The sequence below is a fragment of the Dunckerocampus dactyliophorus genome, chromosome 9 (genome assembly GCF_027744805.1).
Source record: "Dunckerocampus dactyliophorus isolate RoL2022-P2 chromosome 9, RoL_Ddac_1.1, whole genome shotgun sequence".
Lineage (NCBI taxonomy): Eukaryota > Metazoa > Chordata > Actinopteri > Syngnathiformes > Syngnathidae > Dunckerocampus > Dunckerocampus dactyliophorus.
In genome coordinates, this window is record NC_072827.1 from 6,240,567 (window position 1) to 6,291,890 (window position 51,324).

The 51,324-nt window shown below is 43.5% G+C and overlaps 5 protein-coding genes across 11 annotated transcripts; 2 read left to right on the top strand and 3 right to left on the bottom strand.

The window, feature by feature from the left end:
- Nucleotides 1–1,285: 1,285 nt before the first annotated feature.
- On the top strand, nt 1,286–17,755 carry LOC129188227 (centromere protein J-like). Of its 7 annotated transcripts, none has more exons than XR_008572567.1 (13): nt 1,286–1,390; nt 1,950–4,566; nt 4,647–4,812; nt 5,485–5,616; nt 5,710–5,802; nt 7,081–7,186; nt 7,328–7,455; nt 7,559–7,642; nt 9,026–9,166; nt 9,263–9,347; nt 9,427–9,547; nt 16,178–16,294; nt 16,562–17,755. XR_008572567.1 is itself a non-coding variant. In XM_054788440.1 (13 exons), the coding sequence occupies exons 2-13, from the start codon at nt 4,484–4,486 to the stop codon at nt 14,780–14,782; spliced, it is 1,290 nt and encodes a 429-aa protein (XP_054644415.1). In that variant the 5' UTR covers nt 1,286–1,390; nt 1,950–4,483; the 3' UTR covers nt 14,783–15,118. The 7 variants fall into 7 exon arrangements, 6 of the variants coding, with proteins under 6 accessions (XP_054644415.1, XP_054644418.1, XP_054644417.1 ...); XM_054788440.1 differs by lacking the exons at nt 16,178–16,294; nt 16,562–17,755 and adding exons at nt 13,026–13,135; nt 14,742–15,118; XM_054788443.1 differs by lacking the exons at nt 16,178–16,294; nt 16,562–17,755 and adding an exon at nt 13,026–14,709 and having other exon boundaries at nt 1,950–2,145; nt 4,443–4,566.
- Nucleotides 17,756–21,313: 3,558 nt separating this feature from the next.
- LOC129187280 (cytochrome c oxidase subunit 1-like) lies at nt 21,314–22,594 on the bottom strand. Its single transcript, XM_054786320.1, is given in 2 exon segments — nt 21,314–21,973; nt 22,553–22,594. Coding segments are annotated over 2 exon segments (606 nt in total). The 3' UTR covers nt 21,314–21,409.
- On the bottom strand, nt 22,250–24,190 carry LOC129188234 (NADH-ubiquinone oxidoreductase chain 2-like). The gene is given in 5 exon segments (XM_054788468.1): nt 22,250–23,065; nt 23,068–23,484; nt 23,487–23,651; nt 23,654–23,695; nt 23,698–24,190. Coding segments are annotated over 5 exon segments (1,041 nt in total). The 5' UTR covers nt 23,849–24,190; the 3' UTR covers nt 22,250–22,799.
- Nucleotides 24,036–30,310, bottom strand: LOC129188239 (NADH-ubiquinone oxidoreductase chain 1-like). The gene is given in 4 exon segments (XM_054788482.1): nt 24,036–24,776; nt 24,779–25,407; nt 26,556–26,661; nt 30,218–30,310. Coding segments are annotated over 2 exon segments (972 nt in total). The 5' UTR covers nt 25,010–25,407; nt 26,556–26,661; nt 30,218–30,310.
- A 13,163-nt stretch (nt 30,311–43,473) lies between these two features.
- Nucleotides 43,474–51,022, top strand: LOC129187281 (centromere protein J-like). The gene is made up of 5 exons (XM_054786321.1): nt 43,474–43,564; nt 43,672–43,804; nt 43,879–44,041; nt 46,035–46,405; nt 50,893–51,022. Exons 1-4 carry the CDS (start codon nt 43,474–43,476, stop codon nt 46,179–46,181), a joined length of 534 nt encoding a protein of 177 aa, XP_054642296.1. The 3' UTR covers nt 46,182–46,405; nt 50,893–51,022.
- The last annotated feature ends 302 nt before the right edge of the window (nt 51,023–51,324 follow it).

Below are 51,324 nucleotides of genomic sequence, written 5' to 3' on the forward strand. Positions count from 1 at the left end.
TTTGGTTGTACTTTATAGAAGTATTTAACAATGTACTCACGTTATTTCTGCGCCACGGTAGTCCTTGCCCGGGAGGATAGATCCCACCGTTTCATAAATACACCTTTTTCCGTACTGGGGGTGTGCCTTTCATGTCCTCGTTCACGCCCACCCTTCCCCCTTGAACGTCTGCATGCTGTCCTCAGTCACGTCCGCCTTTCTTCTATATAAGCAGCGTGTCGGGAGGAGATGCTCCCAGTCATTCAAACGAATCGCTCATCAAAGTCACACAGCAGCACTTACAGATTTTGGAACTCGGTGCACTCATAAGGCGAGCTGCATCATAAGCCGCCCCATCCGTTTTGGTGGAAATTTAAGACTCATGGTCGTGAAAATACGGTACCTGGAGAAAACCCACACAAGCAGAGATTCGAACCCAGGTCTTCCTGATTTCCTGACTGTGTGGCCATCATGCTAACCCAGGGGTGGGCAAACTACAGCCCGGGGGCCACACCCGGCCGGCCAAGCCTTTGAATCCGGCCCGCCAGTTGCTTCCAAAGTATGGAATATAACCTTTAACATGCAAGCTGGCAACATGACTTGCAAGTAGTCAGAGTCAATCTGAGACAATCTTTTGATGGTTTAAGATGCTTGTCACACGCAGCCATCCAGACAACTACATCACCCATGATGCCAAACACAAGTCAACAAATATGTGACGCACAACTTAACCTACCCACTGCATTGTCTGGGAAGTAAAAAAGGAAGGATGGTCACCTACTCTTTAATAGCCAATGTTTTATTGTTCATAGTTCACATTGTATATCGCACATCCTTTATCCATGTCCATTTCGGGTGTCTTATTAGGTAAAAAAAAATGATGTGGTCTGGTGTTTCTGGTGCTTCTGAAAGAACACAGTATAGCAGATTGTATGACACTTTTACAGATAAAATAAGACAAATAATTCCAGGTGGACTTTTAGAATCATAAGCTTAAAATAGTGTGCGTGTATCAAATATATAGTATTCCCCCCTCTGGCCAATTTTGTTAACTCAATGCAGCCCGTGAGTCAAAAAGTTTGCCCACCCCTGTGCTAACCGCTTGGCCAACGTGCGGCCACTCAGTATAACCATTATTATTTGTAGTTCTAAACATATCAAGGTGCTTTTACCCACTTTTATTATCCCTCCTAGGAGGTTCTGTTTTTTCCTAAATCTCTCACATTATATGCAAATAACATGCAAAATAGCCAATGACGTCATTTAGCGACATCTAGGACAGCCAATAGCTACGTTTCTTACTGAGGGGTTGACAACTGATGCCAACCTCCAAAAATACCGAAGAAGAAGAAGACATTTGTCGACGGTCCCTGCTCTCCTGTCTCTCTGCCGGCTTCTCGTCGAGATCAATGTAAGTCAGACTGCACAGAAGACCGCTCGTTTTGATAAAAAAAAAAAATAGGTTGTAGCTCTTTGTGTTGCCACGGTTAAAAAGAGGGATGGTTTGCAATGTGACAAACATTCAATTGTGAGTTATTGATCGCGGAAGTTCGAATCTTTGAACGTGTTTCTAACTTTACCGCAGTCGCACGCACTCTTCTTACAGAGCCCGCACGCTCCGTGCCAGGATATTTTTCATCGCTAAAATACTGCTTTTGCAACATTGCTAGTTATATGTGTCGAACATTGACTAATACTGTACTTAGCTTGGCTAATGTTGGCTAACGGCACGGATGAGCATTTCAGTGATAGCTATTGTTAAAAGGTGTTTTGATTGTCAAATGTACTTTCAAATGTGCTATAATTTAAAAGTGTATGGAAGATGTAGTTTTATAACTGATGTACCAATATATGAATGCCAAGATGTCTACACAGGAACTACGGTAGTAGGAGAGCACATATGATGCAATCAAAGTGCCACTCAGTCCAGACACCGGTGCTGACCGTTTATTTCTTCTTTGATGTTTCAGCGCGACAATAAACATAACGGAACACCTTGAAGTGTCATCTTCATGTGTGTAACATCTGTACATTCGGACGAGTCTCGTATCTCCGGCCGCCGGACTTCCATACTCCAAGGTGGACTTTTTGTCCCGCTGGACGCCCAGCAGCACCAGGTCAGGAGGAGGTAAGAAGAAATGAACATACTAGACTTCTAAAGTTCAGGTGAATTCAAAAGTTTGGTCATGTTCAAAGGTGACAGTTTTGATTGATGTGATAAATTGCATTGCTCATTGCATTGTGTACCTAATTCAATGAAGGTGGTCATCTTTAATACAAAGTGAAATATTTTATTTCATCTTTTTAGTCAATTTTAAAGGGTCACTGACATGAGTTTTCAACTTTGCTTAAATATGTTAAATATTTTTTATAATTATGTTCTATGTTGTTGTTTTTTTAAATCGAACTTTAAATTAGTAAAATCTACATTTTTGAACCTGCCGTCCACCATTTTGGGAATCATCTTCTTCGACTAAGGGCGTTTGCCAAGTGACGTCAGCGCAGTCAAACTTCACAAGTAAACAAACATGAGAGAGTGGACGAGATAGAAGATGTTTAGTGATTATAGCAAAGATTTGAGGGATGTGTCGTTAGTTTTCAGAGAGGAAGAAACACGTGGAGATGAACTAGAGAACTTGCAGAACATGGGATTAAGCCGTATTGATTAGAACCAAAGACGATGGGAATATATGTCTGATGCTGAGGTGTTCGATGACAAAGACATGAGATGAAGATTGGTCGGCTTCAAACACAAAATGGGAAGTGTAAATGACCTTGGAGTTGCTTATCCTTCAAATATCGTTTTAAATCGGCTTCTTAATTAAGGTAAAGGGCTTTTTTGAGCCTTTTTATTGTTCAAGGAAAAATTGCACTTTTTTGGAATGTTGCCCTCCCCAATTCGTAGTAAGACATGAACACACGTCTTTCTCTTTTCTGTGTGTAACCCTTTAAGTACCTGACTGAGCAGGAAGGTCCACTTCTCTATCATCTGTAAATCTACGAGTTCCAAATGATCTCAAATCAAGACTTAGGGTTTCAGTGTCTTCAGATTCATAAGGAGGTTGTCAGTGACATCTCTACATAGCGAGAATAATACCTCCAAACACAAGAGACACCAAGATTTAAAAAACAATGCAGTATATATTTTTTTCAAACGCAAGTCAACCCTAACAACCCAAGTCTGGAAGACGTGGACATGAACAAGTCACAAGAAAAAAAGAAAAAGTCCCGTGTTAAGTTTGTCTTTCAAGTTCCACTGTCCTTTCAGCTAAAAGCAGCTGTGGTCAGTTTTCACCTTTGATGTTCAAAGTGTTGAACTATTCATTTAGGGCTTAGATGCATCAGTTTTTATATTTTTTTTGTACATTTTTTGATTTGTACAATTGTCTTTGTGTCAGGCCTGACAAAAAACGAGTGCTCTTAGATCTCAGGTAAAAAGGGGAAGGAAACTCTCCTACTTCCTACCACCCTCCTGGGAAGAGGGGAATATCGGAGTTGAACTTGTCCAGTGAAGTCTTGTCAGACTGCATCCAGTCCGTGGTTAGCACAGCTCTGATCTTTGGAATTTCAGTCCAACAACAACAAAAAAAAAAACAGCCAGGATTTTCAAAACATTAAGAAACACCGAACACCGCTACGTAAAAAACATTTGTTCTATGGAGCAAACGTGCCAAAGTGCTGAAATCAATGCACAGAGTGAACTCTCTTCTTACCTGTTTGGATGGGGGGAGGAAGAAAACAGACACAAAAATCTATGGCCTTCATTTTCATTGATTGTGTGATCAATGAATGTATTTATCATCCCAGGCCTGGCGCCTAAGAGACAGTTGTTTTCTGAACGAGAGATCTTGTGACACGAGGTCTTGTGACACCCCTAGTTGTCAGCAACAGGACCACAAAACCACAAAAACAATATGTCACACCTCATCTTGAAACTTGTTTTTACAACCATAATTGGACACCACAGTAGAAGCATGTGATTTCTCCCAGCCAATCAGAACAAACATAAATAACCATCAAATCTTACTCTTCAAAAAGAATGGCAAACAAATGATATAATACTTCCATGTCACATACAGTTGAAGCTGCTTGCCTCAACACCCCTCAGACTGGCTGACTGAAGACGACATAAGCGGTTCCGCTGCGCTCATTTCCTTTTGAGTCTGGACTCCAACGACAAAGATTTCGTACCTGCACCAATCTTAGTGCAGGTACGAAATCTTTGTCGTTGGAGTCAAGACAAATGGAGTGCACTACTTGGCTGCACCCAGCAGAGGCGCTGTTGAGTCAGCCCCAACTAGATTACTGTCTAAAGCAAGAGCACTTATCCGACTTGAACCAAATCTATTGGAGACGCTGTAATGTCAAACCAAGTTTAATCCGGATCTGCTCTGGATCGCACCTTGTAGTTTGTAGTTGTAGCTTGTAGTTTGCAGGACTAATCTAAGAGTTTTGTGTGTTAGTGCGTGCAGGCGTGTGTGTCAGTTTCACACAGGTGAGGGAGATGGAGATCGAGTGCCTCCAGAAGAAGAACGTGGCGATGGCCAAGCTCAGAGAAGAGATCGAGAAGAAGCAGAAGAGCCTCAGGTGATCGAAACGATCCACATATGAACCGTCCCCTGTCCTCTACCCCTGACTTGTATGTGGTCCACATTTGTGGTGTCCAGGATGGAGTGCGAGGCGTTTGAGAAGCAGAGAGCACGGAATCTGGCTCACTTTGAGGACTACAAGAAAGAAGAAACCAGGAAGCTGCAGAGGGAACGCAAACTGTTTGAGAAACACGCCACGGCCGTGCGAGCCACGCCCAACAGGAAAGAACGAACGGAGATCCAGGTAACGTGTGTTTGTTTGCCACTTAGCAACCATCATGGAACCAGGTGCTTCCCAGGTGCTCGTTCCTTTCACATGTCTTGTAAGATGAGATCTTATTTACTCAACTGCAGAAAGTAGTAAAGTTGTATTTATTTACAAAGCACATTTTTACACCACCTCTGCTGCCCAACGTGTTGTACAATTAAAAGAAGAAAAATTACCGGTAGTAGAAAAATGGTTGATAGATAAAACCAATATATTAAATACAACACCGAAAATATAACAACATGCCATATAATAAATGTAATAGAGTAAAAAGACTGGCTCAAATTTGCATTTAGTGTAAATAAAGTTTGATGGAATTTTGTAATTACAAACACATTTTTTACATTCATGATAATAATAACTGGGATTTATGGAGCAGTGGTTTCAGTGTTTTATCTTCAGTGGTTTATTATTGAAATCATTTAAAAAAAGATTTTTTTCCATAAAAAATAATAATTACAATCATGTTACTACCTAATAATATCAGTTATATCTGACTGAAATATTTTTAAATAAATTTCAGTTTTTTTCACATTTATTCTATTGTGCACCAACAAGTTTTCACAAAGTTTCACACATAAACGAGGAAGTGAGTGCTGCACACTTTGTGTACCGAACCAACTGAACAGCAAACAAATGTGATTTCAGGTGCTGAAGGAGCAGCTGAGCTCCCTGCAGGAGGAGCTGAGGAAGGAGGAGAGCAGCTGGTTGTGCACGTACACTCGCCTTCTCCATCAGATTGGCTCTCTCAGCCAGGAGAATCTCGAGCTGAAGGACCAAGTGACTACTTCATGAAAGAGGCAGGTGGTATGGCGGAAGCGTGTCCTAACGTCTTTTCTCCATCTCTTCTCTTGTCACTTGTGCACGTTGAAGCGGCTTCGTGTCATATCCTTGCTAAAGACGTCTTTGGAAGCAGAGAGCAACACTAAATATGTGTCTTCTGTTAGCAAAGGAGACAAACTGGCTGTAAGTGTTTTGTTTTTGCAACTTTATGCTCAAAAACGGTGTTATTATTCATTAGTAGTGTCAACATTTCAACCTTTTGCACTGTTTTTTTACATTTTTGCTGGGGTTTTTTTGTTTATTTTATTTTTACAATGACAAGTCCGTCACCAATGGCCCCCGGTCCCCACTTTGGACACCACTGGTCTTGGGGAAAGTGTATTTGCATACAACAGAGGGTGCTGTAGCCTCATCACACCCTAAAGCACAGCCGCAGCAAGTGTTTTTCCACTTGAATATTAAGACCAAAAACCTGACAAAATACATCCAGTACCAACCCAATCTGATGTATAAAAGCCATGATACAAATGCAGCACATTGACAATATCCTGGAAAAGATTCACCCCAGTCTTCCAGAGGACAAACAACACAGTATGTGTGTGAAAACCAAAAATGATGCCTTAAACTTAGTAACATCGCCCCAGGTGGCTCTGTCACGTTGTCAAAACATTGTGACATTAAAAATTGTAACATATACAGAGCCTACCTCGCACAGCTTTGAAGACGAGTTCGGCTTCCAGCCCAAACGGTTGATTTTATTTTCCCAAATTGTCCGTCTGTTGACATCTGAAGGGAATCTGTAAAGCTTGAAACCCTTGTCATGTCTATTTGTGCATCCAAATGCACAACAACCCGGCATTTTTGGGGAATAAACAAGAATACGGCCAAGAATACTGTAAAATGCGAATTTGGCCCCAAGATGGCTCTGCGAGTCACGTGACCGTATTTTTTTGACTCGTCGTGTCGCAACTCTCTACATGGAGGGACTCTAAGGAAGGTGGAAGTGAGAAGGGCTAGACATGCTAATCTAAACGCTAAATGCTCAACTGCTCTGTTTTGCTGCCACCTAATAAATAATAGCTTGCTTGAAGCGATAGGATAGTTTCCTTTCTTCTTGAAGATCTGTGCTCTATTTTTCCTCTGACACGTATGACACCATCACACCTAATATGACCACTTTATTCTCAGAAATGTACCACTTTTTTCTCATAAATGTGTGCCTTTTTTCTGGTAGATTTACAACTTTATTCTCGTCGTAATACGACTAGTAGTGCAGGAAAAAAGTTGTACATTTACAAGAAGTAGTAACGTAGGACTTCTTTTTCTTCTAAATGTACAACTTCATTCTCTGTTTTTCTTGTAAACGTATGATTTATTCTCGTGAATTTACAACTTTATTCTGGAGATCTCTGATTAGAATTTTTCTGTGTGGCCCTGTGTGGTAATATTTCTTTCTAAAAGAGTCCTCTGGACTCCAGAGGGAGCGTCGCCCCTCCAAGCTGCAGTACTGCAGCGGCCGCTAGAGGGAGCTCCAAGGACAGCAGGCATCCTGACCACGAGCCCAAAGGTAAGATTGACTTCAGCTTTTTGTTCGGTGTCGCAGAAGATGAGTGAAATGTAAAAATATGTCATGTATCATTGATATATACTGCAGTAACACTTTATTTCTGATGTGTGTGTGTGTGTGTGTGTGTGTGTGTGTGTGCAGCAATGGAGAACAGTCTAAGAAAGCCTTCCGAGGCAGGCCCCTCATCATCGTCATCATCACAGAGGTCTGCCAAACAGAACGTGTCCACCAGCCAGCCTATTCCAGCACATTCACATAGCTGCTCCCCGGTAAGAGGCATCACTCTTAACTGACTCTGCTAATTCACAGAGGTGCTAATGTCATGGAATATAATAATAATACTGGTAAATATGACTAATAATTCTTACACAGCCAAGAGCCGTGAGGCCAAGTAAACCAACCAAATGCAGCGAGGAAGAAGATGCTCAGGAGGTCATCATGTATCCTGATGGCGAGGTCAGCAAAGATCCACACTTGCTTCTAGATAATAGGGGAAAATATCTCATGCACAATGGGTTTACTTACCGTCATTGAAAAACGTTTTTATCTACCTTTTAAATGGCAGAAAAAAATAAAGACAAAACAATGCATCTAATCTGAACATTAAATATTGCAGAAAATACTAAAGACAAAATATAAATAACATAATTTAAACATGAAATAATTGAAATGTTTGTCATGGCAGAAAATATTAACTTATCCTTTTCCTCTTTTCTGACCTATAAATGTTGTTCCAATGTTGTATCCTCGTGTTAAACGATGCCAGCGTGTCATACGATGAGGTTTGCGCATTTGGAAGTGAGACCTGAAGGCAGTTTTTTTTTTGTTTTTACACTCAATGCAACCCGGACTTATGTTGCCCTTATACGGGAATGCCCAGCAGCCCCGCTCTGCTTCGCTCTGTTGACGGTGTTAGCACGTGTGGCTCCCAGGAAATGTTTGTTGGGGTGTGCCTAAAGAGGCAAGCAACAGGCAGAAGTGGTTGGAGTTGCTGATTCCCGGCCAGCAAGAGAAAAACATGCTCATCTGTCAACGCCTTTTCGACATGACTTGGCCGTGTTGAAGAGTCAGAAGAGCAAGTTGTGAGGAACAATTCATCAGTGTCCCAACTGTGTTTATTTGGTGTAAGTAATCGGACAAAAGGGCAGCTGTCCGGAAGTCCTCGGGAGTGTGACCGATCACGGCGAGGTGGGCTCAGCGGGAGGCGTACCAAGAGGAGGGCCGGTGGTGGAGTAAATTACACAGACCGTTTGGGCGGGAGGCAGGAAACACTGCAGGAAGAGGTGCAGAGTCTGGAAGATCTAGAAAGCTTTCTGTGCGGGTAATCGTGTGTCGCTGCTCTACAGGAGTCCACAACTCAATACATTTGTCATAATGAAAATATTTGCATATTTATTAAAAAAAAAGATAAATTATATTCTAGGAATTTGCAACATTAATTGCACAAACAAATACATAAAAAAGAAGAACCTGAGGCTCAGAGATAAACATCTTCGTATTGAGGTTGAATAAAATGATGATTGCAGTTGGGATATCATATGCTGACAGATGCCAAGAAACATCGACAGGTTAGCTTGTTATTAAGGTGCTAACTTCCTCACCCTGGGGAACCTCACTCCATGCACTTCACACTACCAGTCTGTGTTGCAGTAATGGTGTGATGGCTTCACCAAACCTCATCAATTTATTTTAGCTTCAGAGGTTGTATTCCTTCTCTGTATCGTCTCCTCCGTGGGTCTGAATGAACTGCGCCCTCTGGTGGTTGTTGCAAAGTCATGCAAAAAGAGCACAAACATAACTCGTGGCCACTCTGTCTAAAGTGAAAGGTGATCATTTCAGGTGGAGAAGTTCCTGGCCAGCGGTGCTTACATCGGCATCTTCCCCGACGGGACCAGGACCAAGCTTTCATCGGACGGCGCCACGCTCACAATCGCTTTTGACAACGGCGACACCCTTGATTTAACGCCCGACCACAGAGTGGTAAGTCCACTTGATGAGTGGACCCTTGGACCCATTAAAAATTATAATAATAATAATAATGAGGATTTTTAGATGTAATAATTGTATGCTTGTCAGATCTACAACTACGCAGACATCCAGACGACGCACATCATCTACCCAGACGGCGTGGAGGTGCTGCACTTCCCCAACAACTACACAGGTGAGACACCTCCCACGTCATCACTCAAGACCTTTCAGGCAGCGTCCATCTCATCATCATCTCCTCCCTCCTCCCGCAGAGAGGCACTTCCCAGACGGCCACAAGGAGGTCTGGGATGCGGACGAGACGCTGACCAACGTTTTCCCCGACGGCAGCAAGGAGAGCGTGCTGAAGGACGGCACCGTCATGCACGTGAAACCGTACGTAGGCACGTCGGCTTAGTGTAACGGATGCCAGCCTGTGAGGCTGTGCGAGTGTACGTTTTATAAACCTCACTCCCTCTGCCTCAAGAGCTGCGCTGAACACGCGGCCGACAGTCCGGGCTTTTAGTCGCGTGGTCAGCGCCCTCGCCTCCCATTACGAAGGTCATGTGTTTGAGCCCCGGTGCGGGCAGGTGCAAAACAGGGCGGGTTTCATTAGCTTCCCGCCGCCATCCACGCCGGGTGTTCACGTCAGTCGTGTCGTCCCCCGCAGAGACGGCACCAAGGAGATCCGTTTCAACAACGGCCAGTCGAGGTCCACACGGCCGACTACAGGATGAGAGCATCCAGACGGCACCGTGAAGACCATCTACTCTACTATTAAAACAAGTCATTTGTTGTCATAAATGTATTTATTTATTCTCATCTTTGATCCTAATATTGTCTGGCGACCAGTCCAGGATGCACCCGCCGTTCTCCCAAAGCTGGGATAGGCTCCAGCATACCCCGTGACTCTAGTGAGGAGAATCAGCATAGAAAATGGATAGATAGATCTAAGTAATTTATTATACTTGAGCTATTTCTTTTTTACTTTGTGACAGCACAATTATTATTTCTATTTCGGCTGTCTTTTTTCTCTATTATTACTTACACATGCTTGGCCTTCTTTCATTAGTTTTTATTTGTTTCATTTAATTTAAGTCTTAGCCCTCAATTATTTATTTTCAACACGCTCCTCCTTTTTAAATTAATTGAATTCTATTTGTTTAATCTAACGTAAGTTCTGACTCTCAATTGTGTACCTTCGATATGCTCCACCGTTTTTAATTTCATCTTGAAACGTTATTTAGATTGACCTCGGATATATTGCTTTAGCTAAACTAACATTTCTATCACGCACCAAATGATTCCACTCAGAAATAGTAAGTAAGCCAACAGGGTTATTCCTGTATGCCGAGAGTTGTATGCTCAGCTACAGCCTGTTCATAAACAGTATTGACGTTTTCCACAGCTCTCTATTTTTTTCCCGCGATTACTTACGACTATCCTTAGGTCCTATTTTACATCCTTGCCACACTCCGACCGCTGCACCAGTCGTAAATATTTCACTCCTTCGCACACTTCCTTCCATCTTACATTCCTTTCAAACATAGCGCCTCACACTCCCGCACACACACACAGCACATACAAAGTAGGCCTTTTCTTACACTCACACTCTTTTTACATCAAACATACGTGGTCCACACTGACTCATTCATTTCATACACACTTTTGTTCTGCGCAGTTTTCTTTTGCCTCATTTTTATGCGCAACTTAGTTGAAATGTAATCTTAATTCAACTTTTATGCGCAATTTTAATTGAAGTTACTTCATGCTCAATCTGAATTTGACTTTATGTAAAGTGCATGCGCTTTAGTTAGTATACGATACAATTACTATTGCAATAGTAATTAGTATACAATACAATTACTATTGCAATAATAATTAGTATACAATACAATTACTATTGCAATAGTAATTAGTATACGATACAATTACTATTGCAATAGTAATTAGTATACAGTACAATTACTATTGCAATAGTAATTAGTATACAATACAATTACTATTGCAATAGTAATTAGTATACGATACAATTACTATTGCAATAGTAATTAGTATACAATACATTACTATTGCAATAGTAATTAGTATACGATACAATTACTATTGCAATAGTAATTAGTATACAGTACAATTACTATTGCAATAGTAATTAGTATACGATACAATTACTATTGCAATAGTAATTAGTATACAGTACGATTACTATTGCAATAGTAATTAGTATACGATACAATTACTATTGCAATAGCAATTAGTATACGATACAATTACTATTGCAATAGTAATTAGTATACGATACAATTACTATTGCAATAGTAATTAGTATACAGTACAATTACTCTTGCAATAGTAATTGAGTAATTAGTATACAGTACAATTACTATTGCAATAGTAATTAGTATACGATACAATTACTATTGCAATAATAATTAGTATACAATACAATTACTATTGCAATAGTAATTAGTACACAGCTGTTTTAGGCCACCCTCGACGTTACTTGCGAGTGGGGTCACCACCGCGGGATGGCCCACCGTTTTTCCTTGAACGATGCGTGCAAACAAATAAGTTACCCGAGCAGACCTCTCCTGTAGTTTAGGATTTTAAATGAGCGGTATGGTAAGATCTTTGTGTTCTAGCAGGCCATTCTCCCTAGAATGCGCTGTCTCAGGTGTAGCTCATATCATCACTCAGATTTTCTCTCCCTCGTCCTCAAAACGGACCCGCAGTTTTTATCCAAGAAAGAGAAACTAACTTCTATAAATGAATGACTAGCCCACCGAAGGTGAGTATACTTCATAATTTACTAGCCGGCAGAAATGTGGGTCAATATAATAATGACTGTGTGTTACAACCTGACACAGCACAACGCCGAGGCAAACACCTGCGGCCGCGCCAGGACTACACTTGATAGGCCAAAAAACACACAAAACACAATTCCAGGTAAACACACTATACAGCAACAAGCACTACTCTTCTTTTCCCTGCCCTTCAATCCACCTTCCCAACCTTAAGGGCCCTGTCAGCTTACTTAAATCCCTCAGTGGACTTTACAATACCAGCTAAAAGACTCCATTCATATAATACACGACTAGCCATCTGTCAATACTGCCTTCAGCATAACTCCTTACCCCCTACGCACACCCTCTTATCCAGTCAGTAGTACCAGTAGACACACAATCGTTCAAGACAGACGGAAAAAACATAAAGAGGAGGTACTGGTAAGCGACGTTATGTAGGATACTCAATTGACTACTCTGATAATCAGCTGACGATGATAAATAATGGCTTATTGCCCTCATAAAAACACGCTGTGAATTTGACAAATACGCTACATTTAAAATAAGGAGACACGGTAAATGACCGCAAATTTATTTCTTTATGCGCCGCAGTTAGTTAATGCGTTGGCCTGGAACCTATTTGAAAACCATATAGACCCCCCAAACTGCCCCCCAAATGGTGGGCCTATTTGGGGAAAAAGTCCAGGGCCTTTTTTTGGTCCCAGTTTGTCCCGCATCCGTTTGCAATAAGGTAGGCGATCGTTGACACCCGTTCACACACGTTATTTGTAAGTTACGTACAAGTCGGGAATGGGAATGGAACCAACTTTTTTTCAATCACCTTTATTAATGCCTTACAAATGACACTAACAGTGCATCAAACCATGGCCATTAAGAATTAACAGTTGGATAACAAAAACACGTTTCCAGCAAACGCTAACTTGGACAGTAACATGCCGTATGTCTCCATTCTTTTTGAATGTAAATACTCCTATGCACTTTATGTTGACGTGATCAATAATGCTTGATTAAAACGTGCATTGTTTCTCTCAGACAAAGAGCAAAAAATAAAATGTTACTTCCATTCCCAGTGTCACAGTGCCCTCTACTGGTCAAGCTGCAAATTTATCTGCAAATGCAAACACAACAGCCTCCACCTCCTCTCAGCCAACGCTCGCCAAAAAGACAGTTTTGTCTCCAGGTATGTTGACGTATTACGACTTGTACGTAACTTACAAATAACGTGTGTTAACGGGTGTCAACGATTGCCTAACTTACTTCCCACGGATGCGGGACGTATGAATCATACGTTGACAAAAGGAGTAGGAAGAAACAAAGCTTATTTAATCCTAACCCCCCCCCCGTTTCACATCTGTTGCTGTACCTTTATTCACTTCCTGTATGTCATGTGATCTTTTTAATACATAGAAAAGGGAAATGTAACACTATGGCCATATAATTGTCAAAGTTTTTCCACAATCACAACCAATAACAATCAATATAATATGTAAATAAAAACAAACATAACAAATTCAAGACTCTTCTTCCTTGTGTTTAGCAAACATCAACTGCTTGTACTGTTTCTTCATATCGCTCATCTTGGTGCTTTGAGTTGCTTGCTCAGTCCCTTCCATAATTTCATTCCACATACTGAGATGCTGTGGGCGTGTGTGTGGGGGTGTGTAGCGTAGCATTACGCACGTTCTCGCGTCAGGTTGTGTTTTAAGAGGTACCATACTTGCCGTGGAAAAAGCCGAATGGAAATTTTTGGCCGCATTTTGTGTGTACGCAAGATTTATAGGTGGGGCCACAGCCCCTCCCTTCACTCGCGTGTCCAGAACACGCAGTCGATCACAGACCTGTGGCCTAGGGTGTCCTGCTGCCAAGTGCACCTGTGGACATCCTTATGTTGGACCATGGTGTTTGTGGTGGATAAACTGGTTCGCACAGAAGTCCAATAACATCACAGCGCACAGGTTCAGGTCGGGGAGGCCGTTCCTCCCAATCACACCCCTCCAGGTCACGCGCTGAAGTCTCCCAGTAGAACCACGGAGTCACCAACTGGAGTGCTCTCCAGCACCCCTCTGATGGACTCCAAGAAGGCTTGGTACTCTGAACTGCCGTTTGGCACGTACACACAAACGACAGTCAGGACCTTTTCTCCAACCAGAAGGCGTAGGGAAAGACCAGGTGAAGACCAGGTCACCCGGGCGCCCGTCTCCCAAACCACGTTGCAGCGGACCCTGATGCTATCCCCCGCAGTCGGTGGGTCTACGGGGGCTGGAAATCCCATGTGGCTTCTTTGGACTAGACCCCACTGGTGAAAGCCCGACCACCAGGCGCTCACCTGCGAGCCCCTCCCCCGGGTGAGGCCCGAGTATCCCACATCCGGGAAAGGTGCAGTCCGTCTTGTTTTTCTTCATTGCGTCTTCTGATCCTCCAACCCTGCGTACATCAGCATGAGACAGACGCCATTTATTGTTTGACTTCCCTGATTCTGACTGCTTGGAGGAAGTCTGGCGTAGCGCATCAAAGACGAGCTATGTTGGTGGGGCACCCTCCTTTGCATGATATCAATGTGTTGCAAATGTTGCACTGAGCCCACCATGGTTGGTGTTGGAGAAATGTATATAAATGTTATCATATATTTGTCTTAAAGAATGTATCTTCCTTTGTTTGAACCACTATAACCTCTGTATGTGTGTGTGTCTGAGCAGTAAAGTTTTATGGGGCTACGGAGAAGAAGATGAAGGAACTCCTTCCTTAGTCATGATTACTTGTTATCTTTTCTATGCACTCATCCACAGAGACTCTTGGTAGATCAAGAAGAACAAACAGGAACCGCTAAAGAACAGATGCTTGGAATGTTCTGGTGTAACTGTTGGATTTATGATGTGCCTTCATCTTATCCACCGGACCTTTTGAACCTCCTGTTTGTGAGCCTGCTGCATGTTTACAGATTCACACTCCTGATTGTTTGTTTGTGTGAACACACACACACACACACCCCCACATACACATACACAGTTAGATACAGATTGTATTGTCACGTTGCAGCTGTTGTGCTCCCCCTCCCCTTAGAGCTGCAACGTGCTCTGTGTAACTAGGGAATCCCCAACAGAATAAAAGGGAGGAGAACGCAGAGTTTACTCAGAACGGATCGAGGTTGTAAACTGAGTACATCTCTGTCTGTTCTCCTCGTGAGTAAAAGCAATCTTGTTGTCTTCTTTCTTCTTTCTTAGTGTGTTTAGAATGTTTTAGGTTGCTTGAACCTGACAGTTGGAAAGGCTTGGTGTGTATGGCGGACATTGCTCCAAGAGATTGCATCACAAGCAACCAAGAATTGTTAGCGCTAACAAACCCTGCAGGGATCGAAACTTTTTTCCTCCTACCCAAAATAAACTGGAAAAGACGCCCCAGGCCAGCTGGACCAGACAGACAACTCACCAAGTCACCATGATGTTGATTGTGATACATGGAGCACAAAGCACATGATATCACAACACTGTCCATCTACCGTGTGGAAAGAAAACATGCAATGCGGGCTAATACTTTACAGATAATTTGGTTGTCTCGTCATAGTTGTTCCTATGCTTGTTCTTGTTTCCTAGTCAGTACAGATTGGTGTCCTATCGCATTGTTTTGGAGTGAACCCGTTACATCTCGGTAGCAGCGTGAGACGCTGCGTCACTACGCCAGACAAATAGTTGTACTGTTAGCTGCTACAATAACAAGGTTGCTGTAACTTGGTTTATCTACAGGTCAGCCCTGTAAATTAAAAATTGTTGACATTTCTTGAGGGCTTTATAGTTGAAATAGGTGTGTCCCCGTTACGTGCGTTGTGAGCTCCCACATACTAGCTGTTTTTTAGCTTTTTTCCTCTTTGGAATGCACAGAAAAGAGACACGTGTGGTCCTGTTTCACATAAGGATTGTGGATGATGGGCAACATTTTAAGAAAGTGCACTTTTCCTTTCTATCAGCTAAAACGTCCACTAACTTAATCTAATTTGATTGACCAGCAGTGATTTTGTATCTGTGCTGCCTGGAAACAGGTGAAGCACCGTTACCACGGCAACAAGGTAAAGCTGCAGTTAGACTCAGCTGTCATTACCATCCAGGTCTGAGAAGCATGTTCTCCCCACAACTCTGAGTCTGCTGTGTGACAACATTCTGTAGGCTTCATGGAATCAACTCTATAAGACTGTGTGTGTGTGTGTGTGTGTGTGTGTGTACATGCGCAGGAGGTGCCCACTGACCCCAGGGAACCTCTGGCAGTTGAGCTCGTCATAGATGGAATGAGCCTCAACACCATCCTGTGTCACCACAAACATGCTTTCATGGACTCCACAGCGCTGAAGGTGTGTGTGTGTTTCATGTAAATGTGTCGTGGTCTGCAGACACCTTCCCTGCCATCTGCTGTCACCATTCTAGACGTGTGGGACATGGACACAGAGGTGCTTGAGCATCCAGTATCAGTCATAAGTTTGGAGACACTTTGTCATGTTATTGAATGGGAAGGCGTCCCCACACTTCTCCAGGGTCTGACGGGCCCTCAGGAGGCGATGCTGAAGGTCCAAGTGAGGCACTGCAGCATATCTAACTAGAACACCTGTTCTTCTTGTCAGGCTGCGTCAGATGCCCGTGGAGCTGCTGCGGTTCCCCGTCCAGGTTCTCAAGGCCCACGTGGCTGGATTCAACTGGAAGACGAGGTGCTTTCCTACCGTCCAGAGTGAAGCATGAAAGCCACACTGACCATGATGGACCTGCTGGACGGCAACCTCATGGCCTCAGTGGAGGTACTAGACGCCTCTTTTTTAAAGCAGCCAATGTCGTATCCTTGCACGGACTCGGAACTGCTTAACAACCAAGATGGGGACTTAAATGGATAGTTTGTATTTTTTGACATGAAGTTGTATGACATCCACAACAGCGATTTAACCCCCACTTGGTCTCCTAAGTCCATTTCTGGTCAGATTTCTTAGTTGCTGGGGACAATTAAGTAAAGAGTTTGGCTTCTGAAAACAATATGCATTCAAAAGACTACAACATTTGTAAACAAATGTATATTGTTTTCCCCACTTTTGTCTTCACTGAAACAGTTTGGCAGAGGCGCATTCTCAGAAGGTTTTCTTTCTTTCACCGTTTTACACTTTATCACTCGTCTGTGCTCTGAGTTTGTTCTCAGTTTTGCACGATACAGACGGCTGTGCCATTAAAGTCTGTTGTTATTGAACGCATCCCGACTCTCCTGATTGACACGTGAAACATCTCAATTCAGAGAATAAACGTCACTCAGCTTAGAAAATAAACACCTTCAACATTTTTACTAAATAGAATCGTCACAGATCATGAAAAACACAAAAACATTTCATTCACTACAAAAAACTTCCAACTTCAAATATCAACTACATTTTTTTTCAAACTCTAAAACAGTGGTCGTTTATTTTCTGATATTTTAAAGGCTGCGGCACGCGGGTCACTTTGGTTGGCACTTGGATGACTTGAACAAAGGCTGCAGCGAGGAGGTCGGTGAGTCTGACAAAAATACGAACAAGACCAGATGCTCCACGTGCTACCAACAAGTATTAGAATTAAGCCATTTCAGAGAATCTACGTCATTCAACTACAAAGACAAACTACAAAGTTGTTACATGACAACAATAAATTCCACATTTCATGAGAATTAACTCGCAATATTTAGAGAAAACAATATTTTAAGACAATGAAGTTGCAATGAGAATAAAGTCATGAGGATATCAATTCATTTCTATGCCGCTTAATCCTCACTAGAGTCACGGAGGTATGCTGGAGCCTATCCCAGCTGACTTTGGGCGAACGGCGGGGTGCACACTGGACTGGTCGCCAGACAATGTTAGGATAAAAGATGAGAATAAATAAATAAATTTATGACAGCAGTACTTTGTGAGTAGAGTAGATGGTCTTCATGGTGCCGTCTGGATACCATCTCATCCTGTAGTCGGCCGTGTGGACCTCGACTGGCCGTTGTTGAAACGGATCTCGCTTCACTCCGTCAGAACGCTCTCCTTGCTGCCGTCGGGGAAGTGCCTCTCTGCGGGAGGAGGGAGGAGACGATGAGATGGACGCTGCGAGGGGTCTCACCTGTGTAGGGAAGTGCAGCACCTCCATGTCGTCTGGGTAGATGATGTGCGTCATCTGGGTGTCTGCGTAGTTGTAGATCTGACAAGCACACAATTATTACATCTAAAAATCCTCATTATTATCCATCCATCCATTTTCTATGCCGCTTCTCCTCGTTAACCATTACCGGTTTACCTGCCTCTAGGGGGAACACGACAGTATTGAACATTGTGGACCGGTTTTCTAAGATGGCTCATTTCATTGCACTACCTGGACTACCTACATCCCTGGACACAGCTCGTCTGCTGGTGAGACACATTTTTCGTATTCACGGCATTCCCACGAACATCGTCTCAGACAGGGGCCCCCAGTTCACGTCCAGAGTCTGGAAGGCATTCTGCAAGATGCTGGGGGCCTCGGTCAGTCTTTCTTCCGGTCACCATCCCCAGACCAACGGCCAGACAGAGCGGGCCAACCAGGACCTGGAGGCTGCCCTTCGTTGCGTTTGTCACCGGCATCCATCTTCCTGGGCCCCCCACCTCCCCTGGGTGGAGTACGCACACAACACGCTTGTCAGCTCTGCCACAGGTATGTCACCCTTTAAGGTCGCTTACGGATATCAGCCCCCACTGTTCCCTTCACAGGAGGCGGAAGTTGCAGTGCCATCCGTGCAGGTTCATCTACGCCGAGCCCGGAGGATTTGGAGAGAGACAGTCGCTGCACTAGGCCGCACGGCGGCACGAAATCGACGGCTGGCTGACCGTCACAGGATCCCAGCTCCCACTTATCAGGTTGGCGATGAGGTCTGGTTATCATCCAAGGACTTACCTTTAGCAGGGACTAATAGGAAGCTGGCGCCCAGATTTGTGGGTCCCTACACTGTGGACTCCATCATCAACCCCTCCTCCGTGAGACTCAAACTGCCATCCAGTCTCAAAGTACACCCAGTGTTCCACGTCTCCTGTCTCAAGCCTGTATCTACCAGTCACCTGTGCCCTCCGGTCGAGGCTCCGCCCCCGCCGCGCCTGATCGATGGCCACCCAGCCTACACTGTGAATGCCATTTTGGACTCCCGAAGGAGGGGCAGAGGGTTCCAGTATCTGGTCGACTGGGAAGGTTATGGTCCTGAGGAGCGTTCATGGATCTCCCGCTCCCTTATCTTGGATCCGTCCCTCATTAGCGACTTCCACCGTCTCCATCCTGACAAGCCAGGTAAGCCGCCAGGCGGCGCCTTATAAGAGGGGGGCATACTGTCATGTTCTGTGTTCTGCTCTGCTGCCCTCTGTCGTTTATTTGTTGCAGCACATCCCTGAACATGACCCAGCCCTAATTACACACACCTGCAGCTCATTACCACCGGCCTACTTAAGCTCCAGCCAAACTCCAGACCGGTGCCAGATTGTACTCCTTGACTCCTTGACAACCTGCTCCCTGTACCTGCTCCTTACCCTGCTCTCTGGCTCCCCGCTTACCTGTACCTACCTGCTAGCCCTTTTTGTGATCTTCTCCTGTAAGGTTTGCCTGCAGTGTATTTTTGTTATTTCTAGTTTTATCCTAACAGCCTTTTGCTGTTAGTGTTTTTTGTTATGGACTCTTACCTTGTTGGATTTTCCTTATTTGTACTTTGTATTTTTGCTTTGGACTCTTTTGTATATTAAATTGTTCTTTTGTACTTTCTGCCTCCCTTGTCTGCATTTGGGATCCTAAAATACTCGCCGTGTTCCACGGCCGCCCATGACAAGATGTGCGTGACTGAAGAGAATGCGGTGGCAATATCCGAGGTGTAGTGTATACCCAGAAATAATCCTGTGAGAATTTGAGTAGCTAAACACAGTCCTAGCAGGGAGCCAAAGTTTCATCATACTGAGATCTACTAATGCGTCATTAGCGATTTTTAGTAGCGGGTGGGTTTTCCGTAAGTTGGCCATTAGGGGTTTTTGTAGTTGCATAAAACGGTGGTTTTTCAAGTCATTGGTCCCAGTTAAAGCCTGGGTAAGAACTATGTCATATATGATGTCTGTATTATTAGTAGGTTTAGTTTTAGGATTCATTGCTGTAGCTTCCAACCCTTCTCCTCATTTTGCTCCTTTGGGTTTAGTGTTTGTGGCGGGTGTTGGGTGCGGGGTGGTAGCTTGTTTTGGTGGATCATTTTTGTCTTTAGTCCTTTTTCTGATTTATTTGGGGGGTATATTAGTAGTGTTTGCTTAATCAGCAGCTTTGGCTAGTAGTTAGTGCGTGAGCGTTGTTGCTTACGTTGTTTGTGGTGTTGGAGTTGACTCGGGACTTAGATAGTGGTGCGTTGCGTGCTGTTTAAAATATTTAGGGTGTAATAGTAATTAGGGCTAATGACAATAGAAGAGAGATTAAATAGGTTTTGATTGCGCTGGGTTATGCTATGTGTTATGCTATGCCAGGGCTGCCATTTTTAATAAGGTAGGCAAGGTTATTACGAGGGTTTTTAGTAGTGATATATTAGATGTAATTAAGGGTCCGGCAATAATACTTCCTTATGCTAAGCGCTTAATAGGATTGATAACCGATGGATTGTTTTCGTTAATGGGAGGTCGTGGGGAGAATCGAGGGTGTCCCATGGTTACGAAGAATACGATACGAAGGCGATATGCTGCTGTTAGTGAGGTGGCTAGTAGTGTTAGGGCTAGGGCTCAGGCGTTTAGGTTGGAGTTGTTTAAGGCCTCAATGATGGCATCATTAGAAAAAAAGCCGGCTAAAAATGGGGTGCCGGTTAAAGCCAGACTTCCTAGGGTTAGGGAGGAAGAGGTGAATGGGGCAAGGTGGTGTATGCCTCCTATTTTCCGGATGTCTTGTTCATCGTTTAGGCTGTGGATGATGAAGCCTGAGCATAAAAATAGTATGGCTTTAAGAATGTGTGTGCAAATATGAAGGAAAGCAAGTTGTGGTTGATTAAGTCCAATAGTTACTATTATACATCCTAGTTGGCTGGATGTTGAAAATGCAACAATTTCGTAGTGAGGGGAGTGCAATGAGAAGCAGGATGATAGCTGGCAGTACGGTTCAAATAGTTTCAATCTCTTGTGAGTCAGGTAGGAGTTTGTTGGTTAATTTGATTGAAACTGTTAAAACAATAATATAAAGAACAATCGTGCTGATTAAAAAAAACAACCATTAATACGTGATCGTGGAAGTATAACATTTCTTCTATGACAGGGGATGCTGCGTCTTGAAAGCCTAGCTGAGAGGGGTGAGCCATACTTAAGATGTGCAGGGGTTTAACTTGCAACTCTGCCTTGACAAGGCAGTATAATGGTTTTACTAACATCTTATTACGAACGTGACAGAGTGGTCATGTTTTGGTTTGAAACCATCTTACGTAGGTTCAATTCCTTCCTTTCTCGTTAGTTTGACTGCACTTGAACAAACGCAGGCTCTTCAAACATGTGATAAGGAGGAGGGCAGCCGTGGAGTCACTCTACGTAAGTAGAGGCTAGTGCTAAAAATAGAACTACAGGTTTGGTGGCAAATGCTTCTCAAATAATAAATAGGAATATGATTACCGCGACTAGGGAAATTAGTGAGCCAATTGATGATACGGTATTTCACAAGGTGTATGCATCAGGGTAGTCTGAATACTGTTGAGGTATACCTGCTGAACCTAGGAAATGTTGGGGGAAAAAGGTTAGGTTTACACCTGCATATATTACTGCAAAGTGAACCTTTGTTCAGCTGTCGTGCAGTGTGTATCCTGTGAACAGTGGGAATCAATGTACAAATCCCCCTATAATAGCAAACACAGCTCCTATGGATAACACGTAATGGAAGTGAGCCACCACATAGCATGTGTCGTGTAGAACAATGCCTGAAGAAGAATTGGATAAAATAATGCCCGTTAGTCCTCCAACAGTAAATAGGAAAATAAACCCGAGGGACCAAAAAAGTGGGGCTTCCCATTTAATAGAACCCTAATAGCTGTAGGGAGAAAATCGTTAAATCGACTGAGGCTCCTGCGTGGGCAAGGTTACCAGCCAAGGGGGGTATACAGTTCATCCTGTGCCTGCCCCCGCTTCTACTGCTGCAGATGCTAACAGGAGAAGAAAGGATGGGGGTAAGAGTCAAAAGCTTATGTTGTTTATACACGGGAATGCTATATCTGTGGCGCCAATCATGAGGGGGACTAGTCAGTTTCCAAAGCCTCCAATTATGATGGGTATTATCATCAAAAAGATTTTTACAAAAGCATGAGCTGTTACAGTTACATTGTAAATTTGGTCGCCGCCTAGTCGAGCGCCCAGCTGTCTTAATTCTGTGCAAATTAATAGGCTAAGAGCAGGACCCACTATTGCGGCTTAAGCCCCAAATACTAAATAAAGGGTGCGATATCTTTGTGGTTGGTTGAGAATAATCAGCGTGAGATTATCACAGGTAGGATGGCTGAGCATCGCGGTGGATTGTAGCCCCATATACAGGGGTTTGAACCCCCTTCTTGCCAAATCCTGAGGTGTATCACATGTTGGATTGCAAATCCAAAGAAGTAGATTAACATCTGCCGGGGCTTTCCCCCGCCTTCCCGCTCTGAAAGGCATGCTCTCTGGTTTGGGCGCCTAGCTGTTAACTAGGAGTTTGTAGGATCGAGGCCTGCTCATGTAGAAAGGCTTTAGCTTAATTACAGTGTCTGTTTTGCATGCAGTAGATGTGGAGTAGTATTCCACAAGTCTTATCAGGGGTTAAGAGATTTTCACTCCTATTTAGAGCTTTGAAGGCCCTTGGTTTTGATGTTATCCTAAACCTCTAGCTTAGTGTTGACAGTATTGTGGGTGGAATTGGTAGAAGTATAATTGTGAGTGTTGAAGCGGAGGCTAGTGGTATGGTCAGGTTTAGGTTGTGTAAACATCAGGGTAGGGTGCCGGAGGTGTTGTCGGGGGGTATGGTAATAGATATAGCATAAGTTAGTCGTAGGTAGAAGTATAGGCTTAAGAGGGTGGAAAGGGCTGTTAATGTGGCTGCCATGTTTAGGTCTAGTGATGTGAGTGTGGTAAGGATTATCCATTTTGGTCCAGTCCTCCTAATGAGAGAATAATAAGTGGGGTCAGGGCAGTAAGTGCTGGGGCTTTTGTTCATTATATAGATAGTGAGTTGATGTTAATTGATTTATTAATTTTAAATATGGTGAAAACGGAAAAAGTTATGAAGAAGTAGGTTAAAAGCATGATTAAAGCTAAAGAGGTTGAAAATTGTAAGATTAGGAATACTCATCCGAAGTGGGCGATGGAGGAATAGGCTAAAATTTTCCGTAATTGGGTTTGATTTAATCCCCCTCATCCCCCAATTACTGTTGATATGAGGGCTATTGCAATAAATAGTTCTTGGTTAAGCGGTGGGAGTTGGGTAAGTAGGGCAAAGGGGGCTAATTTTTGTCAAGTGGACAGAATTAGTCCTGTGGTCAGATCTAATCCTTGGAGGACTTCGGGTAATCAAATTTGAAGGGGGCAATTCCGATTTTTATTGCTAGGCCAAGGGAGGCAAGCCCTACGGCAGTGGGGTGTGTTATTTGGTCAATAGATCATTGTCCCGTTATTCAGGCGTTAAGTATACTAGCGAATAAGATCAGAGCTGCAGCTGTGGCTTGGGCTATGAAGTATTAGTGGTGGCATCAATTGGTTGGGGGTGGTGATTGTAAGCTATTGGGGGATAATTGCTATGGTGTTAATTTCTAGTCCAAATCAGGCAAGCATTCAGTGTGAGCTTATCAGTGTAAGTGTTGTCCCTAAAGAAATTGATGATAAAAAAATAAAGGGGAGGATTGGGTTCATCAGCAAAGGGGGGATTTCAACCCGCATTTTTGGGTTATGGGCCCAAAAGCTTATATTAGCTTACTTTACTTAGTAGGAAGTGGTGTAAAGGAAGCACTAAGAGTTTTGATCTCTTCAGTGGGGTTCAAATCCCCTTTTCGAAGGAGTTGGGAGGACTTTAACCTCCATGCTACACTCTATCAAAGTGGTCCTTAATATTCAGGCACAACTCCTTCTAAAATTGTGGGGCTAGTCCTATAAAGGCAATTGGTAATGATAGATGTCAAATTACTAGTGCCAGAGTGATGGGGAGGAAGTTTTTTCAGATAAGGTGTATAAGTTAGTCCTACCCAAAGCAAGGGTATGAGGCTCGTACGCACAGGAATACTAAGGATAGAAGGGCTGCTTTAATTATAAGGTTTGTGGCGGTGAGTTCGGGTATGTTTGGGAGGTGGCTAGCTCCTAGAAATAAGATTGCGGAAAGGGTATTCATTGCTAGAATATTTGCGTACTCTGCTAGAAAAAATAATGCAAATGGTGCTCCTGCATATTGTACATTAAATCCTGAGACTAGTTGTGATTCTCCTTCTGTCAGGTCGAAAGGGGCTCGGTTTGTTTCTGCCGAGGTTGAGATATACCATATTGCTAGGGGTGAGACTGGGATTATTAGTCCGATAGTTTCATGGGTGGTGCTAAAGGTTTGTAAAGTGAATCCTCCGCTGAAGATAATCGTGGTAAGGAGAATTAGTCCTAGACTTACTTCGTAAGAGATTGTTTGGGCAACAGCTCGCAATGCACCAATTAGGGCATATTTTGAGTTGGATGCTCATCCGGAGCCTAAGATTGAGTACAGAGTTAGGTTAGAGATAGCTGAAATGAATAAAATGCCTAGGTTAATGTCTATAATGGGGTAAGGTATTGGTAGGGGGGCTCACATAGTTAGTGCCAATGTCAGGGCTAAAAATGGGGGCTTGGATGAAAAACAGGGGGGGGTGAGGTAGATGGCTGTACTGGTTCTTTGATGAACAATTTCACCCCGTCAGCAATTGGTTGAAGTAGGCCGTAAGGTCCTACAATGTTGGGTCCTTTGCTGTGCTGTATATACCCTGGTACTTTTCGTTCAATTAGGGTTAAAAATGTGACGGCTAATAGTACCGGGATGATGTAGGTTAGTGTGTTAATAATATGGGTTAATAAAACGGCGATCATAGTTAAGGAGAAGATTTGAACTTCTTTGAAAAGGGCTTAGGTCTTTTGCATTAGCCGGGATCTGCCACCTCAACATGCCTTGATCTTTGGCACCGGGTGGGCACTCTTTTGACTGTTTTATAGGTTTTCAACAGATAAGACAAATGGGCCTTTCCTTCTCGGTCCTGTCGTACTGGAGAAGGTTGCTTCACAGATAGAAACTGACCTGGATTACTCGGGTCTGAACTCAGATGACGTAGGACTTTAATCGTTGAACAAACGAACCCTTAATAGCGGCTGCGTTCCTAGGATGTCCTGATCCAACATCGAGGTTGTAAACCCCCTGGACACGTTCTTTTTGGCAGACCTGTGTGATGATGACGATGACTCTCCAGGCTTTCTTAGACTGTTGTCCATTTCTACGCACGCGCATGCACACACACACACACACACACACACACACACACATCAGAAATAAAGTGTTACTGCAGTATACACTAAGTCCCCAACTAACGAACACAACTGGTTCCAGACGACCGTTCTTAAGTCGAATCGTTCTTAAGTCAAAACAAAATTAATATGACCTATGAACGAAACAAAATTAATATTACCAATGATATAGGTACTACATTTTTGTGTATACATATACAGTATATGCGTATGTATGTAAATATGAGTTTGGATGCAGTAGTAATATTAAACGAGGACAATAAATGAAAAAAAAACAATTATAAAAATGATATAATAATATGTAATGATAAATGTTATTTACCTTTGAAGAGGAGTGGTCTAGCATACATCGTTGGTGGTAGTGGTGGACGATGAGGAGGAATTATTGAAGAAAGGACAAATCATCGTCGTCGGTAGACTTTTCTAAAAGAGCTAGTTCAAGGGAAACTACTGAACTACTAACTGAAACTACTAACTGAAATGTGGAAGGAATTGGCGACGAAGGTGCAGACAAAGGTGTAGGCATTGGTGGCAAGTCACATGGTGACGACGGTGCAGGAGTAGCAGATGTCCGTTTGAAGAAGCTTTTAATGGAAGTTTGTATGGTCTTCCTTTAAATGTAGCACGCTATATTAGCCATTTTCTCGCCACCGTCCAACTTTCTGATGATGGCCACCTTCGTTTCCATAGAAATTGCTTGACGTTTCCTGCCACTACTACTAGCACTTGCACTCGATTTATCAGCCATGATAACGGATAACAAGTATCGAATGGGGTATAAACGGCATGCTCCGAGATGTTATCAGCGACAAGTGCAGCGACAAACTGAGAAAGATCGTGCTAGAGGTATGCTACTACCCACAATTCGTAGCGGCGGAATGACGCGCAATACAAAAATGGCGCCTTTGTATTTCGAAAAAATTTAAATGACAAAATATGGCAATTTTCGAAAATAATCATAAAAAAATAGACCAGTCGGCTTGTGTTCATTCCTACGAGTGTTCGCAAGTCGGGTGTTCGTAAGTTTGGGACTTAGTATATATCAATGATACATGACATATTTTTACATTTCACTCATCTTCTGCGACACCTAACATAAAGCTGAAGGGAATCTTACCTTTGGGCTTGTGGTCAGGATGCCTGCTGTCCTTGGAGCTCCCTCTAGCGGCCGCTGCAGTACTGCAGCTTGGAAGGCTGACGCTCCCTCTGGAGTCCAGAGGACTCTTTTTGAAAAAAATATAACGAGGTTTTAGGCCACAGAGAAAAAAAATATAATCAGAGATCTTCAGAATAAAGTTATAAATTCACGACAATAAATCATACGTTTACGAGAAAAAAAGTCGTAATATGAGATACAGTCAAACTTGTCTATAGCGGCCACTAGAGGGAGTCTGCAAAAGTGGCCGCTATAGACAGGTGGCCTCTATTGACAGGTTTGCGTCCAGTTTGAATGTTGACCAGTAGAGGAAAAAAAAGAAAAAAAAGGGAAAAAAATAAAAATAATAATGTTGACCAGTAGATGGCACTGCGGACTGCTGATAAAAGTTGTACATCACTACTAGGCTTGTTATTATCATGATTCATGGTTTTTATCCTGAACATGCATGAGTCAAACAGTAGCACATCACATAGTACAATTCACAATTTTGCATGTCCAAAAAGGAGTAGGAAGAAGCAAAGCTTATTTAATCCCACCCCTCATCAGTTTCACATCAGTTGCAATACATTTATTCACCTCTTGTTCTTCCAAGTGTACTTTGTAGGTCTACATGACAATGTAGTGCAATCATAGCCAATGTTTTTACTTACTAAAAGGAAGCTAGAGGCTTAATAATAACGGATAACTGATAAAATACTTCAGTTAAGTACAACCGAACTCAGTTTTGCTCCCGCTGCCGCATGCATGCTAGCATTTTTTTTTTTATTGTAGCGTCGCTGGGAGCACATCCTGTTCCCAGCCTACTTTGCGGTAATATTTTGGTGCAAATGCTCTTAAAGTTACATGTTTGACCAGGAAATAGGAAGCTCAAAAGAAGACGGCTTTTTTATGTGGAACAACTGACAGTTTGTGTGGATCTTGTGAATGATTGTGACTGAGCTAGGACTCAGTAATTAAAGTCTACACACACGCCTTCATTGATTGAAAAACAAAACTTTTTCGTGCATGAAGCTTCTACTTGAGTTGGTAATTTGGCTGCTATATGCAGTCAGATATTGACCAAGGGAGACAAAATGGGTGGCTGCTGGCTGCGTTGGACAGGTGACTGCTATACACAGGGTCTATAACATGTAAATTTGCTGGGGGGGATTTTTCAGTGGCTGCTATAGGCAGGTGGCCCTTCTATAAAGGTGGCCGCTAAGACAGGTTTGACTGTATGTTGTAATATGTTCATTTACAAGAAAAAAAAGTCCTACGTTACTGCTTTTTTTTTGTAAATTTACAACTAAAGAATAAAGAATAAAAACTAGAGAATAAAGTTGTAAATTTACAAGAAAAAAGGCACACATTTATGAGAAAAAAGTGGTACATTTCCGAGAATAAAGTGGTCATATTAGGTGTGATGGTGTCATACGTGTCAGAGGAAAAATAGAGCACAGCTCTTCAAGAAGAAAGGAAACTATCCTATCGCTTCAAGCAAGCTATTATTTATAAGGTGGCAGCAAAACAGAGCAGTTGAGCGTTTAGCGTTTAGATTAAAAATGGCGCCGCGTGAGTGGCTGCCGGTTACAGCAGCTTTGTACTTTTTTTCCACCTTTTAGTGTTTTTATAGTATGTTAGTTTTCTTCTTACTTTTTCTTTTTGTCCCATCGGCACTTTTTGCGAGTGTGCAGCTATGGAGGTTCATATTGTTACTTTTGTAGTCTGCGCCTTGCTGTTTTTTGAACTTTTCGGTCCGGCTGTGGGAAATTTCTTCAGCAACGGCACCCCATTCAACCAAGGCTCCATTGTTTACACCCAGGATCAGCTGTTAGCCCTGTGCCACACACCCCCTCCCTGCGCGGAGAGGCCGGAGATCCCCAAGCAGCTGCGGAGGAGTAGAAGAGGATGCAGGTCGGGAGTGAAGTGCAAGAAGCGGAAAAGACGGTACAAGCCATGTCTACCGTCAGTCATCATGGGGAACGTCAGATCTCTCCCCAACAAGATGGAAGAGCTAACGGCACTGACCCGACTGCAGAGGGAGTACCGGGAATGCAGCCTCATGTGCTTCACGGAGACGAGACTGAGTGAACTCTCTCCGGATTCACACGTCACACTGGACGGATTCCAGCTGGTACGAGCGGACAGGAATGCAACGGAGAGCGGTAAGAAGAATGGACGGGGAATTGCTGTGTTTGTGAATAATAGATGGTGCCACTCGGGACACATCTGTGTGAAGTAGCAACTGTGCACCAGAGACTTGGAACTGTTAGCGGTTCGCATGCGTCCATACTACCTCCCGAGGGAGTTTTCACATGTTATTGCTATGACTGTGTACATCCCCCCCTCAGCGGTCGCTGCTGCAGCTACAGAGCAGATCCACACCATCGTCTCTCAACTTCAGAACCAGCACCCCCAATCCCTCCTCCTCATCTCCGGTGACTTCAATCATGGGTGTATGCATCAACGATGTATGCATCAAGGATGCATACACCTCATCCCACCTCCCCCCGCTGGGTCATTCTGATCACAACCTCGTCCATCTTGTCACAGACTACACTGCAGTAGTGAATAGACAACCCCCTGTGAAGAGGCCTGTGAAGCAGTGGTCTGAGGAGAGCAGTGCTAAGCTCAGAGACTGCTTCCAGACAACAGACTGGGAAGCGCTCTGTAGTCCCCATGGCAGTGACGTTGACAGCATGACTCACTGCATCACAGACTATATCAACTTCTGTGTGGAGAACACTGTGCCCTCCAAGCTGGTGCGGTGTTTTCCCAACAACAAACCCTGGGTGACCTCTGAGATTTAAGGCCCTGCTGAATAAGAAGAAGAGGGTCTTCAACTCGGGGGACAAGGAGGAGCTGTGCAGAGTCCAGAGGGAACTCCGGCATAAGATCAGGAAGGGGAAGGACTGCTACAGGAGGAAACTGGAGAAGCCAGGGATGTCTGGAGAGGCCTGCAGACCATCACAGGCCATGGTAAAGGAGTGGGGAGAGACCAAGCCAGTGGGGACAAGATCTGGGCAGATGATCTCAATCTGTTTTTCAACAGATTTGAGTCTGCCCCTCCTCCCTCCCCGACCAACTCACCACTCTTCACCCCCACATCCCCATCCCAGCCATCCTCTACCCCCCTCTCCATAACTGATGATCAGGTGAGGAGTCAGCTGAAGAAGATCAAGGCAAGGAAGGCCCCGGGACTGGACGGCATCAGCCCTAGAATCCTCAAGGACTGTTATTCTGCCCTCACAACACGTACTAAGCTCTGTGCAGCTAGACAGATAGATAACAGCATACAGGAAGGAAGGGAAGCTCCAGAAGTTTGGTTGAGGACTGATGCTCCTTCTTTAGATCCTTTTTTGTCCTCAGTTTTATTTCTTTACACTTTTTCCTCCCTTTATAGACTGTAAGACTGCAAATACAAACACAAACTAAACATTACAAAGTGTGACATAACAGACATAATTGCAATTAAAACGTAGCTCTGTCGACCTCTGCTGGACGAATTAAACATGACACATTGCCAACGCATTTCACCGCGAGAACAAGCTAATTAGAACACGATCACAAATAATGAAAGACATCACTGTATATGCAAATACTATGCAGAACAATATACAATCTTACTATATTTTACTCACAGACAAAGATCTGACCACGTTTTCGTGACGAAGCTCTCACGTGTGACTGACTACCTTACTACTGTTCGTCTGATACGTCCGTCACTCCAAAAGGTCCGACAGAAACAATGACTGAACTACGCAGGGCGGAACACTCCTCGCCTGGTATAAAATTATACCACCATAAACATTTTAAATATTCAAATATTAAATAACCTAATTACTAGAAACAACTATAAACAAGTTATTTTTAATCAAAATGTCTCTCTCACTTAAGAGTCCTTCGACAGCAGAAAAACAAGCTCCGAGATGGGTCTGATGAAGGTCTTTGGCGTTCCTTGTCTCGTGACTCTGACTTCGACCTTACGAACTTTGTCGTCCTTGCTCGTCAGTGTCTTCACCACAAGTCCAACCGGCCAGTCATTCCGTTTTGCTTGACTGTCCTTCAGCAGAACTATGTCATCCACTTGAAGGTTTGGCTTGTCACCATTCCACTTGTGACGTTTCTGGAGAGTCACTAGGTACTCCTGTCTCCATCTTTTCCAGAATCTCTCTGCCAGGCACTGCACTTGTTTCCACTGGTTTTTGTGAATTTCCAAATTGTCAAAGTCACCTGGAGGAGCTGTGACTGGGGTCATCTTTTGAGTAAGAATCATTGCAGGGGTTAGTACACTTGGGTTGTCAGGGTCAGTTGATACTGGGATCAGCGGCCTAGCATTCAGAATGGCCATGACTTCTGCCATTAATGTTGTCAACACTTCGTGTGTGAGTCGGTTGGTGTCGGACTGCAGCAACATTCCATCCAGTATCCTGCGTGCTACACCTATAAGTCTTTCCCAACAGCCTCCCATATGCGAGGAATGGGGAGCATTGAACGTCCATGTACAGCCTTGATTGTCGAGGTAACTTAGGAGCTCTGGATCACCGGTGTTGAATTTCAATTCCTTACATGCTCCAATAAAGTTTGTGCCTCTGTCGGATCGCAATTGCTTGGATGGACCACGAATTGCAAAAAAACGTCGTAAGACATTTATGAAACTTGAGGCCGACATTGATTCCAGAACTTCGATGTGTGTTGCTCTGGTGCTCATACAAGTGAATAGCACTGCCCATCGCTTGCTTTCGGCACTTCCTCCTCGAGTACGGCGAGTGACAATGTTCCAGGGCCCAAAAACGTCCAATCCGACATGGGTAAAAGGAGGCTCTGAGGCGAGTCTGTCAGTTGGAAGTGGTGCCATTTTTTGTTCCATTAACCTCCCTCTCAGTTTCTTGCAGGTCACACAGTTGTGAAGGACACTAGACACCAACCTTTTGCCTCCCACTATCCACACTCCTGCTGACCGAATGGCCCCTTCGGTTAAGTGACGGCCTTGATGAGCAACCTCTTCATGGTAATGTCTCACAATTAAGGTAGCAATGTGATGAGTTCTTGACAGTATCACAGGATGTTTCTCGTCTCTGGGTAAGTCAGCATTGATAAGGCGCCCTCCAATTCGAAGGAGTCCATCCTCGTCAATGAATGGATTTAACTTTCTCAGCTGGCTGTTTTTTGGGAGCTGAATCCCATTTTTCAAACAGTTTATTTCTTCTGCAAAGAAGTCTCGCTGAACACAACAAATGATGATTCTCTTTGCTTGCCATCGTGCGTCAACCGCATCATCTTTGTGAGTTTTGGCGAACATTCTTGTCACTTGAATAAGTTTTGTGATGGCTCGCAGTAGTCTCTTCCAGCTCGAAAAACGTTCAAAGCGTGCTGAGCTGAACTGCCTGTCTGTGTCCGAAGCTTTGAGGTAGTTGACAGCAACCTCTGGTCGAACCTCAACGTCTTGTTCTGGATTAACAAGCTCAAAGGTGTTGTCTTGCAGAGGTTCACCAGTATGTAGCAGGAATCTGGGACCTGTGAACCAGTTAGAGAGTCTAAGGACGTCTATAGACGCAGGTCTTGTGGCGTGGTCTGCCGGATTCTGCTCTGTGGACACATACTGCCATTGTTGTGGTTGACTTGATTTCCTAATGCGATTTACTCGGTTGGCCACATACACATGAAACCTTCGAGAGGTGTTGTGGATGTACCCGAGGACAATCCTGCTATCGGTGAAAAATCTCACTGCTTGCACCTCGATGTCTATCTCGCTGAGGATTGCCTCTGCCATTTCAGCTGCCAGGACTGCTGCACACAGCTCCAAACGTGGAACTGTATGAGCTGGAAGAGGCGCCAACTTTGCCTTGCTCATGATAAATCCTACGTAGCGCTGGTTCTTGTTGTCGGTGACACACAGGTAGGCTACTGCTGCAATGGCTTGTGTTGAGGCGTCAGAAAAGATGCAGAGTTCTCTGCTTTGTGATGTTGTGAGAGAGATGGGCACATATCTTCTGTCTATGTGCAGCTTCTCTAATTCCAAGAGAGACTCTTTCCACAGTTTCCAGGCTCTTGCTTGATCCCATGGGAGCGGATCATCCCAGTCGCACACTTTGGACGACAGCTCTCTGACCAGAAGTTTTCCCTGAACTGTGATGGGAGCAGCAAAGCCCAGTGGATCATAGAGGCTCTGAACGGTGGATAGGATGCCTCTTTTTGTGAAGGGTTTTTCTTCTTGAGATACTTGAAAGCTGAAACTGTCGCTCTCCAGATTCCATATCAGTCCAAGGCTTCGTTGGAGTGGAAGAGGATCTACAGCAAGGTCAAGGTCTTTCAAGTCTTTTGCGAGGTCCTCCGGGGAAAATGCTCTCATGACTGTGCTGCTATTGGAAGCAATCTTGTGGAGTTTTAAGTTGGATTCTGACAACATTCTTTGAGTCCTTGTTAAAAGATCGATGGCCTCTTCTTCTGTTGGCAGCGATATCAGACCGTCGTCTACATAGAAATTCCGTGTGACGAACTCTTTGCTGTCTGTGCCATATTCTTCCTGATGCTCTTGAGCTGCTCTTCTCATGCCATAGATAGCAACTGCTGGTGATGGACTGTTGCCGAATATGTGCACTTTCATTCTGAATTCTGTGATGTCATTGTTTAAGTCGTTGTCCTTATACCAAAGGAACCGTAGATACTCACGATGATCTTCACGGACTACAAACGCATAGAACATCTGCTGAATATCAGCAGTGATTGCTATGAGTTCCCTCCTGAAGCGCAGCAAGACCCCTAGCAGTGAATTGTTTAGATCGGGCCCGCTGAGCAGCACGTCGTTCAGTGACACACCATCTTGTTTGGCACTCGAATCAAAAACCACTCTGATCTGGTTTGGTTTGTGAGGATGATAGACACCGAATAGAGGCAAATACCACCTTTCTTGATGTTCCTCTAGCTCTGGCGCTAGCTCAGCTTGATCGTTGTCAAACACTTTCTTCATAAATTCCAAGAAGTGCTCTCTCATGTCCGGGCGTTTATCTAGTGTCCGTCTGAGGGATAAGAGTCGTCGAAGAGCTGTCTCTCGATTGTTAGGGAGGCGGCGACGGGGTTTGCAGAACGGTAGCGGCGCTACCCAGTTGTTTGCGTCGTTTTTGTAAACCTCTCTGTCCATGATGTCCATGAAGGCTTGATCATTAATTGACAGAGCTATCTTTTCATCTTCGGGAGTTCTGTCGAAGACTGTAGCTCCAAGTCCTTCAACCTCCTCGCCTTGTAACCTGTAGTTGGTAACACTTGGTTGGTGAGTATTTTTTGTTTTAAGTGTCTCTTTCACTTGGATATTGTTAGGACAAGGACTTAACATGGAGGTCCGTCCGTTAGGGAGTGTATGTGTCTTGTACACGCTAACACTGGGGGATTTATGAGTTCTGTCCAGACAAACGTTCCCCACTATGACCCACCCGAGATCAAGGCGTTGGGCATAAGGGTCGTTGTGTTCACCGTTGTACTGTTGTCTCACCTTGTGCACTCGCAAAATGTCCCTTCCTAACAGGATGAGGATCTGAGCATCTCCATTGAGTGGCGGTATTTTGTCTACCACAGGTCTCAGATGGGGAAAGTATTGGGCTATTTCAGGCGTGGGAATCTCATCTCTGTCGTCTGGAATTGTTTCACACTCAATAAGAGTTGGGAGTTTTAGCTTGATCTTTCCATCATAGGATTCCACCACGAATTCTGTTGCTCTCCTCCCTGTAGTTTCGGTAATGCCAGAACAGGTCTTTAATGTGTAGGGAGATGCTTTTTCATGGAGGTCAAAGTGGTCAAAAAACTCAGGACGTGCAAGTGAACGGTTGCTCTGGTCATCTAACACTGCATATGTCTGAATTACTTTTTCTGGCTGATCTTCACGGTAGACGTTAACTAGACATATCTTGCAGCACGATCTGCCATTAGCGTTTTCTCCACAGACCTCAGTACATTTTGATGTCACTGCAGGGGGAGTTTCCGGATGAGTCTCGTGTGCCTCCTCCTCCTCGCCGTGCTCTGCTGGTACTCTTGTTATCCACGGTGCTGGACTCGGGTGTAGAGCTGATGTGTGAGTTCTGCTGCCACATTCTCTACATTCTAGTTCTTGGTCACAGTATTTTGCTTTATGTTTGGTTGAACCACAGCACCTGAAGCAAATATTCCTTTCTTTAAGGTAGGTCTTGCGTTCTTCTAATGGCTTACTGCGGAAGGTGCGGCACTTTCTGAGTGCATGAGGCTTGTTATGGAGGGGGCAAAGACGATCGGGATCAAAAACTTCTTTTTCGGCAGAGTTTGTTGAAGTTGCTGTAGCTTGAGAAAACACTCCGGTTTTCCTCACTGACACTGGTACTTTGTTGGTATATTTTGTAGACCTGTCTGTCTTGGTGGGGCCTGAGTAGTTAGCTTGCAATATCATGAAGCTCGGATCATTTCTGGTTTTAGCTTCAGAGCGAACAAACTTTGCAAAGAATGTAAAAGGTGGGAATGGGACACCGTTCAGTTCTTTGTATTTCGAGCCTTGGGAAATCCACTTCTCTTGGAGACTAAACGGGAGCTTTTCTAATATTGGGTTCACTCCACGTGAAGTGTCAAGATATGCCAATCCAGGGAGGTATCCTCCATCTTTTGCATATTCAAGTTCCAACAAGAGGTCTCCCAGCTCTCTTAATTTAATGTTGTCTCTGTTTGAGATCTTAGGGAATTCCTCAACTCTTTTCAACAGCGAATGTTCAACTGCCTCTGCAGTACCATAGGTCTCCTCTAGTCTTTGCCAGACCATGTTTAGCCCTGCTGCTGAGTTATGGCTGTGTATGGCTCTGATTCTTCTGGCTTGCTCTTTGGAATTTGGCCCAAGCCATTTAACTAAGAGGTCTAGTTCTTCTCTTGGATTCAAAGCGAGTTCCTCTATGACACCTCGAAAGGAAGCTTTCCATGCCCAGTAACTCTCAGGATGGTCGTCAAACTCCATTAAACCAGATGTGACAACTTCTCTTCTCATGATGTATTTTGCAACATCAGATGTTGTTGCAGTTTGCTTTGAGGTTTCGTCCGGGTCCCGTCTTCGTGGTGCAGACTGGATCTCATAAGTTGGGCTTGGATGTAAGCCTGAATGTCTTGTTTTATGTTGTGTGGCATTCACTGCTGGCCGGGAATTTACAGCTTTAGAGTTTACTTGTGTGTGAGCATTTTCAAGCATTTTGGGGTTACTCACTTCTTGTTTGACTTTCTCCACCGCAGATTGTGAACTTGGACACGCAGGTATGTGTTCTGTCGCTTCCGAACTATGTTGCAAAACATACTCGTGCGTCCGTTGCGCAGCATTGGATGGCGGAAAGGGTAAGTTAATGCCATGATGAGAGTCCATCTCTATGTTTTCCACAGCAGCTACAAACACTGCTTCTTCTGCGGCAGCTGCAGCAGCTTCCTTTTCTTTCCTTAGAATGTGCATTCTTGCTTGCAGAGCTGCTTCTTCAACCATCATCTCCGCTTCCTTCTTAGCAAATGAAGCTTGTGTGCGGGCAGCTTCGGCTTTGGCTCGAGCTTTGAGTGCAGCAGAGCTTGCCGTTGATGATCTGCTACTTGTGCATCCCGATATCCTCGAGGATTGGGCTAGGGATCTAGTCTCCAGTGACAACACTTCTTCTCTATTGTGTTGTTCATCCATCTTTGCCGTTTGGAGGTTGATGGGTAAGCAGTGACGTAATCAGGGTGTGAGTTGGACCGCTTCGTGTAGAGGTTGGTGTATTACTGTCTTCTTACTATTCTGCCCTCACAACACGTACTAAGCTCTGTGCAGCTAGACAGATAGATAACAGCATACAGGAAGGAAGGGAAGCTCCAGAAGTTTGGTTGAGGACTGATGCTCCTTCTTTAGATCCTTTTTTGTCCTCAGTTTTATTTCTTTACACTTTTTCCTCCCTTTATAGACTGTAAGACTGCAAATACAAACACAAACTAAACATTACAAAGTGTGACATAACAGACATAATTGCAATTAAAACGTAGCTCTGTCGACCTCTGCTGGACGAATTAAACATGACACATTGCCAACGCATTTCACCGCGAGAACAAGCTAATTAGAACACGATCACAAATAATGAAAGACATCACTGTATATGCAAATACTATGCAGAACAATATACAATCTTACTATATTTTACTCACAGACAAAGATCTGACCACGTTTTCGTGACGAAGCTCTCACGTGTGACTGACTACCTTACTACTGTTCGTCTGATACGTCCGTCACTCCAAAAGGTCCGACAGAAACAATGACTGAACTACGCAGGGCGGAACAACTGTGCTGACCAGCTCTGTGGAGTTCTCAGGCACTTGTTCAATCTCAGCCTGAGCCTGGAGAAAGTCCCGGCCCTGTGGAAGACCTCCTGTGTGGTCCCGATACCAAAGACACCGCGTCCCAAGGAGCCTAACCACTTCAGGCCTGTTGCCTTGACCTCTCACCTGATGAAGACCATGGAGAGGATTATCCTGCAGCACCTGCGACCCCTGGTGGGCACTCAGCTGGACCCCCTGCAGTTTGCTTACCGGCCTGGGATCGAAGTAGACGACGCAGTGATCTACCTATTGCACAGATCACTGCTACACCTGGAGGACAGCGGGAGCGCTGTGAGGGTCATGTTTTTTGACTTCTCCAGTGCCTTTAACACCATCCGGCCGTCACTACTCAGAGTGGAGATGAAGAGTGTGGGAGTAGACCAACACCTGACTGCATGGGTTATAGACTACCTCACCAACAGACCACAGTATGTGAGGCTCAGTCACTGTGTGTCTGACATGGTACTCTGCAGCACAGGTGCCCCTCAGGGTACGGTGCTCTCCCCTTTCCTCTTCACCCTCTATACCTCGGACTTCACACACAACTCCACACAGTGTCACATCCAGAAGTTCTCCGACGACACAGCCATCGTTGGTTGTGTTTCAGAGGGGAATGATCTGGAATACAGGACGGTCATCAGGGACTTTGTCAGCTGGAGTGAGCTTAACCAGCTACAACTCAACACCAGCAAGACAAAGGAGATGATCATTAACTTCCAGAGGAAAACATCCCATTTCACACCGGTGAACATCCAGGGAGCGGTTGGTAGAAAGCTCCAAATTCCTGGGTGTTCACCTTAACAACAAACTGGACTGGTCAGTCAACACGCCCTCTACAAGAAGGGCCAGAGTCGCCTCCACCCACTGAGGAGACTGAGGTCCTTTGATGTGTGCAGGACTCTTTTACAGGTTCCTGGTTCCTGTCAAACCATGATTTTAATATGACCATCTCATACTTGACCTTTTTAATGAGTTCTTGTGTGCTTTTCAAGAAGGGTGACCTGAGGGTGTTTTTCCAACTACAGGGGGATCACACTCCTCAGCCTCCCTGGGAAAGTCTATTCCAGTGTGCTGGAGAGAAGGGTACGACAGTTCGTCGAACCTCAGCTACAGGAGTTACAATGTGGTTTTCGTCCTGGTCGCGGAACACTGGACCGGCTCTACACCCTTGCAAGGGTACTGGAGGGTACTTGGGAGTTTGCCCAACCGGTCTACATGTGCTTTGTGGACCTGGAAAAGGCATTCAACCGTGTCCCTCGCGGTGTCCTGTGGGGGGTGCTCTGGGAGTATGGTATTGTTGACGCGCTACTACGTGCCATTCGGTCCTTGTACAACCAGCAGTAAGTCAAGCCTGTTTCCGGTGAACGTTGGCCTCTGCTAAGGCTGCCCTTTGTCACCGATTCTGTTCATAATTTTCATGGACAGAATTTCTAGGCGCAGCCAAGGTGTCGAGGGAGTCCAGTTCGGAGGCCTTAGGATCTCGTCCCTGCTATTTGCGGACGATGTGGTCCTGATGGCCTCATCGGGCTGTGACCTCCAGCGTTTATTGGGACGGTTTGCATCTGAGTGTGAAGCTTCTGAGATGAGACTCAGTACCTCCAAATATGAGGCCACGTTTCTCAGTCGGAAAAGGGTGGATTGCTCCCTCCGGGTTGGGAATGAGGTCCTGCCCCAGGTGGAGGAGTTCAAGTATCTCTGGGTTTTGTTCTCGAGTGAGGGAAGGTTGGAGCGTGAGGTCGATAGGCGGATCGGCGCAGCGTCTGCAGTAATGCGGTCGCTGTACCGGACCGTCGTGGTGAAGAGAGAGCTGAGTCGGAAGGCAAAGCTCTCAATTTACCATTCAATCTATGTTCCCACCCTCACCTATGGTCATGAGATTTGCCTCATGACTGAAAGAACGAGATCGCGGATACAAGCGGCTGAAATGAGTTTTCTTCGTAGGGTGGCGGGACTCACCCTAAGAAATAGGGTGAGGAGCTCGGTCGGCCCAGAGGGCATTAATAATAACACAAAGCTTCTATAAATATATATATATATATATATATATATATATATATATATATATATATATATATATATATATATATATATATATATATATATATATATATATATATATATCAATATATAAAAAATACATAAAAATACATAAAAATATGAACATGTCCTCTTTTGGGATTATAGTCAAATCACTTCACTTCGGGCAAAAGGCAGGGTACACCACTGAGGGTGACCACTGGGTCACGGATATCTGGAGGTGCTAGTTGTGTACCTAACCCCCTGCCGAGACCTGACAACGATGAAACACTTAATCAGACGAGACAACTGAGCAAGGAAGGATCCCAGCAAAGTCTTCATCAAAGTAAATGGAGGACCAAAGGCCAGAGTTTTTGTTGTCAAAGACATCAAGGACCTAGAAAAATACTGAGGTCTCCCAACATGGATGAAAACAGCTCTAATATGCCACAAGAAGATTGACAATTGGACACCTTTTACTTTACAGATCGCAGACAATTGGATATGGAAAAAGACATTGATCCGGACTAATTTTTTCTCTCGCATTACAAATGACTGCTGTTATTATACGGAGGACCAATGTAACAACAGTTTCAATAACGACAATAAGTTGTCCATTATCCACATAAACAGCAGAAGCATGCACGCAAACTTTATTAATATCAAACAATATTTGAATCAATTAAAAGAACCTTTCAAAGTAATAGCAATCTCAGAAACTTGGATTAATGCCAACAAAGGAATGGACTTTGAGTTGGAAGGATATGAAATGATGTGTGCAAACTGGAACAATTGAAATGGAGGAGGTGTGGCTGTATACGTGGACAAACATCTGAACTACAAATATGATAAAGCTACTACAAATGGTAAAGAATATGTCATTTTTTATTGATAACATTTTAGAATGTATTACAATTTAAATCTGTAAATAAAAAAGCAAAAATGTGCTAATAAGCTGTGTGCATAGAACTCCAAAGTCAAAGATTGGAATGTTTGAGGATTGGATTAAGATGACATTTACAGACATAGGTCAAAAAACTATTTTTATATGTGGAGACTTTAATATTGACCTTTTCAACCCACACAAGTACAAGGAAATAGATGACTTCACAGACACAGGTAGTCAGCAGGTAGTCAATATGGATACAGAGCCTACGTTTCAACTTCTATGGCACTGATCGACATCACGGAGGAAATTACTACTGCTATAGACAACAGAAGATGTGCAGCTACAGTATTTATGGATCTGACAAAAGCCTTCGATACAATTAATCACAATATTTTAACATTATAATTAGATAGGTACGGAATTATAGGATTTGTTTTGAATTGGTTTCAAAGCTACTGAGCAAACGGGATGCAATTTGTAAAGCTAGGAGAATATACATACTGGGAGTATATACTACATGTGAAGTACCCCAGGGGTCCATATTGGGACCAAAACTGTTTAATTTGTATGTCAATGACATTTGTAAAGTGACAAAGTACTTAAAGTTGGTATTATTTGCGGATGATACCACTGCCTTTTGTTCTGGGGAAAGGACACAATAACTCATTAAAAGGTCAAGGATGAAACGGTCATACTAAAGTCATGGTTTGACAGAAACAGATTATCCCTGAACTTAAGTAAAACTAAAATAACCTTCTTCTTTTCCTTTCGGCTTTTCCCTTCCGGGGTCGCCACAGCGAATCAATTGCCTCCATCTAACCTTGTCTTCTGCATCCTCTTCTCTCACACCAACTACCTTCATGTCCTCTTTCACTACATCCATAAACCTCCTCTTTGGTCTTCCTCTAGGCCTCCTGCCTGGCAGTTCCAAACTCAGCATCCTTCTACCTACAGTATATATTCCCTATCTCTCCTCTGGACATGTCCAAACCATCTCAGTCTGGCCTCTCTGACTTTATCTCTAAAACCTCTAACATGTGCTGTCCCTCTGATGTACTCATTCCTGATCCTATCCTTCCTGGTCACTCCCAGAGAGAACCTCAGCATCTTCATCTCTGCTACCTCCAGCTCTGTCTCCTGTCTTTTCCTCATTGACACTGTCTCTAGACCAAACAACATCGCTGGTCTCAGCACAGTTTTGTACACCTTTCTTTTCATTTTAGCTGAAACTCTTCTATCACACATCATACCTGACACTTTTCTCCACCCGTACCATCCTGCCTGTACACGCTTCTTCACCTCTTTTCCAAACTCTCCATTGCTTTGGACTGTTGACCCTAAGTACTTAAAATCCTCCCCTTTCTTGATGTCTTCTCCCTGTAAGCCCACTCTTCCACTTGGGTCCCTCTCATTCACACACATGTACTCTGTCTTACTGCGGCTAACCTTCATTCCTCTCCTTTCCAGGGCAAACCTCTACCTCTGTAGCTTCTCCTCCACCTGTTCCCTGCTCTCACTGCAGATCACAATGTCATCTGCAAACATCATAGTCCATGGAGATTCCTGTCTAACCTCGTCTGTCAGTCTGTCCATCACCATAGCGAACAGGAAGGGGCTCAGAGCTGATCCCTGATGCAGTCCCACCTCCACCTTGAACTCCTCTGTCACAGCTACAGCACACCTCACCACTGTCTTACAGTCCTCATACATGTCCTGCACCGCTCTAACATACTTCTCTGCCACTCCAGACTTCCTCATACAATACACTAAGTCCCCTACTAACGGACATCCGACGTGCGAACATTCGGAGATACGAACACAAGCCGACTGGTCTATTTTTTCATGTGTTTTGCCTGATAAGACCATATTTAAACTGCGACATGCTTGACCAGCAGAGGGCACTGTGACACTGCTAATGGGACCAACAGCGGGAGAACAAGAGGAGGAGGAGAGGAAAGCTACATCTAGCTTTCAACCCTGACAGAGCGTGTGATTAAAGTTTATGAAGAGTTAATAGGCCTGCTTAATTCTACACACCCACATAACACTACCTCGTTTAGAAGAGTCTAACGACGACAACGAGTTGTCCTTTTTTTCAATATCTCCTCCTCCACCACAACGACATATGCTCGACCGCTCATCTTCAAAGGTAAATAACATTTATCATTACGTATTATTATATCATTTTTATTATTGTTTTTTTCATGAATTATCCTCGTTTAATATGACTACTACATCCAAACTCATATTTATACACATACGCATATACTGTACTGTATATATATACACGTACATGTAGTACCTATATCATTGTTAATATTACCTTTTCCCCTACTTAAGAACAATTCGACTTAAGAACGGTCGTCTGGAACCAATTGTGTTCGTTAGTTGGGGACTTAGTGTACCACAGTTCCTCTCTGGGCACCCTGTCATAAGCTTTCTCCAGATCTACAAAAACACAATGCAGCTACGTCTGGCCTTCTCTGTACTTCTCTTTCAACATCCTCAAAGCAAATACTGTGTCTGTAGTACACTTTTTTTGGCATGAAACCATAATGCTGCTCACAAATGCTCACTTCTGCCCTTAGTCTAGCTTCAACTACTCTTTCCCATAACTTCATTGTATGGCTCATCAGCTTTATTCCTCTGTAGTTGCCACAGGTCTTCACATCTCCCTTGTTCTTAAAAATGGGCACCAGCACACTTCTCCATTCTTCAGGCATCTTTTCATTATCTAAGATCCTGTTGAACAACCCAGTCAGAAACTCCACTGCCACCTCTCCTAAAGTAAAACTAAAATAATGCTATTTGGTAATAGCAGAAGGGAGATGTACGACCAAATACAAATTAATGGAGTGGACGTTGAAAAATTGAAAGAATACAAATTCCTGGGGATCATCCATCTATCCATCCATTTTCTATGCGGCTTTTCCTCATTAGGGTCACGGGGGTATGCTGGAGCCTATCTCAGCTGACTTTGGGCGAGAGGCGGGGTACACCCTGGACTGGGGATCATAATAGACGAAAAATGAGTTGGAAATCTCATATTAAACATATACAACAAAAGGTGGCGAGAAATATCTCTATATTGAATAAAGCAAAATATGTTCTTGACCAAAAATCACTCCACAATCTGTACTGTTCCTTAGTATTACCATACTTAATGTATTGTGTGGAGATATGGGGTAATAATTACAAAAGCAATCTTCACACACTCACGGTACTGCAAAAAAGGTGGGTGAGGATAATTCATAATGCCAAGTATAGAGAACATAAAACCCTTCATTTCTAAAATCACAGATATTAAAATGGAACGGATTGAGTAAGGAACTCAAACAATGTACAGAGATGAGTAAATTCAAAAAACAATACAAGCAGTTGGTGTTTGCTAAATACAAGGCAGAAGAGTCTTGAGTCTCGTCATCACAATGATTGTTCTGTCATGCTTGTTTTTTTTTTGTTTTGTTTTTGTTTTTTACTGTTATTTATTATTCATTATTACACTGATTATTACATAAAATATGACATGATAAATACATTTATTGTTCACACAATCAATGAAAATGAAGGCCAATAAAAAATGAAGGCCACAGAGCGGCTAACCCGGTTTCCACGGGAGCGGCCAATCAGGAGCCAGAAGTTCCTCCTTCCAAACTCATGATGACACTGTTCCCGTCACTCAAGCCAAAGACCCAGAATGCACCTCTACCTCCGCCCCCCACCCAGGACAAGAAGACAGACAAGGAGGCCGGTGAGACACACTCGTCCGTCTATCATCGTTTCAAAGCAGGGGTTTCTGAGTTTGCAGGACTAATGTAAGAGCTTTGTGTGTGTTTGTGTGTGTGTGCGTGCATGCAGGCCTGTGGGTCAATTCCACACAGGTGAGGGAGATGGTGGCCCAGGAGGAGATGGAGTTCGAGCACTTCCAGAAGAAGAACGCAGCACTGGCCAAGCTCAGACAAGAGGATGAGACGATCCAGAAGAACCTCAGGTGTTTGAAACAATCCACATAGGAACCGTCCCTCTACCCCTGACTTGTATGTGGTCCACATTTGTGGTGTCCAGGATGGAGTGCGAGGCGTTTGAGAAGCAGAGAGCAGAGCATCTGGCTCACTTTGAGGACTACAAGAAAGAAGAAACCAGGAAGCTGCAGAGGGAACGCAAACTATTTGAGAAACACGCCACGGCCGTGCGAGCCATGCCCAGGAAAGAACGGAGGGAGATCCACGTAACGCGAGCAGGATCTCCTCGATAATCGTGAAAATACTTCTAATGAAAGTTAAAATGTTTGTTTGCCACTTGGCAACCATCACGGAAACAGGTGCTTACCAGGTGCTCGTTCCCTTCACGCATCTTGTAAGATGAGATCTTATTTACTCAACTGCAGAAAGTAGTAAATTTGTATTTATTTACAAAGCACATTTTTACACCACCTCTGCTGCCCAACGTGTTGTACAATAAGAACAAGAGAAATCACAAATTTCTAAAAAATGGTGAGGATAGATAAAACCAATATATTAAGTACAATACAAAAACTATAAAAACATGCCAATATAATAAATGCAGTCCTATAAAAAGACAATCCAGACCGGCTTGGTTTGTATTAAAGGGATGGATAGTTTGGATGTTTTGAGATTAAGTTGTATGACATCCCCATCAGCATTGTCGTCCAATAACAGCGACTAACCCCCACTTGGTCTCCTGAGTCCAGTTCTGGTAAGATTTCTGTGATGAAGAATACAGTTCCGCTTAGTTGCTTGGGACAATTAAGGAAAGAGTTTGGCTTCTAAAAACAGTATGTGTCCAAAAATGCCTTCTTAAATACATCAGACCTCACAAAAGGCTCTGCACAGGCGACAGTGCGCAGGGATACCGCGGGAGACAAATATATTACGCCAAGCGTTTTGTGAGGTCTGATTTTTTTTTAGAAGGCAATTTTGTGATGCAAATATATTCATCTTTTGAACGCATATTGTTTTGAAAAGCCAAAGTCTTTACTTAATTGTCCCTAGCAATGCATTTATGCACCTATGCATTTACAGTAGTTGTTAGCTTCCTTCGTCACAAGTGAGCAGTGGCAATGAAAGAGAGATGGAGAGGGTTATTGGAGATGGAAGGCAGGAAGCAGAATGAAGGGGTTGATGTGACGGCACCTGCTGGGCGGAGTCACGTCTCCAGACTCTAAAACGGTTTCAAGTAAGTCACAGCTGCACTGTTGAGAGATGAGAGCAGGAAGAATGTGATGCTGCAGGTCTTCATTCGTTACTGTGTGGAGAAGCGGAAGCCAGGCTCAGAGATTCCAGCGGTCAGCGCAGCCACATTGATCGCAGACAGAGTGGCCTAGCGCACGAACATGAACATTTTATGGCCTCCTTAACAGCGACTGCTCACCTTTTTCTGCTGTAGCTGAACGGACAGCAGCTTGTGCATCCCTTGAGGATCCTTCAGCGGACCCTTGACCTTGGAAGCAGGCTGAAACATGAAACCTAGATGCGAGCGTCTTCGCTACATACACGTGAACGCACAGGCGACAGGCGGGAGACAAATAATAATAATAATAATAATAATAATAATAATAATAATAGCTAGTATTTATGGAGCACTTTTCGGTGGTTTATCTTTATCATGTATTTTATGAGTACATTCATGGAAAAATGATTGGGCCACCCTTGTTCATTCACTTTATTGATCCATGTTAATGCCTGGTACAACTAAAGTTACCTTTGTTTGGACAGGTATAATGATCACAAATATAGCTCATAAAAGTGGATTGTAATAGCTGATATCTAGTAACTTCCATGGTTTTCTTGATAATAACCAAAATCACTTAAGTTCTTACATGAATAGCTGCAGCATTGTACTGCCAAAAAATGTAACTCTTACAAGCTTATTTTGTTGTCATTGTTATATTTCTCCAAACAAAGGTGCCTTTAGTTGTATCAGGCATAAAAAATGAACAAGAAGATGAACAAACGAGGGTGGTCTTATTTTTTTACATGACTGGGAACATTTTTTTTTTTTACAAGTAATAATTACCATCATGTTACTACATAATAGTACCAATGATGCCTGACTTGAATATATTTAAAAATAAATTCCAATCTCAAATTTTTTTATTGTGCACCAACTACTTTTCACGAAGTTTCACACATAAACGAGGAAGTGAGTGCTGCAGACTTTGCGTACCTAACCAACTGAACAGCAAACAAACGTGATTTCAGACGCTTCAGGAGCAGCTGAGCTCCCTGCGGGAGGAGCTGAGGAAGAAGGAGAGCCGCTGGTCGTGCAGGCACACTCGCCTTCGCCAGCAGATTGACTCTCTCAGCCTGGAGAAGCTCAAGCTGACGGACCAAGTGACTAATTCATGAAAGAGGCAGACGGTATGGCGGAAGCGTGTCCTAACGTCTTTTCTCCGTCTCTCCTCTTGTGAGTTGAGAGAAGCATCGGAGAAGCTTCGTCTCAGAGCAGAGAGGGACACTATAAAAACCAGGAAGTTGCAGAGGGAACACACACTGCTGGAGAAACACGCCGCTGCTGTGCGAGCCATGCCCGACAAGAAAGAACGGGAGGAGATACAGGTGACACCAGCAAGGTCCCGTCTATTCTGATGCTAAAATGCTTTAGCATTTCTAAAATGCTTCTGATGAATGTTAAAATGTTTTTTTGCCACTTTGCAACCATCACGTAAGGGCTCCTTAGCAGGTGCTCCTTCCTTTCACACGTTTTGTAAAATCTTATTTACTGAACTGCAGAACTGCACATTTTTACACCACCTCTGCTGCCCAACATGTTGTACAATAAGAACAAGAGAAATCACACATTTTTAGAGAAATGATTATGATAGATAAAACCAATATATTAAATACAATATAAAAAATATAAAAACATGCCATATAATAAATGCAGTACTATAAAAAGACAATCAACACCGGCTTGGTTTGTATGACAGCTACTGGCTCAAAACTACATGTATTGTATTTGTATACACACGCACACTAACACACACACACACACACATATATATATATACATATAGAGGTGGCTATATAAAGTTTCATTTATTTTTTTGCCATAACAAATGTATTTGTTTTAAATAGTACACTAAGTCCCCAACCAACATACACAATTGGTTCCAGACGACCGTTCTTAAGTCGAATTGTTCTTAAGTAGGGGAAAAGGTAATATTACCAATGATATAGGGACTACATGTACGTGTATACATATACAGTATATGCGTATGTATGTAAATACTGTATGAGTTTGGATGCAGTAGTCATATTAAACTAGGATAATTAATGAAAAAACAATAATAAAAATGATATAATAATACGTAATGATAAATGTTATTTACCTTTGAAGAGGAGTAGTCGAGCATACTCGTGGTGGACTTTTAAGCAACAAAAAGGGATAAGGGATTTTTGATATTTTATTTTTCAACATAGTCCCCCTCACGGGCTGAACAAAACTCTCTGCTAATGTTCTCAACATGTCATCCTTTGAAATGCAGGTACTTTATGACTTCATTCATTTCTGTTTTCTCTGAATCCTTTACCCTTGCTTCTTCAAAAATCTGCAAGAAATATAAGAGGCATGTTAGAATTTTAAAATTTGGCAGGAATACTTTCAAAAGGTTGAACTTTCAAAAAATCAAAGGTTTGACCATGCATCAACACTTCTTATACACGATGCTTAGAACTTTTCACACCTCATGTTTTATTAATATAGAGAGGAGGTAAAGCTACTTTTTAGAATCCATCCATCCATTTCTATACCGCTTCTCCTCATTAGGGTTGCGGGGGTATGCTAGAGCCTATCTCAGCTGACTTCGGGCGAGAGGCGCGGTACACCCTGGACTGTTCGCCAGCCAATGGCAGGGCACATATAGACAAACAACCATTCACACTCACATTCATACCTATGGACAATTTAGAGTGGCCAATTAACCTAACATACATGTGCTTGGAATGTGGGAGGAAACCGGAGTACCTGGAGAAAACCCACACACGCACGGAGAACATGCAAACTCCACACAGAAATGCCCAACGGAGATTGGAACCCAGATCTTCCCGATCTCCAGACAGTGACTGTGTGGCCAACATGCTAACCACTAGACCACCGTGCGGCCCCTTTGCATAATAATATTCAATAATAATAATCATAGATGACACCGTCAAGACTCTCAAATATGCTTAAACAATTAAAAAAGAAAACATTTTTTCCACAAGTCATAATAATTAAAATCATGTTACTACTTAAAGGGTCACTCACATGAGGTTTCAACTTGCTTAAATATGTTCTATATTGTTTGGACTTGTGTTCTGTGTTGTTTGTTTTTTGAAAGCGAACGTTAAATCAGTAAAAATTTGATTTTCGTACCTGCCTTCCACCATTTTTGGACTCATCTTCTTAGACAAGGTGCGTTTGCCAACTTCACAAGTAAACAAACATGAGCGATCATTAGTGATTATAGCAAAGATTTGAGGGATGTGTCGTTAGTTTTCCTGGAGGAAGAAACTTGCAGAACATGGGATGAAGCCGTATTGATGACAACCACAGACGATGGGACGATATGTCTGATGCTGAGGTGTTCGATGACAAAGACATGGAGATGAAGATTGGTCGGCTTCAAACACAAAATGGTAAGTATAAATGACCTTGGAGTTTCTTATCCTTCAAGTATTGTTTTAAGTCGACTTCTTAATGAGGGTAAAGGGCTCTTTTGAGCCTTTTTAATGTGTTCGTTTATCTGCGCCCCGCCTCCAACATCAACATATCGCTGTGAAAGTAAGTTTTATAACATGTATAATACTTTGAATGGTGGTATGGTGGCATAGTGTTTACAATACTATATAGTAAAAATTATGTATTGTTAGTCCTTCGTAGCCAAAGATGACCATGACATCTCATTTAGTTGCTGGTGGGGCTTTTCACGGTGTGTCCGGAGATGGCTGATGAGACCAATCCGGGCAGAGAATCCTTGTCCACAGCTTGGGCACGTGTGGGAGGGGCTGCATTGCTAGCATTGGATACTTTCGTCTTTTGCATCTGGCGTTTCTTTTCTGCCTCGTATCATTCTCACTCTCTCCGCTGACCTTGCTCTTTTGAAAATGGGACGTCAGTGGCAAGTTGTTCCCAGTACGATGTGGAGATGTCAAAGTCTCTCAGTGATGCTTTGAGGCTGTCTTTGAAGCGCTTCTGTCCTACATTTCTTTTGCACTGGCTACTGTAGGTGGCCAGCCCATCGGATCTGTGCCTTGTGCATGATAGTAATGTTGCTGGGGGTTTCAGCCTGTTTCAGAACCTCAGAATTTGAAATCTTGTCCTGCCAGCAAATGTGCAGAAGGTTACGCGGCACCAGAGGTGGAACTGCTGCATCATCCTTTCATGACGCCTATACAGGGTCCATATTTCGGATCCGTATAGAAGGATAGATAGCACGACCTCTTTGTAAACCTTGATCTTTGTGGCAGGCGTGATCCTCCTCCTGTCCCATATTGAGTTCCTCAGTCTTCCTGCTGGCCTTGGCGACGCAGTTTGTGACCTCGCTGTCCAAATTTGCTGAGCGAGAGGGTGTGCTTCTAATGTATGAGAAGCTGTTCACGGTTGGGAGCTTTTGTCCCTTCACTGGTATTCGTTTCCGGGGGCAGGCTGAAGCACTGCTTCTGTCTTTTTGGTGCTGATGGAAAGGCCAAAGTTTTCACAGGCAGATGGGAAGCAGTCCATCTGCAGTTGCATGTTATCTGCACTGAGTGCACAATCATTGGCGAAAAGGAGGTATCAGATAGCTGTCTCTTTTACCTTTATGACTGCCTGGAGGCGCCTGGGATTGAACAATTTATCATTGGTCCTGCACCTGATGGGAATGCCTGGATTGGTGTCTTTGAACGCGTCTGTCAACATTGCCAAGAGGAGCATGTCGAATAGTGTTGGAGCAAGAACACAACCCTGTTTGACTCCGTTGGAAACTTCAAATGAGCTGGATGTCGCACCATCGTCCATGGCACTGGCTGCCATACTGTTGTGATATTGTCGAACGACTGAGACAAACTTTTCCTCCATAGTCCCTCTTTGCTCACTGTGTCGAAGGCTTTGGTCAGGTCGACGGACGTCATGGAGAGGTCCTGGTGTTGTTCCACACATTTTTTTTGGAGTTGTCAGGCAGGGAAAATCGTGTCCACTGTTCACACTGTCTGGGAGGTGGTCACGCTCCTAAGTGTTCAAGGAGGCGATTAATAAGCATCCGGGCCAGGGGCTTGTAGGCAATGGAGAGGAGAGAGATTGGTGGTGCTATGGCATTGTCATTTATTGATGCGGTTCGGTCAAGCACGGTTCTATTGCTGTGAAAGTAAGTTTTATAACATGTATAATGCTTTGAATGCTTGTCGCTGGCATAGTGTTTACAATACTATATCATAAATATGAAAATAAAACATCACATACTGTGTTCTGTGGCAATGTTGATGCCTGATCCCGCGTTCTCCTGTGTGGTTCTCATGGCATTCACAGCTGCACACGGGGCTGCTCACAGCATGTTTCCGCTCGCTCTGCGCCTCACTGTACAGTATAATCTGGTTCTCCTTCTTAGCTACAATAGCTCATTGACGTCTAAACCTTTGTCTTTGGGGGAAAAAAAAAAAGAAACTTACAGTACGACTCAGACAATGTTAACCGCTAACGGCATGACTACTGTTTTGATGAAAAATATACCCAACAAGATCGACCAGTGTTGTTTAGTAGGCTAAGATGGCCGTCCCTATTCCGACGTCACTTTCTCCGGGACGGAGATCAGAAAAATTTCCAGCCACTACTTTAAATGTAATTTTTATTCATTTAACGTTCGCTTTAAAAAAAATAACAATGTAGAACATAATTAAAAACAATATATTGAAGAAAAGTTGAAAAATCATGTCAGTGACCCTTTAATATCAATGATGTCTGACTTGAATATTTTTAAAACTAAATTCCCATGTCTACATTTTTCATTGTCCAACTTTTCACAAAGTTTCACACATAAGAGGAAGTGAGTGCTGCACACTTTGCGCACCTAACCAACTGAGCAGCGAACAAACGTGATTTCAGGCACTGAAGGAGCAGCTGAGTTCCCTGCAGGAGGAGCTGAGGAAGAAGAAGAGCAGCTGGTCGTGCACGCACACTCACCTTCTCCAGCAGATTGACTCTCTCGGCCAGGAGAATCTCGAGCTGAAGGACAAAGTGACTACTTCATGAAAGAGGCAGGATGTATGGCGGAAGTGTGTCCTAACGTCTTTTCTCCGTCTCTTCTCTTGTCAGGGGTGCATGTGTGAGCAGCTTCATCTCAGGTCCATGACAAAGAACTCTATAGAAGCTGAGAGCCACACTAAATATGTGCCTTCTGTTAGCAAAGAAGACAAACTGGTTGTAAGTGTTTTGTTTTTGCAACTTTATGCTAAAAAACGGTTTTATTATTCATTAGTAGTGTCAACATTTCAGCCCTTTGCACTGTTTTTTTCAATTTAGGCTGTTTTGTTTTGT

What these genes read in the sequence shown, in the direction of transcription:
- LOC129187281 (XM_054786321.1), top strand. Translation starts at nt 43,474, where the DNA reads ATGACACTGTTCCCGTCACTCAAGCCAAAGACCCAGAATGCACCTCTA. An exon ending in GAAGACAGACAAGGAGGCCG is followed by an intron (nt 43,565 to 43,671) that starts GTGAGACACACT and finishes GCGTGCATGCAG; the next exon opens with GCCTGTGGGTCAATTCCACA. An exon ending in ACGATCCAGAAGAACCTCAG is followed by an intron (nt 43,805 to 43,878) that starts GTGTTTGAAACA and finishes TGTGGTGTCCAG; the next exon opens with GATGGAGTGCGAGGCGTTTG.
- LOC129188227 (XM_054788440.1), top strand. Translation starts at nt 4,484, where the DNA reads ATGGAGATCGAGTGCCTCCAGAAGAAGAACGTGGCGATGGCCAAGCTC. An exon ending in AAGAAGCAGAAGAGCCTCAG is followed by an intron (nt 4,567 to 4,646) that starts GTGATCGAAACG and finishes TGTGGTGTCCAG; the next exon opens with GATGGAGTGCGAGGCGTTTG. An exon ending in ATTCACATAGCTGCTCCCCG is followed by an intron (nt 7,456 to 7,558) that starts GTAAGAGGCATC and finishes ATTCTTACACAG; the next exon opens with CCAAGAGCCGTGAGGCCAAG.